The sequence below is a fragment of the Haliotis rubra genome, unplaced genomic scaffold (assembly GCF_003918875.1).
Source record: "Haliotis rubra isolate DU_JTF1 unplaced genomic scaffold, ASM391887v1 Scf67, whole genome shotgun sequence".
Classification (NCBI taxonomy): Eukaryota; Metazoa; Mollusca; class Gastropoda; order Lepetellida; family Haliotidae; genus Haliotis; species Haliotis rubra.
Genome location: NW_025767379.1, coordinates 989365 through 1061453, shown reverse-complemented (window position 1 = coordinate 1061453; position 72089 = coordinate 989365). Strand labels below are relative to the sequence as shown.

Sequence of the window (72089 nt, the reverse complement as noted above, 5' to 3'; positions counted from 1 at the left end):
CTGGTGCATGGTGTTCCTGAACGAAGTGATTCATCGCCTAAAGAAATGATCCCACTGTTACAAAATGTCCCGGTGTTAACGAGCGTTAATATTGTCCCAGGTATATAAGGATTACCAGGCGCACGGTGCCTCTTGACACGAAGGCAATATGTTTTAACTGCCACCTGGGTGACTCGAATAATTCTTAAGTTCTTCAGATTTCAAACTAATAGGGCGTGTGTTAACTAATCCGTCGTAAGTAACTATCACAATAACGTTCACATACTCTATGCATATATGTCACATTACACATACCCGTACATCCCAGTGAGGCACAGCATGAGAAAAATCATGTTGTTTATGCTCGAGTGGGGTCCGTGAGTGACACAGGCGAACCCGTATCGAGAATACATAATGTTGTCCTATTCGCCGTGGTATCAACTCATATATTAGGGCCCGTGTTGGAGACTGTTCGGCCCTAAATGGTAATTACAACATGGCGCTGTGTTCATCCCAGGATCTCGTTACCCAGATTTGATACGGACTATAGCTTGAGTGACGAGACGTGAAGCCAGGCCACACGTACACTTTACCGCTCAGGTGTTAAGGAAAATGTAAACCGGCGTTCTTCATTTACCTGGTCGGAGGAGGCGGAGACGTATAGCTGAATCAGCTAAAGAACTTTGCAAGGCAGCGGTTCTTGGAGTTCTTGGACGAAATAAGAGTTGACTTTAAATTGACAACGATTTCTGTCTGTCATTCGTTTTGGGGATGTACTTGGAGTTAATCATTATTAAAGAAAACGGATGATGACAACATAGGACATTCTTTGTACAATTTACGATCATCAGTTTAAAACAAGTTGCTTTTTGAGAAATTCAAGTAGCAAACCTGAGGACAATCTACTGAGGTCGGGGTGTCACTGTGATACAAGAGAAGAAACCAATAGCAACTGACAAGTTTGTAATTACACAATGCGGAGGGATGATTTATGTCCCCGGCTGTAAGGAGGAACAACGTGCAATAAGACAAGATAATCAATCTTAATATCCTAACACATGGAAGTGCAATTTATAGCGTCAGACAAAGGGTGGATGGCAAGAGTTCATTTTGTTCGTGAGTTCCTCGCCGTTTGACTGCCAACAGTTAAAGAACATTGTGACGGTTCGTAAAATACGTGACATAACCCACAAACAAGATCATGTAAGTGGGGAGTGAATAGAACCCAAGTTACCGCAACATCAAATATTCTTTATGGAGATTCCAGTTTGACAATTTTGTTTAATAACTCTCTGCGGTCACATGTAAGAAGAGACAATTCCCTGAGAAGATTTCACTTCCGCACCACGGGGCTAAAAACAAGTGCGTACGAACTATTATTGTTAGTGAGAAAATACTTCAATATTTCTTTCAGGGACGTTGTGACACTGGTATGGGAAATGACTATTATGTTGGGAATTCATAAAGTTAACCTATATTAAAGATTCGTGAGAGAAACTGAGAAGATGCTCGCCACACAATGTATGGACGTACTTCACATTGTCACAGTCTGTTTTATATTCAGCCAATCTGGAGTAGCGTCACGTGATAGAACAAAGGGTACAGCCCATAAAAAGGTAGGTATTTGATATACCTCATATCGCTGCTGTGTTATAATGTGCTGGAAGATTTGTGCTTATGTATCAAGTGAAACATGAGAACTACCCGGGAATGCTGTAAAACTCTCTTATCTATCTCCTTTTAGGTTTCATGTGTCCGTGCGTGCGCGCGCGTGCGTATTTAATTTGTTCATATGTAGATGTAAATTTTAAACAAATATTTTGCTTAGGACCTTCCAAACAAATAACATGCTTCCTGATAGACGTAAAAGTTATATAGCAAGCTGATGAGCTAAAATTCATGTGTCTTTTTCAATCTAATTACGTAAGAAGTCATCACAATTTAACATGTGCCAGATATAAGCTCTAGTTCATGAGAGATCTGACAGCTGTCCAACAATCGCACACTAGAAAATGTTTTATATGTAAAAGAAGACGAGTCTTCCTCCCATGAGATGACTGTATCAGCCCACTGTATCGAACCATATACATGTGAGGTCCCCCGCTGTGAGGTCCCCCCGCTGTGAGGTCCCCCCGCTGTCCCAGTGACAGTACCGCGTTAATCTTCTCACCATCCTTGTGATATTTCTTCCTCTTAGGTGTTAACGGGCTTGTATACCCCGATAATGTACCACCGCGGATTGTGGTCCAAGACCCGGTTTGTAGTGTCATTTGCGGGACCTCGGAGTTTTAGTTGAAGATACTTAAATTAAAAATATTGTATGAAAAATCTTTTGATGCCGTTTTACAGTTTCAATTCATTATACAGGAAAGGTAAATGAAAGAAGCGCTATTTGTATCTCTGAATATGTACGATGGTGTACATGTATGAGCGAGCGTCTGAGGTTATGTATTTCGACCACTCACTAGATTCTATAGAACTCACAACAGTTACTGTGTTAACATACATAACTGTATGAACATGTCTTTTTGTATGTTCCTTCCTGCTATTGGCCTCCCAGCCTTTATTAGATGCATTCTTTTGGTTACTTCTACACTTAACATAGCACATCTAGAACTGCAGTGCTCAACTCAAACAGAGTTTACCGAAACCGACAGATTGCGGGTATAAATAGAACTAACTTTCGCGATGTGAGGGGACTTCTTACTTGGCGTAAATTTCATAGAACATTCTATTATTTAAAAGAAGTTCGTCCTAAAAGACCCATAACTGACTGACTGACTGAGTTTGGTTTTACGCCGCTTTTAGCAATATTCCAGCAACATCACGGCGGGGACACCAGAAATGGGCTTCACACATTGTGCCCATGTGGGGATTCGAACCCAGGTCTTCGGCGTGACGAGCCAACGCTTTAACCATTAGGCTACCCCACCGCCCCAGACCCATTACTAGCCATTTCGGACACTGTTTACAAGGGCCGAGGTTAAGGACAATGATGACAACGAGCTTGGAGTTGTTATGTCTGAGGTTAATATTGCCGACTGAGACACTGTTACTTCCCTAAACACGAGAGATTGTAACCGGTCAATGGTACGACGGTCAAGAAATCCAATGGAATGACTATCACAAACTGATCTTACTTGATTTGCTCCCTTTGACGAACACCATCTGTGATACAGACCCTGAAGCAAATATAATCTAAGAAAGCCGATGCAGTCTAGAAAATGTGGCAAGTCTAGATTTCCACCGTTTCTGAAAGTGAAGAAAGTCCCAGGGCTCCTTTTCATTATATTATATTTTCTTTATTATGAACTGTTTTTTGTGTGAAATATGTTTATTTCAGAGACTAGATGTTAGTCTAGAACATCAGATACCAACAAGTTTAGCTTTTTATCATTCGGAGACGGTTTGTGTGTAATAAACGTTTAAAATTAGATAATGTACCGAATACTCAATACTGTGGTCGAAAGTAACATCGGCTGAGACATTGCTGTTTAAACATAACAAAACCCCACAACAATCAGAAGAATTAATCAACATCAAATTAACAAATCAGAGGCTAGTGAGTGAGTGAGTGTGGTTTTACGCCACCTTTTAGTAATATTCGAGCAATATCACGGGGGACACCAGAAATGGGCTTCACACTTAGTACACATGTGGGGGTTCTTCTACGTGACGAGTGAACGCTGTAACTACTAGGCTATCATACATGAACGATACTTAAACAATTTATATATGAATTACATACAATCCTGTCTTTAAGTGGGAACAACTTTGGCAAATTTTGACAGCAAATTACATAATCATAGTTACAGGTGATTTGAACTCAATTGAAAAAGTAAATGTCTTCAACCAGTTTCGATCATCGCTTAAAGTTCAGGGCAAAGAGTGAGTGAGTGAGTATGGTTTTACGCCGCTTTTAGCAATATTCCAGCAATATCACGGCGAGGGACACCAGAAAAGGACTTCACACATTGTACCCATGCGGGGAATCGAACCCGGGTTTTCGGTGTGACGAGCCAACGCTTTAACCACTAGGCTACCCCACCGCCCCTCATATTTGACGGTGGCTGAAGATAAAGAAACGGTTAATCGACGGTGAAACTGATGCGGTATCATATTAAGTGTATTGTATACTCATGCCAATAATGGTTGTCACCCCCTTCAATTTTTTTAATTGGAGAGGGGGTGTGGGGTGGGGTTGACAACCATTATTGGCATGAGTATATATTTGAAGTGTGGCGTGTTTGGCTACAATATACTGTCAAGCTACTGGATAGGTGGTCCCGCTCACACAGAGGCTAATATTCCTTACACTTGCTAATACCTTTGATCTTTGGAGCACCTGAATACTCTTTGTTAAAAAGTCTGCTTTTGCTACGGCTGTGATTTATATTATTTAAATGTTCATTATTTTTTTAATCAAAACGTTAAAGGCGGCGCCAAAATGACGCTCTCTCAGAACATAACATTATGGACCAAAACATTATGTCGCTATTACGATTAAACTTAAGTGTTATGATAGTGTTTAACAGCCCCTATATTTTGAACACCCACCTTTAATGTTGCTTAATGCTAGATTACATGGGGTAATAATGCTTTTGAGTCATTCTTATGTTTTCAGATATCTTGTGACTTCCGGTGGAGCGCCTGGAGCGAGTTCTCGCCATGTTCCCGTTCGTGTGGTCTCGGCATGAAGGCTCGCCACCGTACGTGCTATGAATACGGGTGAGTGTTAAGGCCAAGATATTCATGTACACCACAAGACAACGGTGTAACGATGGGGAGAGAGTTTGGTTTTACGCCGCTGGTAGCAATATTCCAGCATTATCACACCAGGAATGGGCTTCACACAATGTACACATAAGGGCAATCGGACCGGGTCTTCAACGAGACGAGCGGACGATTTAACCATTAGGCTACCCCATCGCTCCGTAACGATCCGAATACATCTTTAACTTCTCATAATTCAGAATTCGCATCGGGTTACATATAGGTATATTAAAATGATGCACAAATAAACGAAATAGTGATCTTTCTGTGACAAATGTTCATACAATGAAGTGGGCATTTTGTGTTCAAACATAAAAGTTTAAATAGGTCTGTAAGGCAGAACTTACCAAATGTCTTCAGAACATGACATTGCTACGAACGGCAAACGACCACACTCTGTAACACTTAATCAATGGACTTTCGCCTTGACTTAGACTAACAACTAGTCTCTGAAATGAACATATTTTACTGAAAAAAGTTCATAGTAAAAAAAAAAATATATAATGAAAAGGAGCCCTGAGACTTTCTTCATTTCCTGAAGCTGAGGAAATCTAGACTTGCCACATTTTCTAGACCTGTGTGGGCTTTCTTGGACATATTTGCTTCAGGGTCTGTACGATAGACTAGCGTTGACTCTAAACCCCGACATGTTCAGTCCTCCTTTGTAGTGCACACCAAAGCTACATGTCAATCTCTAAAAAGGGGAACACATTTCAGGCCAAGAGAAATATTGTTAACCATAATACATAATTCTAAAATATGTAAACGTTTGTTTGCGATCCCAAGAACCAAGTACAATTCTGACTTTGTCTATTTGACTTCATCACTCTGTACATCTCTCTCCCAAACGACAAACCTTTGACACATCTTGACCCAAAGCGGCATTGTGATCCATCGTGGTGAACATACTTTATCTTCAAAGGTTGAGGTGGACTATCTCTACCTATACTGCTATCGGTCAGTGGTGGTCAACTGGTCCGTATATTTCCACTGATTACCCTCCTGAACTAGAAATATACAGTAGAGATCAATGAAACCGCCACATGTTTCATGCATATGCAGTGTGACAGAAAACCTTTACACAAGATCTATGACAAAGCGGAAACCTTAACCTCACTAGGCAATGTTACCTCGAACAATATTACAGCATCTACAACCTTTTGCAACATTCACAACGGGCTGTTGTCAAACATGCTCTTTCTATGAAAATGTCAAGGAGAGTTTTACCAATTTTGCTTAAGTTGTTTGACACGGATTACAAAGTTCGATCCAAATTCGGCATTAGTGGCCAAACTGATGTCCGATTCAGTTACAAATTTTCTGTTTTACCATTTGTACCCGTGTTTATTTTGGTCACTTGACTTTCCATTGCATGTGTTCCTGACAGGGCGATCAGCTCACATCACCAGTATTTGATAATGATTCACAAAATAGGCTTATGACTGACGCATGGTAGTGCCATCTCACTCAATATATAGTTAAACAGAAAAATAAAATCAGTAAGATAATACAAGTCCCTTTTTCCATTATTTATTGTCTGACGCCGAGGACCCGGGTTCTATTCCCCACATGGGTACAATGTGTAAAGTCCATTTCTGATGTCCCCCGCCGTGATATTGCTGGAATATTGCTAAAAGTGGGGTAAAACCATACTCACTCGTCACAATTGTTTGACGACCCTAACTTATATAACGCTTCCTTTTTAAACACTAACGAGAGATTAAGCTTGGGGCACCATTGAATAACGTCCTTTATCCAAAGGCAGATTTAGGCGCAACTGACGCAGGGTTACAATGAAAGTCTTTGGAAAGGATGGGGGCATGCGCATCACCCGAACGTCCCCTATAATGGCATGGGGACTAGATTATCCCAAATAGTCGAAGACGTATGTTTACTGTTTCATAACTTTATGTACCAATTTCTCAATTATTTTTAATGTCACGTAGAACGAATTCTGTACTTTTTCAAACAGAAAACTGTTAAACTGTTTAAAGTGTCCCTGGAGTTTCCACGTGATCTGGTCCGAGCACGTCCCCCCCCGGCCATAAGGTGCAGTCAGGCCTATATCTACCCAGCTGGGACAGCCATTATACATATATTCACCGTCACTGATACAGAAGAGGAATTCTGATACTTTAATACAGGGATATGTTCCATCCGAGATGTTATCAGATGAAATGTAGACCAGTCCGACTGTGGCCCTGTCTCTCCTTACGTGGGCCACAGTCTCAAACCTGGGATTTGAAACCTTCCACTCGGAAATCTTCTTGACGCAGCTTTAAATGAAAATTCCTCAGCATAATATTTGATATTGTACAATAGCTATGTTATATCACAACCTGTACATGCGTACATTTTGATTGGTTAACATGCAGGTAATAAGGAAACACACTCGACGAGTGGTGTATATACGATTACTTTATAAACATATTATATATTTCAATAATTAGATCCTGAATCCGAATGAGTTCACATTGAACGCCTATAGAAAGTACAGTTATAGTTACAGCTTTTCAGCTTATAATTGACGGAGGGGGAGCTCAGCAAATTGCGGCGCCTCCAACGACGTATCCACGCGTTCCCGTCAGACAAATGTGAAATGTGATGACTCAGGAAAGCATGAATATAAAGAGGACAATGTGACAACTTTTTAAACATATAACGTGTGTAATCGAGAGGCTAATGCAGACTGCAAAGAGCCCTATTGCTTAACAGACAGACAAATCTATGTGAAAGTGTAAAAACACACAAGGCCCATCTCATCATGATTGATATGGTGAATGTTTTAACGCCTGTTGTGAAATAAATGGAGCCTTTGTCCATCAAGATGAAGTCTTGTCTGCACCCCAAATAGCTCAACCCCAGAGAGACACAAACCGCAGCATCATCACTGTGTTGTTTCCACAGGTCAGTGGGTGCAGACGGGCGTATACCTGTACAGATTTCGGGAGTGTTAAAGCAGGAGACACACCCCCGGGACTCACAGGGTCCCCGGTAGACAGACGCCTTTGAAGGCTCTGGTTTCACCACCCTGGTTTTCCCAAGGCTTAACCACCGTCTGTAATCACAGGCACTAACTCCGATACAACTCAACGCTTGCGTTATCAGTGTAAGTTAACGAACCGCGAAAGTAGCTAGGTGTTTGGTTCGCGTCATAAAAAAGTACGACTGCCTTTGATGTTTGGACAATGGGGTAGGTATTGGGAAGACATCACAGCGAAAATGAGTTGACTGACAAATAACAGGTTGGGGTATTCTGTCTGAACCCCCGGGATCTGCGGTCATGTCTGGGGGACAATAGGCCCTTATGTAAAGTTAGTGAGTGAGAGAGACAATAGTCGTTGAGACAATGGCACGGGTTGCACCCCGGTGGCGCATTGCCACACCTGGTGCGGCACCCACGGATTCAATATGCATTACAGGTGCTCGTCGGGGTCTCAACCGGGGCGGTAAAGATTCAATGTGGTATCGGTTTATCGCTATACCGTGCAGAGGGTTGTGAATTGTGACACATTGGTTAAGACCTACATCACGTCAGGCGTCCCTCCAACATTAGGCTGACACGCCTTGGCATAGGTGAAACACTGTTCAAAGCGACATAGAAACAAACTCAGTCTCGCCGTAATGCTGTGTGTGGCTAGTGTAGGTGAACAGAACATTGTACATGTGTAAGGGAGTGAGTGAGTGAGTATAGTTAGCAATATTCCAGCTATATGACGCAGTCTGTAAATAATCGAGTCTGGACCAGACAATCCAGTGATCATGATCAACAGCATGAACATCAATGTAAGCAACTCTGATCCGATGACATGTGCCAGCCAAGTCAGCGAGCCTGACAACCCGATCCCGTTACTCGCCTCCTACTGAAGATCAATTTTAACCCTGATCTTCACGGGTTATAGTTCAGGGATGAGTGTATGACATTTTGAACAATATTCCTGTATTACCACGGCGTGTCAGCTTAATGTAGGTGAACAGAACATTGTACACGTGTAAGGACGAGTGTATGACATTTTGAACAATATTCCTGTTATACCACGGCATGTCAGCTTAATGTAGGTGAACAGAACACTGTACACGTGTAAGGACGAGTGTATGACATTTTGAACAATATTCCTGTTATACCACGGCGTGTCAGCTTAATGTAGGTGAACAGAACATTGTACACGTGTAAGGACGAGTGTATGACATTTTGAACAATATCCACGTTATACCCTTGCATGCCAGCTTGTTCAAAATGTCATAATTTGTTATAAGGCAAATACAGTTGAAAGCAAATACAGTTGAAAGCAGTGAGCGAAATAGTTTCCAAATTCTTCTAGCCAGTCGGGCTAGCCATGCCTGAAATTAAGTTACTAGCCCACACAATACTTCACCAGCCCGAAATGTGAATGTAGACAAAAGTTTCTTCATTAAGCTGCTAATATGATGAACATTTTATCAGGCCATAATCTTGCATGATTTAAAAGTGTATTATAACTTAACAAGTCGGAGACTGTTTTGCAGTTTGGGATGTAGGCAGTTTGGAACTGTAGGCAGTATGGGACCAAACCGATAATTCACTAACCAGTCGGTCCAGTGACTGTGGAGATTTACTGGCCCGACTGGAATTTTACTAGCCACGGGCTAGCGGGCCAGTGGCTATTTCGCACACTGGTTAAAAGCATCATCTCGGAGATCTCCAACTACCGATATTGTTAGGCTATCACGCAGGGAAGTTCTTCTGTTGCTACACCACCACGCGAACCCGGGTACAACCCACGATGTGACACGCGCATTGGTGCACTGATGTATGTCAGCTGACCGATGCTTCATTGAGTGAGGACAGATGTTCGTCACTTCATCAACACACCCGCTCTGGATACAAGTGAGTGAGTATGGTTTTACGCCGCTTTTAGCAATATTCCAGCAATATCACGGCGGGGGACACCAGGAATGGGCTTAAAACATTGCACCTGTGTGAGGAAACGAACACGGGTCTTCGGTGTGACGAGAGAACGCTTTAACCACTAGGCCACCAGTAATCCATGTAGGGAATCCAACCCAGCACTTCGACATAACGAACTGGCACTGCCATGGTGGGTACCCAGCCATCATATGCAAATTCAAACCAGGGTCACTGCATAATGTTTATATCATACTGATGGTGCTTCTGTTCCAGGCCCGATCCCAGACCTGTTGATGGCAAGAACTGCAAGGGCAAGACGCGGGACCAACAAACATGCAATACTCAGGTAGTTCCTTTTAAATCAGTTTATTGTATGTCTTCAGCTTAATTTGATACATTTTACATGTGTGTGTGCCCATGGCTTGACATTGGTGCTAGTCGGGTTCACTCGGCTTGTCCCGTTGCCGTCATAGTACCTCGGCAACATTAGAAATACGGAGACGGCTCAAGCAGGTATATATTTTGACTAGAGCGATGACGTCATAGCCGCCGAAGTCAACTGAATGGACAGCCAAGATGTAACTTGTGGTAGTCTAGTGGTTAAGGCGTTCTCTCGTCACGCTGAAGACCCGGGTTCGATTCCCCACATGGGCACATCGTGTGAAGCCCATTTACGGTGTCCCCCGCCGTGATATTGCTGGAATATCGCTAAAAGCGGCGTGAAACCCAACTCAATCACTCACTCACTCTAGTTGAAACAGGACTGTAGCTGTAAGATTCTTTAAGGTATGGAAAACAACCCGTTCATAACCATGAATCTTATACCTTACCTTTTCCGTAAGTTTAAATTACCATTGTTGTTTTTCATCTTTTTTATTATTTATTATTATAGGATATTTATATAGCGCACATATCCATGCAACCATTGCTTGCTCAAGGCGCTGGTATATTTTTCCCTCGATCATTGGATGTCAATCTCAACGTCACATCGTATTATCAATCTCAACTCGCTGGGGAGTATACAACTCTTGCAGCCACTAGGCGCACCGAGCTATTGTGGCTTTCTCATCCTAACGAGGTACCCATTCACAGCTGGGTGGACTGGGACACATAGTCACAGTACTTTGTCCAAGTTCACTGCACGTTGCTGTACCCGCAACTTGGTGTTTGCACGTATTCATGTGGCCAACATCTGGTCATATACCAACGGATTCGTGGGTTCTTTTAAGTGCACAGGGTTGTGTACTGTACACTAGGGGTTGTGACAACACTGAAAGAGTCTGCACACAAAGTTGACTCCAAGGTTTTTTACACCCGGTCACAGGTGGGCTCGATCCCGACACTTTCAACCTCGCTGGATCACTTTTTTCAGGGAGCTTTTGTCATTTACAAACAAAATGTGTGTACATACGACCGCTATGCCCTGGACTTAATCTTTCAGCCCTGCTCACCGGGATCACGTGACTTCAGAGAACTCCAGTGTTCTTTCTTCAACGGCCAGAAGTACAGAGGGAGAGTCCACCAATGGAAGGCCTTCACTGCACGTGAGTGAGATCACACTGTATCCCAGACGGGGTGAGTTACTGTACATACACGACAGGCCAGCTGCTGAAAGTCCAGCATGTATGTGGTGAATATAACAGATTCGATGGCGTTATCTCACAGAAACAAGTAGGGAAGTGTTTTAGTTTAGCTGTAAACCAAAAGAAGAATATGAAATCATTTTTCAAGAGTATTGTATCACATACACTTTCCATAAACCTTTTGAAACAGACGTGAAATATCTCTGGCCGGCGTACGTGTACTGAAAAAGGAGTGAGTGAGTGAGTAAGTTGGGTTTTACGCCGCTTTTAGCAATATTTTAGCACTATCACGGCGGGGGACACGAGAAATGGGCTTCACACAATCTGCCAATGTGGGGAATCGAACCCAGGTCTTCAGCGTGACGAGCAAACGCCTTAACCACTAGGCTTACCCCACCACCCCTTCACTGGGTGTAGTGAGTGAGTGAGAAAGCAACGTTCAATGCTGAGTGACGAGCGAACGCTTTAACCACTAGGGTACCCCACCACCCCTTCACTGGATGTAAAAAACGTCAAGAAATCTTCTAAGAAATTAATTCTATTATGACAGTCATATTTACCACTGCCTGTTTATCTATTACCATAGAGGAAAGGTTTATTTCAACAGGTGGTGGAAGAGACCAGGTGAATGATCCTTGCGCATTGATGTGCGAGGCGGAGGGGCACAGCGGTATCGTGGTGAAGTTTTCCCAGCGCGTTGTGGATGGCACTGCGTGTGGAAGAAGCCCCAGGAGGGTCTGTGTGGCCGGGATCTGCGTGGTAAGGAAAATATAGCTTTTGTATCGCTTATGACGTCGTATGTATCATGATTTGATGTATCATGTTCAACTTCATTATAGTTCGTTTGGCTCAAAAGCGGACCGATGAATTGCAATCTAACTCGAAAACTAATAAACATAAAATACTCAATGAAACACTGATCATAATCAAAACCTCAGACCAACTCTGTGAGGTTTTTGCAGAATTTATGTCCTAAAAATAAAAATGTTGTTTAACAAACTATCATTAAAATATCGACACAATTCACTATTTGTTACGAGGGACGAGTGCAGAGAAAGGGACAGCCAGGTGTGCGAGAAAGGATGGAGACGGCACAGCACAGGTTAATGAATCAATAACGTTGTCGGCACTTGTGCACGTGCTTCTCGAACACCTGGCTGTCCCTTTCTCTGCACTCCTCCCTCGTAACAAATGGTGAACTGTGTCAAAATTTTAATGATAGTTTGTTAAACAACTTTTTAATTTTAAAACATAAATTCTGCAAACAAATCACAGAGTTGGTCTGATGTTTTCATTATGATCAGCGTTTCATTGAGTATTATATGTGTATTAGTTTTCGAGTTAGATTGCAATTCATCGGTCCGCTTTTGAGCCAAACGGACTATAGTCAGTGAGTGTTTTTCTCAAATCTTTTAGCAATATCGAAGCAAAATCCGGGGAAGTAGTGGTCACATTGAAAATCGAAAAGGACTTTATTTTTACGCCTCTTTTAGCAATATTCCAGCAATATCACGACGAGAGCCAGTGAAAATGGGCTTCACACATTGTACCCATGTGGGGAATCGAACCCGGGTCTTCGGCGTGACGAGCGAACGCTTTAACCACTGTGCTACCCTACCACCTCCTTCAACCAAAAGGCTAGCCCAACGATACATTTGACGTCGTTATTATCAATAACTGAACACATATCCTTGAGGTATTCACAGCTGAATATTGATGACATAACAACAAATGATCAATTTGAATTCTGTCCTGAAGCCTGTAGGATGTGACAGTCTTCCATACTCTAACAAGACGGAGGATCATTGTGGTGTGTGCGGTGGCCGGAACGACACATGCCACACCGTGACGAAGACGATTTCCTACAGGTTGCCTTCAGGTGAGCGGCATGTGTGATAGTCAGTCACTTTGTGAAGTATTTCTGTGATATCACAGCCTGTCAACTGAGTAGATGAAGGAAGTGAGAAGTATATAACATGACCACAGGTAGTGAGTGAGTGAGTGAGGTTTTACGCCGCTTTTAGCGCTCTCCAGCAAAATCAGTTCGGGGACAATATCACACATTGTACCCATGTGGAGAATCGAACCCGGGTCTTCGGCGTGACGAGTGAACGCTTTAACCAGTTGGCCACCCTATGTGTTGTTAGTCTTCCTGCTGTTGTTGTTGCAGGTACCACTGAGCTACTTACTGGATACTGCTGCTTGTTGTTGCAGGTACCACTGAGCTACTGCGGATAGTCTTACTGCTGCTTGTTGTTGCAGGTACCACTGAGCTACTGCGGATAGTCTTACTGCTGCTTGTTGTTGCAGGTACCACTGAGCTACTGCGGATAGTCTTACTGCTGCAGGTTGAGCTACTGCGGATTGTTGCAGGTACCACTGAGGAGTCTTACTGCTGCTTGTTGTTGCAGGTACCACTGAGCTACTGCGGATAGTCTTACTGCTGCTTGTTGTTGCAGGTACCACTGAGCTACTGCGGAGTCTTACTGCTCTTGTTGTTGCAGGTACCACTGAGCTACTGCGGATCTTACTGCTGCTTGTTGTTGCAGGTACCACTGAGCTACTGCGGATCCCAGTCGGTGCCCGATATGTCAAGGTCACAGAACGCCCCCGGAATGGTGTCATCTTGTGTATGTCACGCACCTACACCACCACCACCCACACCACCACCACCTACACCACCATCACCACAACCACCACCAATAAATATAATAATTTCAAGAGCACATAATCCTTACGATGGAATATGTTCTAAGCTAAATTGTACGGTGTATGGTTCCTCCAAGTATTGTGTCACTATTTAGATCTGCTTTTAAATGTGAAGTTAAACACGCTGTTGTTTTATTGTTATGTGGCGCTGTATGGCGGTGGTCTGGAAATGTTCAAGTTGGAACCTGTCCACGTGGTTGACGTGGTCGCCATGGCCGTGACATTCGAGACGACGTATGAACGGTTGCTGTTACTGGTAGTTTTGATATATGTCATCGTACCCGACCCGTTTCTCGTTGCTCGATATCCACCTCTGGTTTTCCTGGCGAAGATTCGGTTGTTATATCAAGACTTAGTTAACTTAATCCTCCTTACTCCTTGATGAGCATAGGGCCTCAACAGTTGTCCCCACGCTTCATATACATTTCTAAATCTTAACCCGACCAGTCGGGCAGGTGACTTTGACAATCTGGCAGTCCGTGTTGAAAATAACCCGTCCCGGGCGGTCTGGCAGGCAGGTATTTCGAACGCTGGCGTATGTCCAATCTAACACCATATATACTAGTGTTGGGAATTGGTTAAAATCTCATAATTGATGATTGGTTCATTACAACAATCATCGAAAATAATTGGTTAGGGTCATTTATGAAATGTGTTAATGCACAAAAAATAAGGAAAACCATGTAGTTCTTTTGGGGTTTTTGGCAAAATTTCACATCTTTAAAGGATGACTAGTATGGAGGAACATAGATTTCTTAGAGTCTTTAAGATAAATTCAATCATGACTTGGAACGAGCTTGTAGTGCTTTATGAAATGTAACAGACAAAACCAACCTAGTGAAAAATAGTGTTAATGAAAACAAGTGTACTAGAATTATTTGTGTTCGATTATGAGAAAACATACGATCGATTGCTTGGTCGTTTAGTCACTGCGACCAATCTTCGATTATTTCAATTAATCAGACCACCACTAATATATATACATGTTACCGTAATAGAGCTGAAATGGATGCACGTAAACATCTCGCCCCTCTTTCTTTGTACAGCTCTAAAGAACGCACAGGGTACGGTGTCCATCAACGGCCGCAGTGGGCGTGGTCATTCCACAGACACGAAGCTGGTGGCCGGCACTGTGGTGTACTACTACCATCCTACGAGGGGACTGAAGAATATCAGAGCTGAAGGACCTCTGAACGATACTCTTATTGTCATGGTGCGCGTTGTAGACATAGCTCATTGTTATGGTTTGATATAGTCTTTTATACGATCTGAGAAATAGACGTTGAATTACAATAAATTACGGTTATAACGACACCTTTTATCACGATCTAACGGATTCAATGAACTGTTTTGTCGCGGCCACTTGCTTTAGAATTAAGTACAACAAATGGTCACTTTGAGTTCCGTATACATGCAGTTTACTGTACATATAAAATCAACCTTTTCTCAGCATATTACTTATAATTTCAACTGTAAATACTCCAGGGTATATATTCTTTAGCGCTTTGAGGATGCCTTAGGGTGTGGAATAGGCGCATTATAAATATGGATTATTAAAAAAAATTGTTTATATATTAACATGGATTTATTATTATAACATTTGACTTGAGTTTCAGGGTCACACCAGACATCCAAGCAGGGTCATTGATGTGCGAGGCGGAGGGCACAGCGGTATCGTGGTGAAGTTTTCCCAGCGCGTTGTGGATGGCACTGCGTGTGGAAGAAGCCCCAGGAGGGTCTGTGTGGCCGGGATCTGCGTGGTAAGGAAAAATATAGCTTTTGTATCGCTTATGACGTCGTATGTATCATGATTTGATGTATCATGTTCAACTTCATTATAGTTCGTTTGGCTCAAAAGCGGACCGATGAATTGCAATCTAACTCGAAAACTAATAAACATAAAATACTCAATGAAACACTGATCATAATCAAAACCTCAGACCAACTCTGTGAGGTTTTTGCAGAATTTATATCCTAAAAATAAAAATGTTGTTTAACAAACTATCATTAAAATATCGACACAATTCACTATTTGTTACGAGGGACGCGTGCAGAGAAAGGGACAGCCCGGTGTGCGAGAAAGGATGGAGACGGCACAGCACAGGTTAATGAATCAATAACGTTGTCGGCACTTGTGCACGTGCTTCCCGAACACCTGGCTGTCCCTTTCTCTGCACTACTCCCACGTAGGTAAGTAAGTAGTAGTCACATTGAAAGTCGAAAATGGACTTTATATTTACGCCGCTTTTAGCAATATTCCAGCAATATCACGACGAGAGCCAGTGAAAATGGGCTTCACACATTGTACCCATGTGGGGAATCGAACCCGGGTCTTCGGCGTGACGAGCGAACGCTTTAACCACTGTGCTACCCTACCACCTCCTTCAACCAAAAGGCTAGCCCAACGATACATTTGACGTCGTTATTATCAATAACTGAACACATATCCTTGAGGTATTCACAGCTGAATATTGATGACATAACAACAAATGATCAATTTGAATTCTGTCCTGAAGCCTGTAGGATGTGACAGTCTTCCATACTCTAACAAGACGGAGGATCATTGTGGTGTGTGCGGTGGCCGGAACGACACATGCCACACCGTGACGAAGACGATTTCCTACAGGTTGCCTTCAGGTGAGCGGCATGTGTGATAGTCAGTCACTTTGTGAAGTATTTCTGTGATATCACAGCCTGTCAACTGAGTAGATGAAGGAAGTGAGTGAGGTTTTAAGTATATAACATGACCACAGGTAGTGAGTGAGTGAGTGAGGTTTTACGCCGCTTTTAGCGCTCTCCAGCAAAATCAGTTGGAGAATCGAACCCGGGTCTTCGGCATGACGAGGGAACGCTTTAACCAGTTGGCCACCCGCCACCCGATGTGTTGTTAGTCTTACTGTTGCTTGTTGTTGCAGGTACCACTGAGCTACTGCGGATAGTCTTACTGCTGCTTGTTGTTGCAGGTACCACTGAGCTACTTCGGATAGTCTTACTGCTGCTTGTTGTTGCAGGTACCACTGAGCTACTGCGGATATTCTTACTGCTGCTTGTTGTTGCAGGTACCACTGAGCTACTGCGGATCCCAGTCGGTGCCCGATATGTCAAGGTCACAGAACGCCCACGAAATGGTGTCATCTTGTGTACGTCACGCACCTACACCACCATCACCACAACCACCACCAATAAATATAATAATTTCAAGAGCACATAATCCTTACGATGGAATATGTTCTAAGGTTAATTGTACGGTGTATGGTTCCTCCAAGTATTGCGTCACTATTTAGATCTGCTTTTAAATGAGAAGTTAAACACGCTGTTGTTTTATTGTTATGTGACGCTGTATGGCGGTGGTCTGGAAAGGTTTGAACCTGTCCAAGTGGTTGACGTGGTCGCCGTGGTTGACGTGGTCGTCGTGGTTGACGTGGTCGCTGTGGTTGACGTGGTCGCCGTGGTTGCCGTTAGAGACGACGTATGAACGGTTGCTGTTACTCGTAGTTTCGATATATGTCATCGTACCCGACCCGTTGGTCGTTGCTCGATATCCACCTCTGGTTTTCCTGGCGAAGAATCGGTTGTTATATCAAGACTTAGTTAACTGAATCCTCCTTACTCCTTGATGAGCAAAGGGCCTCAACAGTTGTTCTCCACGCTTCATATACATGTCTAAATTTTAACCCGACCAGTCGGGCAGGTGACTTTGACAATCTGGCAGTCCGTGTTGAAAATAACCCGTCCCGGGCGGTCTGGCAGGCAGGTATTTCGAACGCTGGCGTATGTCGAATTCAACACCATATATACTAGTGTTGGGAATTGGTTAAAATCTCATAATTGATGATTGGTTCATTACAACCGATCAATCATCGAAAATAATTGGTTAGGGTCATTTATGAAATGTGTTAATGCACAAAAATAAGGAAAAACCATGTAGTTCTTTGGGGTTTTTTTGGCAAAATTTCACATCTTTAAAGGATGACTAGTATGGAGGAACATAGATTTCTTAGAGTCTTTAAGATAAATTCAATCATGACTTGGAACGAGCTTGTAGTGCTTATGAAATGTAACAGACAAAACCAACCTAGTGAAAAATAGTGTTAATGAAAACAAGTGTACTAGAATTATTTGTGTTCGATTATGAGAAAACATGATCGATTGCTTGGTCGTTTAGTCACTGCGACCAATCTTCGATTATTTCAATTAATCAGACCACCACTAATATATACATGTTACCGTAATAGAGCTGAAATGGATGCACGTAAACATCTCGCTCCCTCTTTTCTGTGTACAGCTCTAAAGAACGCACAGGGTACGGTGTCCATCAACGGCCGCAGTGGGCGTGGTCACTCCACAGACACGAAGCTGGTGGCCGGTACTGTGGTGTACTACTACCATCCTACGAGGGGACTGAAGAATATCAGAGCTGAAGGACCTCTGAACGATACTCTTATTGTCATGGTGCGCGTTGTAGACATAGCTCATTGTTATGGTTTGATATAGTCTTTTATACGATCTGAGAAGTAGACGTTGAATTACAGTAAATTACGGTTATAACGACAGCTTTTATGACGAACTAACGGATACAATTGACTGTTTTTGTCGCGGCCACTTGCTTTAGAATTAAGTACAACAAATGGTCACTTTGAGTTCCGTATACATGCAGTTTACTGTACATATAAAATCCACCTTTTCTCAGCATATTACTTATAATTTAAACTGTAAATACTCCAGTGTATATATTCTTTAGCGCTTTGAGGATGCCTTAGGGTGTGGAATAGGCGCATTATAAATATGGATTATTTAAAAAAAAAATTGTATATATATTAATATGGATTTATTATTATTATATTTGACTTGAGTTTCAGGGTCACACCAGACATCCAAGCCGGGTATCCTTGTGGTATGAATACACCATCCAAAACACAAACACTAAACCCACACAGGGGGTCGGCCAGGGTGGACCTGACAATCCCGACCCCAGTTACCCATGGCAATCTCTCCTGTACAACCACGTGGTATCAGGGAGGGGCGTGGCTGGCCCCAAATCACTCGCCAATTCCATGCCTATTGTTGCTCTGGCCACCTCTACAGTTCAACCGTCTTGCCAAAGGAAACATGCTGTCATTCAAGGCAAGATGGCGCGTGGTGTCCAAGGCAAGGTGGCTCATGGTATCCAAGGCAAGGTGGCTCACGGTGTCCAAGGCAAGATGGCGCATGGTGTCCAAGGCAAGATGGCGCATGGTATCCAAGGCAAGGTGGCTCACGGCAACAGTTATCAGAGAAGACGAGGGGGACAGACATTTGAAACGTTTCATAGACTGAGAGGACGGGGTCCCGCGAAATCTGGTCGACGGAAATCATTTTCAAGATCGTCGCATCGCCGTAGGGTACATAAGCCATCCGGCAGAAGAAAAGTGTCGAGAAAGAAGGAAAGTGTCGAGACTGTGTATTCCAAGGGAAGGATAATTAAAAACGTTTCACGTTCATCAAAAAATGGTGCAAAGAAAACGCGTCCGTTTCCAAAGAAAGGTACCAAAGGTAGGCACCAGGGAGTTATGGTTGTCAAGCAAACTACCACCGAGTCTTCGAATGCTTATAAGACTGAAGAAAGAAGTACGAGGGCGAGTTTGAAGCCGATTACCAGTAGGACAACACAACGTATGGAGCCAATGACATCAACGCCGGTCTCTGCTGGTACCACCGTGAACGGCAGCGTCACAGCAACAGCTACAACTCACGGGTATGACAACGTTACGAAAACAACGATATCAACTCCACCACAACCAACTGAGGTGTCAACTCAATTTGAAAATGCAACTGTTGTGAGTCCCTCAAAACGTTCCCCTGTGGAGGCAGCATTCCCCACTTTCATGCCAGACGTAAACTCAGGGGCGTCCAAAGAGGACCTCAGTATTGCCAGCAGAACACCAGGATCCCATTTAGGAGGTATGCCAGATTATTGATGTCTTGAAATGTATACACCTACTTGATTTTGCATTTAATTTCATTAGAAAAGGCTTAAACGCATGGTCTTAAACTTTGGATAGTATAGGTTGGCAGAGGGAGTACAGCTAAAACTATGAGATATTGCCATAGTTAAGGGATATTCTTTGAACCTGTACAACTGTCGAACATTAGACACTGCTTGGTTTAATGGGACTGTTTTCAGGGGACAGTCCTGAGCTTCAGGTTGGCCTGTCAATTCAAGTCGCAACCAGAAAGCCCGAGAAGGCAGGTAATTGCCACCTATTGAGTAGTATAAGGGGGCATAGACCCGTGAAGGTCCGGGTTAGAATATTGATCTTCAGTAACCAATGTTTGTCGTAAGAGGCGACTAGCGGGATCGGGTGGTCAGCCTCGCTGACTTGGTTGACACTTGTCATCGGTTCCCACTTGCGCAGATCGATGTTCATGCTGTTGATCACTGTATTGTCTGGTCCAGACTCGATTATTTACAGACCGCCGACATATAGCTGGAATATTGCTGAGTGCGGCGTAAAACTGAACTCACTCACTATGAGGGGTCTCAACGAATGTCGCCGAGGTGGAATAGAATCCAACGCTTGTCGTAAGAGTCGACAACGATTGGGCGGTTTCAGTGTATGATGTCGTAGACTGTGCCATCGTGCCACGACAACGTTGATTGGTGCCCATGCCCTAAACCACCGGCCGCGCTATAGCTAGACTATTGCTGAATGTGGCGTTGAAAAACATTATGTTAAAAGGGAATATCTTAGTGTGATTTGTAAATGTTTATATTTGCCTCATCGAATGAAAAATCTTGACCAAATCTTTTGGAATCATAGCCTTTGTCTTGTCAACATGAGTGTGGTAGTCATTGGTTACAATTTGCCAATAAAAACAGTCGTTATCCTAGATACGTAATTTCGACAATACTTATGAACTTATGCCTGCCGAAAACCCTGTCTAGGTATCAGTAACAGTTACAACAGTGGTTAGAGGTTATAATGTCGTATTTCAACTGTTACCAGAAAGAAGACGTCGAGGTCGAGGAAGGAAGAGAAAGAAAGAAGACAGATTTCTCTGGCGAGCCAATGATGTCACGCCCTGCACCTCTACGTGCGAAATAGGTATAGTTTTCATATATATGATAAACCCCATAGAAAGCAGTGAGCAGACTGAAGCTTTCGGTTGTGCAAATGATGAATGTTATAACATTGAGAAAAACCCCGAAGCAGCGTAAATATTAATCCTGTCTACACTTCAAAGGGGCGATATATTCCCATTGACAATAATGATGATTAACGCAGTATCATCGGAAAAATATCTCGTCAAAAGTCTCTTATGGGACCAAATGTAATGCTTATCAAGGCTTATAGCGGTGCCTAGTGTCTGTAACTACCCTTCTATGCATAACATTCAATAATGCAAGTCAGCATTGTAACAATTTCTACAGGAGGCCCCTATGATTAACTGTCCTTGTAGCAAGGCCCACTATGTATAACTATCCATGTAGCAAGGCCCACTATGTATAGTTGTCCTTGTAGCAAGGCCCACTATGTATAACTATCCATGTAGCAAGGCCCACTATGTATAACTATCCATGTAGCAAGGCCCACTATGTATAGTTGTCCTTGTAGCAAGGCCCATTATGTATAACTATCCATGTAGCAAGGCCCACTATGTATAACTATCTATGTAGCAAGGCCCACTATGTATAACTATCTATGTAGCAAGGCCCACTATGTATAACTATCCATGTAGCAAGGCCCACTATGTATAACTATGTCCTATGTAGCAAGGCCCACTATGTATAGTTGTCCTTGTAGCAAGGCCCACTATGTATAACTATCCTGTAGCAAGGCCCACTATGTATAACTATCCATGTAGCAAGGCTCCACTATGTATAACTTGTCCTTGTAGCAAGGCCCACTATGTATAACTATCCTTGTAGCAAGGCCCACTATGTATAACTATCCTTGTAGCAAGGCCCACTCTATCCATGTAGCAAGGCCCACTATGTATAGTTGTCCTTGTAGCAAGGCCCACTATGTATAACTATCTATGTAGCAAGGCCCACTATGTATACTTGTCCTTGTAGCAAGGCCCACTATGTATAACTATCCTTGTAGCAAGGCCCACTATGTATAGTTGTCCTTGTAGCAAGGCCCACTATGTATAACTATCCTTGTAGCAAGGCCCACTATGTATAACTATCCTTGTAGCAAGGCCCACTATGTATACTTGTCCTTGTAGCAAGGCCCACTATGTATAACTATCCATGTAGCAAGGCCCACTATGTATAATTATCTATGTAGCAAGGCCCACTATGTATAACTATCCATGTAGCAAGGCCCACTATGTATAACTATCTATGTAGCAAGGCCCACTATGTATACTTGTCCTTGTAGCAAGGCCCACTATGTATAGTTGTCCTTGTAGCAAGGCCCATTATGTATAGTTGTCCTTGTAGCAAGGCCCACTATGTATAGTTGTCCTTGTAGCAAGACCCATTATGTATAGTTGTCCTTGTAGCAAGGCCCACTATGTATAACTATCCATGTAGCAAGGCCCACTATGTATAACTATCTATGTAGCAAGGCCCACTATGTATAACTATCCATGTAGCAAGGCCCACTATGTATAACTATCTATGTAGCAAGGCCCACTATGTATAACTATCCTTGTAGCAAGGCCCACTATGTATAACTATCCTTGTAGCAAGGCCCACTATGTATAACTATCCTTGTAGCAAGGCCTACTATGTATAGTTGTCCTTGTAGTCCTTGTAGCAAGGCCCACTATGTATAACTATCCTTGTAGCAAGGCCCACTATGTATAACTATCCATGTAGCAAGGCCCACTATGTATAACTATCCATGTAGCAAGGCCCACTATGTATAACTATCCTTGTAGCAAGGCCCACTATGTATAACTATCCTTGTAGCAAGGCCCACTATGTATAACTATCCTTGTAGCAAGGCCCACTATGTATAACTATCCTTGTAGTAAGTAGCAAGGCCCACTATGTATAGTTGTCCTTGTAGCAAGGCCCACTATGTATAACTATCCTTGTAGCAAGGCCCACTATGTATAACTATCCTTGTAGCAAGGCCCATTATGTATAGTTGTCCTTGTAGCAAGGCCCACTATGTATAACTATCCTTGTAGCAAGGCCCACTATGTATAACTATCCTTGTAGCAAGGCCCACTATGTATAACTATCCTTGTAGCAAGGCCCACTATGTATAACTATCCAGGTAACAAGGCCCACTATGTATAACTATCCTTGTAGAAAGACCCACTATGTAAAACTATAAAGGTAGCAAGGCCCACTATGTATAACTATCCTTGTAACAAGGCCCACTTTGTATAACTATCCTTGTAGAAAGGCCCACTATGTATAACTATCCAGGTAGTAAGCCCCACTGTGTATAACTATCCGTGTAGCAAGGCCCACTATGTATAACTATCCTTGTAGGAAGACCCACTATGTATAACTATCCATGTAGCAAGGCCCACTATGTATAACTATCCTTGAAGCAAGACCCACTGTGTATAACTATCCATGTAGCAAGGCCCACTGTGTATAACTATCCTTGTAGCAAGACCCACTGTGTATAACTATCCATGAAGCAAGGCCCACTGTGTGTAACTATATAGGTAGCAAGGCCCACTGTGTATAACTATATATGTAGCAAGGCCCACTATGTATAACTATCCTTGTAGCAAGGCCCACTATGTATAACTATCCTTGTAGCAAGACCCACTATGTATAACTATCCAGGTAGTAAGCCCCATTGTGTATAACTATCCATGTAGCAAGGCCCACTTTGTATAACTATCCTTGTAGCAAGGCCCACTGTGTATAACTACCCTTGTAGCAAGGCCCACTATGTATAACTATATAGGTAGCAAGGCCCACTATGTATAACTATATAGGTAGCAAGGCCCACTATGTATAACTATATAGGTAGCAAGGCCCACTATGTATAACTATATAGGTAGCAAGGCCCACTATGTATAACTATCCTTGTAGCAAGACACACTATGTATAACTATCCAGGTAGTAAGCCCCATTCTGTATAACTATCCATGTAACAAGGCCCACTGTGTATAACTATATAGGCAGCAAGGCCCACTATGTATAACTATATAGGTAGCAAGGCCCACTATGTATAACTACCCTTGTAGCAATCCCCACTATATATAACTATCATTGTAGAAAGGCCCACTATGTATAACTATCCAGGTAGTAAGCCCCACTGTGTATAACTATCCATGTAACAAGGCCCACTGTGTATAGCTATATAGGTAACAATCCCCACTATGTATAACTATCCTTGTAGAAAGGCCCACTATGTATAACTATCCTTGTAGCAAAGCCCACTATGTATAACTATCCAGGTAACAGGCCCACTATGTATAACTATCCAGGTAGTAGGCCCCACTATGTATAACTATCCTTGTAGCAAGGTCCACTATGTATAACTATCCAGGTAGTAAGCCCCACTATGTATAACTATGTATAAATTAACAATGTAGCACGGCCTGATGTATAATTATTTATGTAGGTGGACTCACTAAGTATAACACCTCGTATTGCAGGGACAACGGTGACGTTTTTCAGCTGTTATCAACGCACAGGAGAGAGAGTGGACGACAGGTTCTGTAGCGGTCAAACGAAGCCACCACCGTCACACCACGCATGCTCAGGCAGAACCTGTAAACCCAGGTAAACGGTCGTTCAGGGTTTCACAACAGCAACACCGACTTAAAAGAAGTTCGAGATAATCTTCTGTGAAATGTATCAAATTTTACCTAAACACTAAAAAAATGGAAACGAATGTCACTTCGGCGCCACTTGGTTTCAAGTTCAAGGTCAACGCTTATTCACTTAACCTCACTACTACATGGGCGACCAACTCGGATTATAAGCTCTACATAATCTACGGATACCTGTCAAATATGACGTCCTAATATGTATACTCCGTGGGAGGTCCAGTTACCTGAGTCTCTGAAATGTTCTGTGTAGAGCTGCGTCCCTTCCGTTCGCTGTCTTGTCGCCAGGATAATATTGTTTCGGTATCCTGTTCTGGGTTGTACTGATCGTCCTGCGTAACTTCGGGATTCCATTTTCAGACCAGATGTGTAATAAGTGTAACACTGTTCAAAGCGACATTAAACCCAACCCATGCTGACACTGATTTTAATCTGCTCATATATGTTCTGGCATTCTACACGATTTTCCAGACGTTTCATTGAATACCTTGTCGTGATCGTAACTCCCGTAGGCTTACCATCCAGAACAGCTTCGTCCAACGAGGCTTTGATACAGTTGAAACAACTTACTGAAGCGTCTCTAAAATAGTTCTACCCCTCATCGATTCATCGACGAGGACAGACCCCAGATGGGAACAAAAGATCGTTAAGTAGTTAACAAAACGATCGCTTGTCAAGACCCGCACTGGTATAACATTCAAAACTTCCATTAGTATTACTTCAAGGATCTGCTTGAACTTGGACGACGGGAAGAACATTGTGTTTACAAACTCGAGAAGCTTTAACAATGCAGTAAACGCCGGAAGACTAATTTCCACGTGACCTAAATACGTTCTTAATTGAATTATTGTCCAAAACACCAGTACTGTTACTTCCAATTACATCTTCACACGTAGCCAATCCCAAAATATCCGGCGAAAATAACACAAAAATGTTTGTCACGAAAAGCAGCATCTTGAATGAGCACTCGATGACTATTTTCATAATAACTCCTGGGCATAAGCATGCCACAGTGCATAATACCACAGAGCAAAGAAATCTGCTGATGTTGAGATAACGGTTGACACTGCTGCAATATCTGCTTCAGATGGGTGGCAGGGCTGTGGAGCGAATGCTCGGAGAGTTGTGGAGAGGGTCGCCAGGAGAGGACAGCGCGATGTTGGCAGATGATGGCTCCGGGATTTGATAGTACTGTACGAGACTTCGCCTGTAACCCGGGTGATAAGCCCCAGACAGTTCGTTCCTGTCATAAGCTGAGAAGTTGTGTTCCACAGTGGGAAATATCAGCATGGGAAGAGGTATGCGATAATTATATACGACATGCTTCAAACTGTTCATAAGGTTCACATTAAAATAGTGTTAGTTATACGTAGGTGCTAGTGTCACAAGTATATCACGATGAAACCTCGATTATCGCCCTCTCTGACGATTTCTGTAGAGACAATATACCAAGGAGAAACATAGTAAGGCGTCCCAAAGTATCGATTTACACTCATGTATGCTTATACGATTACTGAAAGGTTAATCTACTACCTAGGCCCGTCCATCGGTATATGGTCTCTGTTTTCTGTGTTATACATATCAATCCGTACAAAAAGGGAATTTCTATAAATAGACATTTGTTGTTACTTAAATTTTCACGACCGACCGAAATAGTCACAAACTATGATATTTATTCTCAATTCGGTTCATGCTTTAAAGTGTTCAACAGAGTGCGGCTATGGTGTTCAGTTACGTCACGTCCGGTGCAGTAATGAAAACGAGGCTACGTGCAGCACACGCCGGAAGCCCCCCGACAGACGACCTTGCAGGAACAAGCCGTGTATAAACCATTGGTTCACACTACCCTGGTCCTCTGTGAGTTACATGAGGGACACGTTATGAGTGTTTTGTTTGCTTCTCGACTGACCCGAGTTCCATAAATAATAATACGGTGATATATTTACCCGTATTCAGTTTGATTAATTCATGTGTAAAGAGTATATATATTCTATATTTGCATCGTCTGTTCTCTCTCGACACGGCTATCCTAATAGGAAAACAGGTATGACCTTGATAAACATGGATACTCTGTTGTGAGAGTGACACTAGTATACCCCCTTCACAGAGGTGGTATTCTCGCTCTACAATTAGGAAAACGTCTATAGGCTCCCCGCCTCTTTCCATAAAAGATCTGCCAGCCCCGTCCTAAAATAAAGGTTGTAGCCTCGAAGGTTCTTAATTTTCTGAGTGAGGGAGGTTTTACGCCGCTTTTAGCAATATCACAGCGGGTGAAACCAGAAATGGGCGTCACACTTTAATTTGTACCCATGTGGGAAATCGAACCCGGGCCTTCTACGCGACGAGCAAACGCTTTAACCACTACGCTACCCCATCGGCCCACGGCAGAGTGAAGCATTCGGACTATCATGTACGATTTCTGTATCTCGAAAACGAAGTGAAGCGGTATGTTCCTTATGTTTTCTGATTGGTTCAAGAACCCACTCATCCTCCCTGTAATTGAGAAAAGTTACCTCATAGTTCACAAGTCGTAACCTTCTATGTGAGATGTAGGCTAGACACATAGAACTTAAAAGTGTCATTTAAAAGACGTTGCTGATGAGCCACGAAGCTGTCAAGTGTGTCCTCGTCCCATGCTTGTAGGATAAGGTGATATGTGTGCTTAGCTATTTGTGATAATATGTCGAAATTGAAATCTGCAGGTGGGGTTGACAATTCCGGAATTTGTTTAACAGTCTTCATTGACCACGGTACTCCAAGACCGGACTATTGGTGTTGATGTACTGATCATCCTTCACTGGTCACTGATGTCCGTGTTTCAGTGTTCGGGCATGTGTGGCGTCCGGAAGCGGAAGGTGTATTGCCGGGACAACCAAGGCCGGGTGGTCGACGACCGGAAGTGTGACTACAACACCAAACCTCTCACTGTCCATGCGTGTGGTCACTGCCAGAACAAGTGGGTGCCCCAGGATTGGGGAGAGGTAGGTTGGCAGTGTTATGTTAATACGGGTTTGGTGAAACAGCTTTATACAGGTTTTCACTTACTATCCTGGTAGGAGGCGTCAAAAGGGGAGGCAACCCAGCGTGATTGGATACTGTACGTTTATCACCTATGTAAACCACACGAAATTAGAGTCCATGCGAACCTGGTGTTCGAACTGATCATCAGGACAAGGGAGGAATGAGTGAATCGGATTTTAGGCCGCATTTAGCAATATTACAGTAACATGTAATAATCACGACAGGGGCAGCAGACAATGGGCCTCCCGCCTTGTACACATGCGGGGAATCGAACCCGGGTCTTCGACGAGACGAGTGAACGCTTTAACCACAAGGCTACCGGACCACACTGTCTGTAAAAGAGGAAATCTACAGTTGCTGTGATTCAGATCACTTTCTGGTGTAGTGTAGTCACCCCTTATTTCTGTCTGCCATAAATCAGGTATATGGACTTCGTGGGTGTGGTCACATAGAATCTTTTGTTTTGTCATAATTTCCGAGGCACATCTGGCCGGGTTTATGCACAAAGAACCAAGTCTTCTCTTAAATGCAGTTCCCTAAGCACTAACAGAAGTATTGTTTGCAGTGTTCTGTGACCTGTGGGGGAGGGGTTACCACGAGACGCGTTGTGTGCGGCGCAACAAGTAGGGGCAGCTTCCACATCCGGCCGGACTCGTACTGTATAGAGGAAGCCAGACCTCCCACTACCACCAGGTGTCGCACCGCGCCATGTGGGGCAGCCTGGTACACCACAGAGTGGTCCGAGGTGAGCTGAGAACTGTAAACGTGTCACAGTAAATGTATATTTAAATGTTTGTATTTTATTTATAACCGTCACACTGGTTAGTATCTCGACTATGTAGTGATCACTATAAGTTTGGAGCATTTGGCCCCTATCCTTAGAGTAGGACTCTATACATGTTGCTTGTGTGGTTGTTTTACGCCGCACTCAGCCATATTCCAGCTATATGACGGCGGTCTGTAAATAATCGAGTCCGGACCAGACAATCCAGTGATTGACATGTGAATACGATGACATACATTAGCCACGTCAGTGTAGCTGACCATCTGATCCCGTTAGTGGCCTCTTTCGACAAGAATTGGTTGCTGAAGACTAAGTCTAACCCGAATTTTCACGTGTTATTAAGGATGTTAATGCTTAAGAAGGGTATTGGAACTTCCATTGATTACGTCTTGTACCCTTTGTTCACATATATTCCCATACTTGATATATAACATGATCAAGTGGTATTAACACTGCATGTGCTTCAAGGAAACCACAACAACCAAACTGCTGTATGCCTGTCTTACAGCTTGTTATAACTGTCAATGTTGGAAGGAAAAAGATTCAAATTCATCATTATGTCTAAATGTTTACATCCCTTCGTAAGGATGTAAACCTAATGGTACAAAACCGGACCTTTTCATAGAACCGACATAACCTACATCTGTATCATGGCGTCTGTAAATATACTGAACCGCAAAAGAAACGTCGCCTTTCAAAACCAAATGCAAAATTTGTTCTTAGGTGGTGTTTTTATTATGATTGTACCGTTTTGTTAACATGTTTTTCAAACTAAATTGCAAAGTATGAACCCAAGTGCCTATGGCCTTCATTAACCGTTTAATTCATTGCATGTACAAAGGATACGCTTTCATCGATGCCAATGGAGGAGGTCACACACGATACTGACGTTGAGGAATGTTTATGGTACCATTTTTAATGATTTTGTTTGTGTGAACTAATGTGATTCCCGAAAATGTGTTAACCATGATAGTTGTCAAGTTTGAACTCAATCCTCCTTCTATTGTTAATTAGAGTGAATTAAAGTGTGTGCTTTAAGAAACCTCTATCGGTGCGACGTTTCTTTTCCGGTTCAGTGGATTAGTGCAAACAACAGTTTTGCAAGAGAACTACCATTCGGATTAGATGACATGCCACCAAACAGAATCATGTTCCAACCCTATCCTTCGTTTTAGTGCAGCAACCACTGGTATTGCAGACCCAATGTCGACGCCGAATCGCCATGGACTGAATTTAACTATTGTCGGATAATATAACGATTGTTTTATATCCTTACTATCCAATCCCTCTCTGTCAGTGCTCTGAATCGTGTGGCACCACTGGTTTCCGGTACCGTGACGTCAGATGCTACGGGGGACCGGAGACGGAAGTGTGCAACGCTAATATACGACCCGAGGAACGGGAACGATGCCAACTCCCGCCATGCAGAAAGGGTAAGTGTGTTTATACATACACTGGTGACGTGTGACGTTTAAACTGATGTGGTCCGCGAAGCCAGGGAAACTCTTACACCATATGGTGAGTGGGTGAGTGAGCTAAATGTTTATATCGTATCCGCAATATTGCAGCCATATAGCGATGAGAACAAGTTAGTTATATAATACAAATGACAGTAAAACAGTAAGTCAAAAAACCGCGTGAATATTAAAACAGATCGTTTTCATCAGATTGTTTAGGGTACATTAAAACTAGGCTATACACAAATAGCAACCACACTGAGACCACCTTATCATAGGGACGGTACCCGTACTGAAGACTGTCACGGTGTTCTCAGCCTCGGTCCAAGTTACTCTGGAGGGGGTAAAGCAGCGCGTCGGAAGCAAAAAAAGAGAAGAAATAGCATTATTGTATTTTAAAATATCACCCTAATACAGCAGGTAAGCAGCGAGAAAACATGAAACGATTCTATCACCACAGAAACGATTTTTCTGCTTGCCAGATCCTCCATGTGATCGTTAACAAGAAGTGAACACAGACTGTATTTCCTGTTTCAGAGATGCGGTGTGAGGATGACGGCGAGACGCAGTGCCACCTCGTGGTGTCTGCCAAACTCTGTTCCCACAAGTACTACAGAAAGGCTTGCTGCGAAACATGTTCCTCCCATCATTAGACTCTAAAGGAGGACCTGTTTCAGATACTGGATAAAATCATTTATACCACCGCGCACCTGCTGGACACACTATCGAAAAGTAACACTTTGAAAGTTGTGGTATTGGTGAAACAAAGAGCTGGTTAGATCATTATTCTTTCAATGCAATGTTTCAGTACAGATATTCACTTCTATTTTAGGTGCATAAACCTGCTTCATAAGGAAAAAGCAAACTGCAAGAGTGCGGAAGTTGAAATCCACACCTTAACTCCATGGTCACTGTTAAACACATTTCAGTTTTTAAAAATGTCCTCTGACAACATCATATAAGGAACTTATTCGAAGTACTTACGTACTCGTATGTACACATGCCCTGTGATGAAGTTATCTTGAGTCCTTAAATGTGCGTCTCTTAACTTACCCTCCACACTACCCACACTACCCTCACTACCCTCCACACTACCCTCAACACTACCCACACTATCCTCAACACTACCCTCCACACTACCCTCAACACTACCCTCCACACTACCAACACTACCCTCAACACTGCCCTCCACACTACCCTCACCACTACCCACACTACCCTCAACACTACCCACACTACCCCCTCAACACTACCCACAACACTACCCTCCACACTACTACCCTCAACACTACCCACACTACCCTCAACACCACCCACAACACTACCCTCAACACTACCCTCCACACTACCCACAATACCTTCAACACTACCCTCCACACACTCCTCATGAAACCCCGACACCACGAGGCTACTGACCACATTAACATTTGACATAGTCTGTATTGTCCCCGTTAACGCTATACTTACGTAAGCTACTGCTATATTACAAGCGGACTATATCTTTTGTATATCGAGTAAGGTGTAGCCATGACGCAAGTAGAAGTGACGACAAGAGGCTGCACTCTGAGTTTTGTAACAAATAGAAATAAAACCATTGAATAATCATTGTGTTTGTGGAAGGTACGTGTGAAACTACGCTCCCATGACCCAGGGCTGGACGCGGGAAGTGGCGAGAGTGTGTGCGTTTGTTTGTGCGTGCGGGTATGTGAGTGTTGAGAGTTTGTCGGTAACCAGTGCTCGTAAGATCGACTGAAAAGGGCCACAGGTTCAGGCTTGATCTACTCAAACTATCAACCACCGATTTGCCTGACCCATACGTTATATTTGCCGGCATGATTAGGTTGGTAAAAGTCTGTCCAGCATGTCTAACCACTCTCTATCTGACCGCCTCCGTGATGTAGTGGTTAGAGCGTCCGCCCGGAGAGCGGAAGGTCGTGGGTTCGATCCCCGACCGCGTCATACCAAAAGACGTTAAAATATGGTACTTGTTGGTCCCTGTCTGGCGCTCGGCATTAATGGGTACAACAAGGACTGGCCGGCTCGGAGTCAGTATAATGTGTCTGACTGGGGTATTCATGCTTCACTGCGGCATGGTATCTCAGTGGGCTAGCACTATAAAACCAGCTTCAGTCTGGGCTAGTACAAGCAGCCGCACATACACATGATCTAAATGAGAGTGTTTGTCATGTGTACTGGGAATGTCAGGAGACACAAACTTTTTGGAAAAACCTGCAAATCTGGCTTAACAATTTATACCCTCATCCACTGCTATTATCAAAACATATGGTTTGGTTTGGTACTCTACATCATAATATATTACTAAATCACATCACCATTGCAGCAAAAAGACACATTTACATATGCAGTATTAAAAATACGCATCCAAACATAGCTCTATTTATAAAAACTTTGAAAGAAATATTCTTTGTGGAAAACCATATATGCAAAAGAATTAATAAAATAGAAGATTTCAATCATAAATGGGGCCTTCTCTTCCCAGTACTTTGATGAATTTAAAATGTACCCAATTTACCTGAGGTCATATTTCTCTTTTATTGACTTATAAATGTGTATTAACATGATATTGATACCTGTACATCATCCATCTGTCTGTACATCACTGTTCTACATATCATGACATTGTAATCCTGGGAACCAATAAAAAAAATAAAATAAAAAAAATAAAAAAGTTTTACACTCACTAGTGTAAATATAGCCACTTACTTTAGGCAACTGTTCTAAACTACATTTTGCAAAATATTCCATACTGTTTAACGGTACTGTTTATACATGAACTGATGAATTGTAAAACAAATTCGTAACGTTGTAAAGATTGTTGCCATGAGTTCAATAAATGATAAAAAACAAAACAAAATTAACGAGTTCTTAAATGGTGTGGCCTTGTTGAAGCAACCTCTGAGCAAGACACGCATACACTTTCTTGGTGACAAGGGGCGGTGGGTAGCCTAGTGGTTAAAGCGTTGGCTCGTCACGCCGAAAACCCGGGTTCGAATCCCCACATGGGTACCAATGTGTGAAGCCCATTTCTGGTGTCCCCCGCCGTGATGTTGCTGGAATATTGCTCAATGCGGCGTAAAACCAAACTCAGTCAGTCAGTCAGTCTTGGTGACAAGAGTATACTCGACCGTGCATCAGTTGTGGTGAAATACGAAGAGCAGGTGAAGGAGCTGAAGGAATATTGCTCAGAAGGAAGGGAACGTATACCACTTATATCAAGATATATTCTATTCTTAACATCGCTTTTATTGTAAATAAAGTTAACCCGTTCGGCGTTTGGAGTCAGCCAGTCGTCGGGGTAAAAGACTGAAAGAAAACAAAAATGTGATAGACAAAACAGTCTAAAACCTGACCCAAATACCGTGATAACAATCCATAGCGCTACAAAGGTATTTTGGCGCGGAGTTACATTCATCATGTCCATCGACTCAAACTAAAACTTGCTTATAAAAACTGTCGAAAACTTTACAACATACAATACCGTCTGATGTCGGTATACTAACACCTCTTAACTTAATTACAAAGTAACTTACTGCATGGTAAGTCTCTTAGTAATAGCATGAAAATGCCGAACCAAATGCGATGACAACCGGTAGCCATGATAATCCATTCCGCCTGCCTCGCCGTATCCAAAGGCAAGGTCATGTAACTCTATTTTTACCATGTTAACCAACCGCTAAAACAATTCTGGTCTTAATGCATTGTAAAGCTGTACAACACATCAGCCTCTTAAAACGACTACATTTTAAAAAATAGAAGTGTTACAGTTTAAGGTACACGTACTAATATTGTCATTGGTAAACCCGTGAAGATCCGGGTTAGAATCTGATTTTCAGTTAGTGAGTGAGTTTGGTTTTACGTTGCTTTTAGCAATATTTCAGCAATATCACGGCGGGGAACACCGGAAATGGGCTTCACAAATTGTACACATGTTGGGAATCGAACTGATCTTCAGTTACCCATGCTTTCGCTCGTAAGATGCGACTAACAGGATCGGGTGGTCAGGCTCCATATAGCTGGATATTGCTGAGTGCGGCGTAAAACACAACTCACTCACTCATTCACGGTGAACGTACAGCCATGACGACAGGTTTTGCGTGGCACAATGTCATAAACTATGAAAACGGTAAGCATACACTCAAGCGAATGTAATAAACTAAATATAATTGAAATGCTATTCATAATTCATGAGACCGCCCTCCGTGGTGTAGTGAAATTAGAGCGTCCCGCCCGGAGAGCGGAAGGTCGCGGGTTCGATCCCCGACCGCGTCACACCAAAGCTCCGGGTTAGATTTCCGTCATTGGTACTATGAGTGAAGTCCATTCCTGATGATCCTTGCCGTGATATTGCTGGAATATTGCTAAAACGGCATAAAGCACTCACTCACCCCTACCAGTATGACCTAGTCACTCCATTCACGATGTTTGATAAGAGTTTGCTGGTTCTGATCTAAGATGATTGTTTTGAGGACAAGTGAGTGAGTGAGTGAGTGAGTGAGTGAGTGAGTGAGTGAGTATTGCTTAACGCTGCATAGCAGTTTTTGAGGACAATGCCTTCTGGTGTACATCCATGGCGTATTAAACCGTTAAAAAGTTGTGATTTATTGATATTTATTCAGAAGTAGATAGACAAAACCTGTTCAAAGGTTTACTGGAATGGACTTATATTTGCTAAGTATATGTTGTAACAATTCGAATATTTGTAAAAAGTATTTATAATTATGTCAGTGACGTGGGAGCATCAATATCAATATCTCAGTTTGAAGACAATCAACACTGATATATGAAAGTGTTTAATCATGGACGCCCCGCCCCACCCGTGTTTCAACCCGTCCCCCGTATATAAAACTAAATTAATAAATGGAGCTAAAATGTTGATTTTAATGAGATCTTTTTAAGCTGTCTTTGTAAAGTAAGTAAATGAGGATCAATACAGGGTATGTCGGAATACACATCTACATGCAAATACATACCTGCAGATACTCAGAGTTTGTCAGGTGAACTACACATGGAAATCGTGAAACTCGTACATCTGGCGCAACTGTTCGTGGTGAATGGTGGTAAATATCAGTCCCCGTGCAGGGGCTGTCATGAGAACGTGAAAGACTATCATTTTATAAAACCTGCGAAAGTATTGATAATTTAGATGTTTATGTCGGTCTGTATGGCAGGTAAAACACTTCTCATTGCTTTGTGTTGAAATCCTAAACCCCGTCACGTCCTGGACCTTCTTTTTGAAACTAAACGTCATCGTGGGATTCGTTAGCCTTAATAACTATTAGTGTTGCTTTAACTGCCCCTATCACTACTCCAGAGGTGAGCGCTCAAGACATCATGAGAACATGCAGAAAGTACTCGTGAGAGCAGCCAGATGTGGCTGGTTTCATTGTTAACCAAACCACAAAATTATAAAATCATAAGTTAGGAGTATATTCCCATGTATATACAATGGTCTTTTGCCTTATACCAACTAAAGGACCAAACAACTATCGATACAAGTGGAAAAATCTCCCGCCCATACAGCCCTGTATTGTCAGATTAGTATTGTGAAACAGAAACATCGACTGGTTACAAAAAGGGTCTCGAAATAAATTTAGTTCTCTCTTTTCGGAAGGGAGAAGCAAACAATAATAAAGTCACGTGAGAGGCCTGTTCAAATTTACATATAGATGAACAGCAGCTTGACGGTGAAAAGGCACAATGTCACACATTTTCGACAATATTTTGACCTATATTTTATATATTGGGGTCATATGCACTCAATGCTTCCAATTGGTGCAATAAAACACCTATTATCCCTAACGACTTGCCTGAAATCAATAATTAAACCTTCGAGGCGAACAGCTTCCAAAATATAACACTTGCCATATATGGAATGTAAACAATTGCTCCGTACATCGTAAACTGTCGCACCCGGTTTTGCGGTCTTTACCGACCTGGTTTCAATCACACGCATTCGTAACTACTCGTCTCTTTCCGTGTAACCTGAAAGTAGACTCGTACCCCTCTCAAAGCCATTTTATTGAACGTGGCTCTGTCTTAGCGCAAAATCGCAGAGAGAAAGAAATAATCTAGTCAACGAACTATTTTCAAGGGCAGGTAAATCTAGTTTACTTGGAAAACACACATGGCATCCCAGCCAAGGAAATTACCTCAAAGGGTATGTTGAACATGCTTAAATACTTTCCTACGCCATAATGTTAAAATATCCTTGTTACAGAAATTCAGGAAATAAAGGAGGACTGTGCAATAATTAGAATATACTTGAAGTGTCTGGGAAAAAATTATGCAAGCCGAAATGAAAAATATTTCAAAGACCTATTTTGACCCAATTTCTTCTCTACATACGCGCATTCCGATTGGCTGGGGGAATATTTCTCCCGGACATGGCTACGAGAGGGGTACAAGTTTTCTTTCAGGTTACGGAAAGCGACGAGTAGTTACGAATGAATCACACGTTGTGCGTAGGATATTCTTAAAGAGCGCTCCAAGGGACATAACTCTATGGGTTCGTTTGAAATAGTATTCGGCTGGTAGAGGGCTCGAGAGTCGATTTAATGCAACGCTGCATTAATTCCTTCGAGCTTTATAATGCAATATTTTAATCTAAATATATAATTTCTGTTTGGAATAAATCATATGGTAACTTCCCTGAGGGCTGATAGTATCATTGAGAGAAATGCATTATGTATTTTAGAGATGTGTTATGACATTGTGCCTTTTAGATTATTCATGTCCAGGTAATTAATTTGCAGTTTCATTAACAGAAAGTTTATGCAATTCAGCATCATCTTCTCTCATGACAATATCTGCTATACATCGTTGTAGTCGTCATCAACGGCGTGGCGCCATTTCTGGTGATGCCTCCCGACAACAGCAAGGGAGATTATTACGAAGTGCAAGCCAAGAATATATTGAAGCGAGTGCCACTTGTGGATGGGTAAGGTGTACTTTTGTCTGTTTTGATGTAATGCCGTACTCACGGTTTCAACGCTACTGTTGATACAGGAATTTTACATCAAGCCCTATCATCACACCCTCGCGCTATAACTTTATTTACCACAAGATCTCCAAATGGACGTATGTGTTGTGCAATGATAGTTGTACAGACCTTACTATCTCGGCTGTGTGATGTGTGATTGGTTTTGTAAAGGTGCCTGACTCTGGGAGTGTGGGTTCGAATCCCAAATGAGAGTCAACCTAATAAAAGTACTAGAATCTGTACTTAACAGGGAAAATGTAATCCACAATGAAACACATGTTACATTTTACCAATTTGAAAATGACATTGTATATTTATATATATTCGGTGCATGTACAGACATAACGATCTCGGCTGGCACATCATAAAGAACTTCAAGGGAGATCTGGAGAAGGTTGATCTGAGGAAGGACACCCGGGCACAGTTTCCTGCGGACCCCGAGTTTCTGGCGCAGACAGACATCCCCCGTATACGACAGGGACAACTCGGAGCTCAGGTAAATCTTCTCAACGCTCCGGTCTCAGTTCCCGCTCGCGTGTCCAATCTTTTGCCTTAACGGACACAGCAAAAAACAGGCTTAACTTCTTGTGTCACAGCGACCTTTAGTTAGGTTTGTGGTACAATGGGGTATTTACCTGTACTTTCTAAGTTTAGCCTCTTTGTCACCATGGAGTATTGTTAAGATATAAACTATTCATGTAAACAAATAGAAATATTAAGGAGACATTCTTCAGTCAAAGTGCTCAATCTGACTTCTTTGTCGGGACCCATGAAGGTCCAGGTTAGAATGAGCCTTCATGCTTGTCGTAAGAGGCGACTAACGGGATCGGGTGGTCAGGCTCGCTGGCTTGGTTGGCACATGTCATCGGTTCCCAACTGCCCAATTGCGCAGATCGATGCCCATGCTGTTGATCACTGGATTGTCTGGTCCAGGCTCGATTATTTACAGACCGCCTCCATATAGCTGGAATATTGCTGAGTGCGGCGTAAAACTAAACTCACTCACTCACTTTGTCGGACCAATGCTGCGAACAGATGCAATGATAAATCGTCATAATTCAGAGCTAAGATATTTATGTTGGTATCTCTACAGCAAGCAAATGAACAAAACAATTGCACGTGAAGAAAGAAATACACGAAACGATGATTTCACTGTGTTCGAGGTGTTCCTTCATGTTTCTACATAGTCCCAGAACACACCGGTGCCTACGTCACTGTGGCAACAATGATCGCCTGTCATATACCTCGAAGGTGATATGTGGGACATGCTAGTGTTAAGGTTATATTGGTACCAGAGGAGATGACTTGTATCCCGGGTTGTTTCGAGGGGATAAATGTGTCTTCAAATACAGAAGTCCATCAGTGGGTCCACAACACTTTATTCTGGATTCAATATGCATACATACATGAAGTTACAACAATGACTAGGCGGCATGTCGGAGGCGATGGTCAGCCAACCTGCCTAGTCGCTGTCTCAGGGTCAAGTCTCGACTAACACAAAGCATTCTCAATTTATCCCTAAGGGTCTGATCACACTGTCACGTGTCGCATTTACGACAGATGTGTGGTCAGCCTGCAGTATCCCGCACCTCATCCACAATGTCATGCTTCAGTGGCCAACCAGCCTTTGTCTAACTTTGATTATAGGCAGCTAATGACTCTATGATGGTGGCCATGATGACAATGGTCAAGCTGTGTTGACTTCATTTTCATTGACAGCATGGTCATTACTTAGAGAGATATTGAATTTGCATTACTCAAGGAATATCATAAATATCCCTGATAAACACTGTTCAAACGTGCCTACGATACTTGTCATGTCCAGTCACTTTCGCTGATACGACTCCCTATAGGCGATTTAAGGTTTATATATCAAAGTGTTCTCGTTAATTCTGAAATGGTATACACAACGAACATCATCCGTGACAACATCCGTGACATCAGAATGTGACAGATTCGTTTCCTTTAGTTCCTAGGAGTTCCATGGTTCTGTAGAATTCCAATGTCAGATTCGCTCAGATACTTATATAATCACGGTGTGGCTGAAATATTGCTTATGTGACAGAGAATTGTAACTCACTCACTCTGATACTTTCAAGATCCATCTGATCGGGTTTTGTTTACCTAAAGGGTAAACGGTTTTGCGGTTTTCACTTATTATGTATTGCTCTTATATACACGACCTTATACCCTTGTTGTTTTACACTCACGCCCTCACTGACCTGGCGTAAACATTTAATTAATGAGAACACCTTGAGGTTCAGTGGATCGTCTGAGGAGGTCGACAGCCTCATACCAAATAAAAAGATGGAACTTGTTGTTTCCCTGCCTTGAGCACGGTATAAATGATAAAACTATGACTTATTTCCTCTGAAGCAGTTCATTATGTCTGAAGGGGTACCACCTGACCTCGATACCTTTATCCTCACTTCCTAGATGTGGTCTGCGTGGACTCCGTGTACGTTCCAGTACAGGGACAGCGTCTCCTGGGCTCTCTCCACCATAGACATCATCAAGCAGTTCGTCCACAAATACTCCGACACCTTCCGTTTTGTCACAGCTGTGGATGGTGAGTCATCCAGTCGTTCCCCGCATACACGATGTCTCGTTTAAAGGAAGTGATGTAAGGCCCGTCGTGATATTGCTGCAATATTGCTAAAAGCGGCGTAGAACCATACTCACTCACTCACTCGAAAACGATACAAGCTTACAATTTCTATTTACAGGCTTTTTACACATGTATGGAAGTTGAGTGTAACCATGAAAAATATTCACCCAGCAATTTATATTTCAATTAAATTAAAACATATTGTCAGTTTGCAACACGGGTAAAATGTGTGTATCCTTTTCTGACGACCCTTTCGTTGTTTTGCTGTGATAGTACTTTAACCTGTGGTAAACGCTGACAGCCACTGGGGAAACAAAGACATTCTGGCAACAGCGTCATCACTTAACGTATTGTATTTGAAAGGGGAACCATGGGAACCTACTGATCAAACCATTCTATAAAATCCCCATCACATTTCAGATATCATGCCCACTTTCCGTGACGGTAAAGTAGCTTCGATGATTGGCTTAGAAGGGGGCGAAATGATCGACAGTAACCTGGCCATACTGCGCATGTACTATGACCTTGGAGTGAGATATTTGACCTTGACCTGGAGCTGTGACACCCCATGGTAAGGTGCAGGTTCTTTTCAGGTTTCAAATATAGAATGTGTCATATGAAAGTGTATGCATGTAGGTTTAACATTTCAGGGCAGATTCCTGTAACGATACACGATACAACGATCCCAACCACCATGGCTTAACAGACTTTGGAAAGGTGAATATCACAGTTTAAGATTGCGATTATCGCTCTGCTTTAAGTATCGAAGATGATCGAACAACTTACTTTATAAACGAGCTGTTTTCCAAAGCATTGATGAGATCCTCCAATAAAACCGTGTGAAATCCTCACTTTTATCTGGAGATGGGAGTAGATGTGGGGCGATGCCCTATTGCTTCGTATCGGACAAATATGGTTTGTTTTCAATCATTTGATTTGTTTAACTGGTGGTGGTTGTAGTGGTGGTCGTAGTAGTAGCTGTAGTGGTGGTAGTGGTAGCTGTAGTAGTGGTAGTGGTAGTGGTAGTGGTATTAACAGTATCAATCTCGATTTCAGAGAGTGGTGCTTGAAATGAATCGGCTAGGTATGATGGTGGACCTCTCTCACACTGCAGTCGACACCATGTACGACGCCCTCAACGTGTCAGTCGCCCCTGTCATCTTCAGCCACTCGTCATCCCATCACGTCTGTCCACATGAGAGGAACGTCCCTGACGATGTCGCTAAACTCCTGGTAGATATTCCCTGTGATTACGATATGCCATAACCATTCCAAGGGCGAAGAAACACTTGCCTTATTGGCTGATCTGTTTTGTTTCATTCACAGTTCCAGATTTTAGGATTTAAAGTTTGAGGTTCACAGTGTTGTATAACCTGAATTCTATAATGTTATTCAGCTTCCTGAAACCCACGTTAGCAAAGAAGACTGTAAAAAAGTAATAAGTACATTTGAAATTGACTGCAGGCAGATATTCAGCTATATATTCACCGTTTATTTTACACTTCATATATGTCATCGTATGGCAGCTTGGGTTGTACACTCCTCGGGGAGAAGAAAATCTGGAGTCTGGAATCTGAACTATGAAAAATTGAAGCAAATATTTATCGGTCCCAATCGACATATTAGCATTTCGCATCAATCTTGAAATGCCAAATTATTCCAAAATAGTTATGCAACAAAGATTAAGAGCTTGGAACCGGGAAATGTTCCCCCGTGTTCATATATTAACATTCTAGTAGGTCTGGACAGTATTGACCCGTTTACAGGACACACATACATAGATTGTCACCACACTGACCAATAAGGGCAAAGGTCTATCTGCTACAATGTCACCGTTATCGCGGGGTCTACAGAAAAAGTAATCATACGAAAGTTCCGTTTCTCGTGTTCCAAGATCACATGATTTCACTACAAGTGACGGGGCTGAGTTGGAGGATTGGTCTATATTACATTCGACCCCAATATTTCGGTAGAGAATGGTGTAAATATATAGAACGTCATACTAGTGCATTTGGATGTTTGTATTGTGCGAGAAGATGTCATGGGAGCAGAGAAACGAGTTCGAAGATGACGTTCTATCTTTAATATATACCCTCTTATCTTGCATTTGTTACTTTTTTTTTCACATTCTTTTTATTCATTTCACTTCAGCAGGTGTAGATACATATACTCTCCCAAAAAAGAAACGCATATTGGAATTTCAAGTGTATTTTTATGTTTATTTTGAAACATCTTGTAGGCTTTATGAGTCAATGAAATATAGCGAAATTGCACACTGGGAATGCAGACTTATCCGTCTTTTGCACCAACACGAGGAAAGTCAGTTTGAGTGTCACATGGAGATGTGTGGTGGCGCTGAAGTCAATACCTCGTGTGACCACCGTGGGCATCCAGAACTGCACGGCATATCGCCTCGGCATCGAACGAATAAGTCTCAGAATCTCATGTTGCCCAATCGCAGCCCACTCTGCCTGTAGAGCCTGTGCGAGTTGCTGAAGTGTCTGGGGCTGAAGGTTACGGCGACGCACCCGTTTGTCCAGGGCAGCCCACAGATGTTCGATCGGGTTAAAGTCCGGTGATCTTGAGGGCCAGGGGAGCACATTGATGTTGTGGTTCTGGAGGAAGTCTCTAGTGTGACGTTCTGTGTGGGGCCTGGCATTGTCCTGTTGAAACAACTCCCTCTGGCGATCAATGATTGGAAGGAGGTGTGGGCGTAGGATTTCGTCACAGTACCGTTGAGCTGTCAGGTTGCCCTGGATCATCACCAAATCACTTCTCCTACGGCAGGTTATCGCTCCCCACATCATAACACTGCCCCGGCCGAATTTGTCCACCTGGGAAACGCAAGTGTCGGCGAAACCTTCACGTCGACGTCTGTACATCCGCATTCTTCCATCGCGTCATTCCAATAGAAATCGTGATTCATCACTGAACCAGATTCTAAGAGAATTCGGTAGGTTCCAGGCCTGAATGTTGGTGCACCATTGAACTCGATGTCCACGATGTTGTTGTCGAAGCACAGGGCCAAAATAAGGTCTTCTGGCACGTAAACCAGCCTCTCTCAACCTGTTCCTGACTGTCTGTGCAGAAAGCCTTCTCAATCCGGGTATTTGTCGAGCGGTACTGGTCGCCGTAGCTGTTCGATGACGCAGGTGATTTACCCGGATGTAGCGATCCTGCGCCGCAGTGGTCGCTCGAGGTCGCCCACTACGAGGGGCATCTGCTACCGAATTCTGCCGGCGATATCTCTCCCAGAGCCGTGAAATGGTGCTTTGGTGAACATTCATGCGTCGGGCAACTGCACGTTGAGACTGGCCAGCTTTTTGGGAGAGTATATATCATATCATTCTTTTTCAAAGCATTTACAGTGAAGCACTCATAAAATTATGGACATGTCAGGTGTATAATTATATCTGAAATACATTGTTCAGAGGTTTCCATTTGGAATTAAATTTAGGCAAAGTATTGTTATTACAAGCAATAATTCTTTTCTACTTTGTACACATCCTTGACGATATTAGCAGGATCTGTTACCTAATAAGATAAGAAAGTAGAACCGGCAGGGGTTCAATACGGAATCTGGGGTGCAGTACGGAATTTGACCACGTCATCCGTATTGATCCCCTGTATTACTATCATAAGTTTACATGGGTATATAATACATAAAGAATAGGGATAATATGACACGCTGTCATCAGGGACAATGGGGCAACGGTTAAAGCGTTCTTTCGTCAAGTTCGAGTCTCCTTGCCGATACAAAGTATGAAGCCCAATTCCTGTACTTATTTCCAAGACATTTATATGAAAAATGACCGTGTGTGTGTGTGTGTGTGTGTGTGTGTGTGTGTGTGTGTGTGTGCGCGCTGTGTGTGCGTGCTGTGTGTGTGTGCGTGTGTGTGTGAGAGAGACAGAAGCAGAGAGAGAGAGGGAGGGAGAGTGGGGCAGAGAGAGAGAGGAGAGAGAGAGGGAGAGGGAGAGAGGGGCAGAGAGAGAGAGAGTGGGAGGGAGAGGAGAGACAGAGGGGCAGAGAGAGCAGAGAGAGAGGCAGAGAGAGAGAAGGAGAGAGAGGGGCAGAGAGAGAGAGAGAGGGAGAGAGAGAGAGAGAGGTGGAGGGAGGGGCAGAGAGAGAGAAGGAGAGAGAGAGGGAGAGAGAGAGAGAATGGCAGAGAGAGATAGAGGGAGAGAGTGAGATAGGGGCAGAGAGAGAGGAAGGAAGGGAGGGAGAGGAGAGTGGGAGAGAGAGAGAAGGAGAGAGAGAGGAGAGAGAGAGAGAGAGAGAGAGAGAGGAGAGGAGAGGGAGAGAGAGAGGGCAGAGAGAGAGAGAGAGGAGGGAGGGAGGGAGGAGAGTGGGGCAGAGAGAGAGAAGGAGAGAGAGAGAGAGAGAGAGGGCAGAGAGAGAGAGAGAGAGGAGAGAGAGGGTCAGAGAGAGAGAGAAGGAGAGAGAGAGGGGCAGAGAGAAGGAGAGAGAGAGAGGGGCAGAGAGAGAGAGGAGGGAGAGAGAGAGAGGCAGAGAGAGAGAAGGAGAGAGAGAGGGAGAGAGAGAGAGAGAGAGAGAGAGAGAGAGAGAGAGAGAGAGAGAGAGAGAGAGAGAGAGAGTGTGTGTGAGTGAGTGAGTGTGTGCAACAAATATATAATAGACTTACATCTTATAGATAGTCTATTCCTGATGTCGATAGTTTATCGCTGTATAGAAACAGTGTACGTCTTATGTGTTTAGTGAAGAGCACCGCACCGGTCAAACACTCGGGAAAGATATGTATATTGCCCCATCATGCACTGATGCTGTCTTTTTGTTTCAGGCTGCCAATAATGGCATTATCATGATTAACGTGTACCCTCGGTTCATCAACTGCACTATGGAGAACAAGCATGGCGATGACAACAGAACCGCATCCGTGGCCCAAGTCGCAGGTACCAGTTGATCGGTTCCTAACTCATCTTACTACAGGACCCGCGTGACATCAGTTTGAAATTCCGTCAATATTGGTACCCATGAAGATCCGGGTTAGAACTGATCTTCAGTAACCCATGCTTGTCGTAAGAGGCGACTAACGGGAGCGGGTGGTCAGGCTCGCTGACTTGGTTGACACATGTCATCGGTTCCCAGTTACGTAGACCCATGCTCGTGCTGTTGATCACTGGATTGTCTGGTCCAGAATCGATTATTTACAGACTGCCGCTGGAATATTTCGAGTGCGGCGTTAAACAACAAACCAACCAACCAATCGTCATTATTGAGGCGTTTTAGCTACTTGGTTTACCCGCCATATAGCTGGAATATTGCTGAGTGCTGCGTAAAACTAAACTCACTAAACTAATGGTTTACGGATACGCCGACGTAGAATGAAAAATATTAATTATTTCACATTTTACTCAAATGCCAAATGAAACAGATGTCTTGTACTACTTTTGTTTATTCATTACAAAACGCATACACAGAATACAACATATAGATTGTTTACAAATACAAACGGGTTTAAGAAACAAATATATAAACCAGCTAATAAGATAAATATGTGTTTCCACTAGTTATTCATTCACGTTCAGCAATGGTTGCAATATTACTGAAGTGACGTAAAATGGTCTCCGCGTCCCCAAATCTCATCCAGTCTGTATTTGGTACCCATCATGGGAACAAGTGAGGATATACTATTTTATTTTAAATTTTATACTTTAAAGGTTTTGCTTCATTAATACAAAATATTTATTTGGAAAACAATTTGCGTTTTGTGCCACAAATGTTTCAGTAATATGTTGTTTCATACTTCGTCATAGTCGGTATTTATCACAGGGGGAGATGGCTTGTGTTGTGAGATGACAATACTGTGTTGTGAGATGACAATACTGTGTTGTGAGATGACAATACTGTGTTGTGAGATGACAATACGGTGTTGTGAGATGACAATACTGTGTTGTGAGATGACAATACTGTGTTGTGAGATGACAATACTCTGTTGTGAGATGACAATACTGTGTTGTGAGATGACAATACGGTGTTGTGAGATGACAATACTGTGTTGTGAGATGACAATACTGTGTTGTGAGATGACAATACGGTGTTGTGAGATGACAATACTGTGTTGTGAGATGACAATACTGTGTTGTGAGATGACAATACTGTGTTGTGGGATGACAATGCTGTGTTGTGAGATGACAATGCTGTGTTGTGAGATGACAATGTTGTGAGATGACAATGCTGTGTTGTGAGATGACAATGCTGTGTTGTGGGATGACAATGCTGTGTTGTGAGATGACAATACTGTGTTGTGAGATGACAATGCTGTGTTGTGAGATGACAATGCTGTGTTGTGAGATGACAATACTGTGTTGTGAAATGACAATACTGTGTTGTGAGATGACAATACTGTGTTGTGGGAAACGTGAGTTTGTTGTTTCACGCTACTCTCAGCGAAATGACGGGTCTGTAAATGATTCAGACAATCCAGTGGCACCAAGATCCAGAAGATCTGGGTCAGAACTGGTCTTGTACAACCCATATGTGTAAGGGGCAAGTAACAGGATCGAGTAGTCAGACTACAACTGCATAGGTCGATGCTCATGCTATCTATCACGAGAATGTGTGGTTCATACACAGCGCCCCCCCAATATACTGGACCATTGATTGTCTGGTTCATACACACACCCACACCCACCCCAATATATTGTTGAGTGAGGCAACAAACATGGTCATGTCTGACAAATCGATTCTCGATAAGATGAGAATATTTCGCCCTTCGGTGGCACTCGTCACAAACACTTGCGTAGGCAAGGCAATTGTTTCCCTGTTAGGGTGATTATTCTCAGCAATATGTCTCATTTTCAGATCATTATGACTATTTCCGCAAGCTGATAGGCTCCCAGTACCTTGGTATTGGCTGTGACTTCGACGGGTCGGGGTAAGTATCGTGTATTCTATATGGATATTATATTTACTATTTGTTTGTTCTTGCAATACTCCAGAACACTATGACATATACCGTGCTGGACATCCGAACTGGAATTCCCACAAGCGTTTTATCTGCACACTTAACCTTGGTACATTGTTCGTATTGAGAATGATGTCGTGTCAGACGTAGATGGAAAACCCCACACGCATGATAACAACATGGCACACCAGTCTAGAGTATGATATCGTGTTACTTATCTCGACCAACTATACATGTATAGTGATGACAATAAGTGTTGATACTTTGACCTTAAGCTAATAGTTGCACTTTTACATGGAACACGATATGCTTTGCATAGCTGCGCTGTCATCTATATGTCACCTACCGTTACCGTAAATCTGAGTAGGACTGACTGACTGACTGAGTTTGGTTTTACGCCGCTTTTAGCAATATTCCAGCAACATCACGGCGGGGGACACCAGAAATGGGCTTCACACATTGTGCCCATGTGGGGATTCGAACCCGGGTCTTCGGCGTGACGAGCCAACGCTTTAACCACTAGGCTACCCCACCACCCATCTCAGTAGGAGAACTTACAACATTTCTTTCACAACCTTTCACGAACATTCGTTGCTAAAATCGAGTCTATGATTCTAGCAATATAATGAGAGAGATGTAAACAAATAGCGATGATGCCAGGTTTTGACGAACAGGCGAGCGTATCCTACCACACCAATGGTACCCGTCACAAACACTTGCGAAGGCAAGTCAATTGGTTACCTGAAAAACGACACGCAACATATGGTATAAGTGAAAACAAACAAAATCTCACCCAGCTCACTGACTGTTTGTATATGTTAGTTGATGTTCATTACTGATCTATAATATGATAATTAATCGTTCTCTTCACGACATGGCTGGAATAATGCCGATGTGACTATATATATTAACTCACTCACTCACTAGTTGATGTTCAACGTGTCTCGTGTAGCACACATCCTCCCACTCGGTGTCAGTATTTCAGCCTACCCATGAAGGTCTGGGTTAGAATGAACCTTCAGTAACCCATGCTTGTCGTAAGAGGCGACTAACGGGATCGGGTGTCAGGCTCGCTGACTTGCTTGACATATGTCATCGGTTCCCAATTGCGAAGATAGATGCTCATGCTGTTAATCACTGGATTGTCTGGTCCAGACTCGTTTATTTACAAACCGCCTTCATATAGCTGGAATATTGCTGAGTGTGGCGTAAAACTCAACTCACTCACTCAGTATTTCAGCCATACTGCAACATGGCGACACCTGAAGGACCAGACACACGTTATGTTCTCGCCGTCGTTTACGGTGATATGTAAGAGATAAGCAAGTTCTGTTTGAACCTTGTATATCCACTGGAAGTACTGTGTGCAGTGGTGTCATCCCACCCATTGATGTGTGTGATCTTCAGGGTGAATGGAGAGATGGCCGACGTGTCGAGCTACCCTCTATTATTCGCTGAGCTGCTCCGGAGGGGCTGGTCAGAGAGAGAGCTGGAGAATGTTGCTTTTAGAAACTTCTACAGAGTGTTTAAACAGGTGGAAACGGTGAGTACGAGGACGCCATCGAGCGTTACCCGACGGCTGGCAGACCATGAGTATCATGTGACCTAATATTGGATTTCAATCTGTTTGACCTACATCCAGCCCATAACATCTGTCGTACACCGGTATTCGTCAGATGTAAAGTCTAGTGACGCAAAAATAGCTCAATGATGTAAGATTCGTTTTGTGGTTGGAATGAACTCTCGATTGCTAGCTTGAGGCGAAGTGCTCAGTTTAAATGTTTGCCAATGCCACAAGTGTTTCGTATGTTTCTTCAAAATGCTAATCGCCCGAGACCTGCATCACATCCAGCTTTCCTCTCTTATTCAGCTAAAACGCCGTTATGGTCTTTTCTGTATTTTTACAACATGCTGTAATATTTTAACTATCAGAGTTAACGTGATATACACACTGAGGTAATGTCATTTAACCACACTTTAACACAGTCGGTGTAAATAATGTTCTCATGGTACCTCAATGACACATGTCATGGTTGAAAGTCAAACACATCATTATTGATTAAGACCGGAACCGCTGTCAAACATAATATAAGTCCTTAATTCGATAGTGAAATACCTTTCCTGAGAACTGATAAATGTTTATCGACGGCACACTTCCATATACCTCCACGTGAATGTAACAGAAGCACTACTTCATCCTCTGTTGTCCCAGGTGCGTGATTCCATGAGATCTGTGGTACCGGACAGCACACTTCTCGACAGGTCGGCGGTTCCAGACCAATCCTGTTTATCCACACTGCCATATTGGCCATAACACGAAGAACTGGTTCATGAATAAAGCAAATACAACAAGCTTGGTGTGTGTTCAATGTTTTATCTGGCTCCATGAAGTTCATTAAGTCAAACTACGCATGAAAAGAAATGTTCAAGGTAATCATTTCTGTAAAACGTTCTTAAACCCATAACAATATATTCAGCATCACATACACACGTGAGCACTTGTATGTGAATATTTATCAAAGTATCGATTGTCTTAATTGTTGACTGTGTAGCGGGATCTAACAATGGTTTGCATATCGGTTTTTAGACTCATGCTTGAATGAGCCCCAAAATAAACAGTCAATCCTTATAATTTAAATGGACAACAAAAATAGTATGATATCTACAGTGGTTTCTTTAAACAGATCAAGAAGAGTATTACTAGGTAAACATAGCGCTTATGGTTCCTGTAAGTGTAACTGGACGTGGTTGAATATGGAACTTAACGATGCTCTGAAGATAATATCATATTTAGCTCTGCAGAACATCACTTTAGGCTCTGCAGAACATCGCCTTTGGCTTTGAAGAATTTAACTTTACGCTCTAGATCACATCACTTTTAGCTCTTAAGAAGATCACTATAGGCTCCGGAGATCTTCACTTGAATCTCTGCCGAACATCACTTTTAGCTCTTAAGAACATCATATTAGGCCGTGACGAATATCAATTTAGCTCTTAAGAAGATCACTATAGGCTCCGGAGATCTTCACTTGAATCTCTGCCGAACATCACTTTTAGCTCTTAAGAACATCATATTAGGCCGTGACGAATATCAATTTAGCTCTTAAGAAGATCACTATAGGCTCCGGAGATCTTCACTTGAATCTCTGCCGAACATCACTTTTAGCTCTTAAGAACATCATATTAGGCCGTGACGAATATCAATTTAGCTCTTAAGAAGATCACTATAGGCTCCTGGAGATCTTCACTTGAATCTCTGCCGAACATCACTTTTAGCTCTTAAGAACATCATATTAGGCCGTGACGAATATCAATTTAGCTCTTAAGAAGATCACTATAGGCTCCGGAGATCTTCACTTAAATCTCTGCCGAACATCACTTTAAGCTCTGAAGAACGTCACTTTAGGCTCCTGAGATCTTCACTTAAATCTCTGCTGAACATCACTTTAAGCTCTGAAGAACATCACTTTATTAGTCTGAAGGTAATGAGATACTCAGGGTAGGCCTGTGTATCATTGAACACAACGAATAAACTCGGTTTCTTAACATCATCAACGGCGGAGTCGTACTTGACCGTTTTCTCTGGGCCCCTGAAGGGCGTGTCCTTCATCCGGGGCCTCCCCAGCGTGAACTTCCCTGTGAGGACGCGACACTGGTACACCCTCTTCCACCCACGCTTGTCTGGGGGAGAGTACAGGGGGTTCACGGAGTAGCTGGACTTGACAGCAAAGTAACAACCTTCCCCGTGTTGGGTAGCTGGAACAGACAAACACAATCCTACTCAGATCCCGAGGGGACTGGAGGGTGAACCACACCTTTCTCAAGCATTCCGTACCTTGATAAAGTTTAATGAAAGATGGCCAGTTATGCTAAACGACATCCTTGTATATAGCACTATCAGAATAGAAGCGACAAAACCCTTTCCACACTCATAAGAAATCGAGAGTCGATTTGTGACTATATCATGAACAGATATTTGTTTCAGCAGTATTACAGCTGTATGAGTGAGTGAGTTTAGTTTTACGCCGCACTGAGCAATATTCAAGTTATATGGTGGCGATCTGTAAATAATCGACCAGACAATCCAGTGATCAACAGCATGAGCATCGATCTGCGCAATTGGGAACCGATGACATGTGTCAACCAAGCCAGAAAGCCTGAGCACCCGATCCCGTTATTCGCCTCTTACGATAAGCATGGGTTACTGAAGATTCATTCTAACCCGGATCTTCACGGGTCACAGATGTATGAGGTTGTAAACAAATCTGGCCTGAACCAGACAATCCAGTGATTGTCACCATGCGGTACGATGACAGAGCGTGTGTTTATAAATCACTATGAATAGTGATAAAGTTTAGCGTATCCTCCCCACCGGTGGCTGCTAAGTCTAGACATATGTTCACCTAAAATCATTCGGGTATTGCATGGGACATCATTTTTGTCACTGATGCATCAAATTTGGATATTTCATTCACATGTTTTCCATAAAACGTCCATTAAGCCAGATATAGGGATGATAATAATAACAGAGTATAACCGCATAAACCACGACATCAGAAACGACGATCCAGGAAACACGCCAAGTACCTGTGTTTCCGCTGGAACTTCTACTGAAGCCGCTAAGGTTGATGCGAGCTGTGTTATGATCACTGGTGCCATGCCACAACATTCTTTCGTTAGTGAAGAGGGCGCCATTTTGTTTTTGAAGCTGCTCTGCCTTGGCGGTGTACTGCATGAACAGTGTTTGGTTCTGGATCCGGTCTATCTGAATACAAGTACAACTTAGGTTTTCTAAAGAGATGTAATCATTTTAAATCGTGACTTCAAAAAAAAACATAACCAAAACTCATCGTATATCTGAGCCTCCCAGTCTTAATATATAAACCTCAGAGAAATACGATAATGCATGATCGTGATATTGTTTATCAACAATAACAATTCAAGCGAATAATTTAACAAGCGAACTTTATTTGAACAACTTTATTTTTTGAAAAAAAAGGAAAATATTTCCCTGATCATATATTCCTGATTGATTCAGGCTTTCATTCCCAACATATATTCAGTGGGATAGAAACGCCATGACAGATGATGAGTGTAGTGTCAATATACAGAAAGATTCAAAGAATATCTATAAAAAAATAAAGATCGCTTGTTATGCAAATGAATAATCATTTATTACATTTTTTAAATATACTGTATTACCTTTTCCACTTTACATTTATGTCCGAGGGTACGCTTAAAGTTGTCCACAACATTGTCATATTCAAATCCTTTCCCAAGCCTCACACAGTACCCCTCTCCATTATGTGGATGGGTCCAAAATGCTGGCAGTGTCTTACCGCCGCTATCTGCCAATAAAATTTCATAGTTTTAAAGTGAGTAAGTGAGTATGGTTTAACGCCGCTTTTTACAATATTCCAGCAACATCACCGCGGGAGACACCTGAATAGGGCTTCACACATTGTACCCTTGTGGGGAATCGAACCCGGGTCTTTGACGTGACGGGCGAATACTTTACTGACAAGGTTACCCCACCGCCCCGTAGTTTTCAAGGCAGTCAAACCAAAGAGGGAATTCCATGTTTACATACTCAGATCACATGTTACTTCAGGTCTTCCGGTTTATGCCCACTACTCGATGACTTTCGTTAGAACAAAGTGTGTTGAGAAGTAAGGTAACTTGGTTACAGCGTCAATATGTTACGGTTATGTTAACACTTGTGATAACTTCAAGTGCCTTCCGGTCGCCTAACTAATAATACTAATTTTATGCTAATTTTTGCGCCTAGAATCCAACACGATGTTGCTCTCAGGCGTTATATTATTACCCTGACGGAATTGTACTTTCAAAGCTGCTACTAAGCGCTAAGCGCGATCGTATAGGTCCGTACATCTGCTTTTCACCACCTTGCTCCACACTAGCTCTGTTCTGGCCGTATGAGAGGTTCCAGTTGAAGAAGCATTAATTTAGTTATGTTCCGGTTGCCATTCGTTAACAACTGAATATCGATTCAGCGTTCTCTCAGCATTAGTAAGGAAAGGACGTATAAGAAGCATTCCTATGAAAATTGAATTAGTTTATGAGACTGTAGATTGACTGACTGATGCTACGTTCAACGCTACATTAAACACTATGCCAATAGTTACGGTATCCTATCCTGACAAGGGGAAACCGTCTACACAGCTATTAGCTCTGTTGTGTTTGTTTGTTTTATGTTGTGTTTGTTTGTTGTTGGAGGCCGTTTTAGCCATGTGATGGTGGTCTGTAAATATTACAGTTTGGACCACACAATCCAGTGATTGGACCACACAATCCAGTGACTGACATCAGAAGCAGCCATTGATTATTACTTAGTTCACAGGTGAGATACTGCCATTCCACATATCACTAGCTTATAAACGGCTCTGGTAAAGGCAAGAACAGGAAGTTGCAGAACCTTTGGAATTAATGGGATTAAGAGAAAATCTTACACATGTGCAGGAAAGCCAGTGTCACCTATTCCCCTGTACCACAAGGTGGCTGTGAGTATTCTGTTTACTTGCCTCTAGAACGGACGAGCTCTGCTTTGCTTTCTGGTCGGCCAAACCGGTAAATAACTGGAGGGACTGCTGCCAGGTTTGCCGTGAAGCACTTGTCCGAATCGTCCTTGACCACGGCTAAAGAGAGTGATGCCCGGGAAGCCGCTTCCAGCATCCTGCTGCAGATCTCGCCACAGGAACCAGCCTGGAGGACTTATGCCAGAACCATGTACAGCCGGTTCTGCCAGACTTGAAGTTGTTCAGTCGGTCGAGTACAGCCGCTTCTGCTTTCAGCATGCAGTTCTCAGTTCCAGTGATGGTCAAGTGTCTTTTGCTGATGCTAAGATACACGTTATGCATGGCCGCCAGTTCTTTGAGATCTTGTTTCTGAAATCACAGGTCGTTTTTCTCATGAACACGTACCTGCTTTTGAAATACACTGTGTCAACGCGTGCAAATAACTAGTCTGGACCATATGCCGACGCCGATTCCATTTGGCAAAAAGGGTGGAATGGTTGTGGAAATTGTTGGAATGTACCGCTGAATATCAATGATGATACTCGGTGTTTGTGAAAAGTCGATTGTGGGCAATGACACTTAGAAGTCGAAGAATGCAACTTTCTGTCAGATCAGAAATGTTTTAAGAGGTATGAATGTTTACATACAGGTCTTACAATGATTATTTAAAGAGTGACTGAGTGAATAGAGTTTTACACGGGGTTAAGCAGTATTAGGACAACTTGGGAATCGAACGCAAACGCTTTTTCGCACTGAAACTAATATACGTTTGCCCCAAAAGACACCACTACATGTATGTTAAACGGTAGACACTTATGACAGAACTTGCATATATTGTATTATAGTGTGTTCATATATTATGGATCTCACCTGATCGTAAGTGATATCACCCGGACATTGCTTGAGCTTTTTCCGTTTGATTAGGAGATCCCATGTGGTCTGTAGATTTTCAATGCATCGATCAATGTTGTCGTGATCAGGTGATGTAACAGACACACTGAACACCTGGGCCTCGTCCTCTGGCGACTGTAGTCGGTTCCTCACTGCAATAATACATAGCAGAGTGAAGTTATAGGATGTGTCTGTTTTTGTAGTTCAGCTAAAACAAACGCCCACAACCAGTGAATGACACGAGGACGATTACATTCCAGTGTACCATGCTTGTCTCCCTGAGAATATTCCACAAAGGTCCCAACCATCCCATGCTTACTTCCATAGGGCTTCCCGAAATATTACGTCCCCACTACCCCATGCTTGTCTCCCTGATGAGTTAAAGGATGTTGTGTCCATCGTGATGTCATCTGAAGCAAACTTCCACCACAGGTGAATGATACGAGGAGGAATATATTCCAGTATCACATGCTTGTCTCCCTGAGAATATTCCACAAAGGTCCCCACTATCCCATGCTTACTTCCCTAGGGGCTTCCCGAAATATTACGTCCCCAGTATCCCATGCTTGTCTCCCCGATGAGATTCAAGAAAGATAAGGTTCCTCAGTATCTCATGCTTGTGTCCATATCGATTCCAGGAAAAGTACATCCCGGCCTGCCATGCTTGTCGATGGCGGGGCCGGTCGACAAGGTCGTTGTCTTGACTGGTTACTTGTCATGGCGAATATAGGTGTACAAATGTATCACTTGATCTCTTACAGAACAATGATCTTTTAATGCCACAGGGAATGACTGTGTGTATGCCCCTTACACGTGAGAGGTTCGTCAGGCATGAAGTTTGTCCATCTAGTGTTCTCTCTGGCGTCAGCATTGTACATGTTCAAGGGCGTGTTGGTTTCTTAGTTCTATATGATACACATGTAACTGGCATATGTTTAACCAAAGCTGCACACTTATCTCTTGGATTATCAAACAACAGAGGGTTATTTATATTCATTTATATACATCGGTCTTGTATTCTGAAATAACTCGTTAGGTAAATGTTTTCAGTTGTTAACTATAGTCTGGCCCAATGTGTGAGGTGAGGTGAGGTGAGGTGAAATTGGGTTTAACGTCGTGCTTGAGAATATTTCGCTCATATGACGACGTGCATGCGTGTGTATGTGTATGTGCGGCTGCTTGTACTAGCCCAGACTTAAGCTGGTTTTATAGTGCTAGCCCACTGAGATACCATGCCCAAGTTAAGCATGAATACACCACTCAGACACATTCTACTGACTCCGAGCCGACCAGTCCTTGTTCTACCCATTACTGCCGAGCGCCAGGCAGGGACCAACAAGTACCATATTTTAACGTGTTTTGGTATGACGCAGCCGGGGATCGAACCACTACACCACGGAGGCGGTCGGTCCAATGTGTAATGGTCTTGATCAAAACTTACAACATACGCTCGAGTTGTCATTTCAGAACGGCATTGGTGTTTGGCACTGTTTGCTTTTGGTAACACTGACAATTTAGTATGGTACATCTGATGTGTTGCTTGTTTAGCGTGATGCTTAACAACATGTTGTGCAGACATGGGTTCTCATTATACCAGCCTTTCAATATGACCCAATGAACCCATGACTGACTGACTGACTGAGTTTGGTTTTACGCCGCTTTTAGCAATATTCCTGCTACATCACGGCGGGGGACACCAGAAATGGGCTTCACACATTTTACCCATGTGGGGATTCGAACCCGGGTCTTCGGCGTGACGAGCCAACGCTTTAACCACTAGGCTACCCCACCGCCCCAATGAACCCATGAAGATCCGGGCTAGAACTGTACTTGTCGTAAGAGGCAACTGAAGTGATGGAGTTCTACGGTTCACTGACTTGGTTGTGATGCATGCCATCATATGTTATTTGCGTAAATCGATCTTCATGCTTGTCTGTCATGATTACATATATAGCTGGAACACTGCTGAGTGCGGGGTTAAACAGGTGCAAAACAATATATACTTCGATGGCTGTCTAGATAGTCTTTGTTCAAATGGAAATTGAACTTTGTTCATACCCCCCCGATACCATTCAATTCTCCAAGTATGTCAAGTATTAACCCACGTTTCCTCTACGTGCGCGAAGATAATACACTTCCCAGCACGTGAATAGCAACATGCCTGCCTAATCTACACTGCATCAATATCTGATTGTCAACTGAGAACAACCCGGATGTACAGGTTGAAGGTACCTGATTGAGGAAGTAAAACACTGTAATGGCGCCAGGCTGTCTATCGTTGTGATTTATCACACTGCAAGTCCTTCAATCGTTCTGCATCACACACAAAATATTTGAAAGTGAGTCAGGTATGTGTTTTTGTCCGCGAGTATCAGCTTGATGTGTGTGTGTGGGGGAGGGAGAAGACGACCCGAAGTAATGCAAGTCTTATTTATTGGGGTAGCCTAGTGGTTAAAGCGGGTTTGATTCCTCACATGGCTACAATGTGTGAAGAACATTTCTGGTATCAAGCGCGGTAATACTGCTGGAATATTGCTAATAGCGGCGTAAAACTAGACTCTCTCACTTATTTATTGAAACCGACGAGTACGGATATGGTGCTGACAAACCAAGAAATGAGTGGAATCTTGGATTCGAACCTATGACCACAGGTTTCTGGCACATCACAGGGATGTATCCCTGGACAGGGATATGAGACGAGTTAGACAATTGACCAAACGGGCGTTCATCACTTTCAGTGATAAGAAATAGTATTCAGGACGACTGAATATATAAAAGGATAACACCGATGATGATGATGATGATGATGATGATGATGATCCCACATTTCAATACTCATATGAAATTAGTTTCCACCTGTCGACTCACATGAGATTAGTTCATCTGTCTCGCCCATCTGCTCCATTGTCTTCAGATGAAGAAGGACCTGGACAAAGTCCTCTGTGTCCTCTACAGCCAGTCTGATGTCATTCAGTGAAGGACCCGTCCTCCCTCTTTCGTCAGAGAACTTAACTATACCGTGATACAGGGACTTGGCCCACGAGCCGACGGCACTTCCGTCAGCTGTAACGGTATAAAGGGGAAATACATCAGGAACTATAAAACAAATTTGAAACACAAGATCATAAAACGTCAATGCCAGAGACTATCCAGTCCCGAAACAGACTCCTGTGGATGGTAAACTAGTTGTGGAACTATGACTGGTCCACTGAAAATCAGTGATGAAACCAGGGGCTCGCGAGACCCCACCACACACATTTAAACAACAACAACAAAATAATAATAAAAATATAAAAGAAAACTGTTTTATATTTATTTGAAGTCTCTGCTTCGATTTGTGTGCTTCAGGTTATATTACGAGCTTGTGTTTATGAATAACTAGCAAGTGATGATTACCCCCTGGTGTGTAGGAAAAGGTGAGCGTACCCTGACCCACCGGTGGTAACAATCACGATGCGATACCAAGCCATGACAATGTTTCAACCGAACACGAGTTTCATAAACAGGTAATGATGTCACAGATACATCAAGGCCACATGTCAGCTCTGACCTACCTGGTCTGGTAAATGATATCACTACTGACTGTGCCTTCCTTTTCTTTGCCTCCATAAGACAGGACCAGATACTCTCAGGTTCATCAAGACAAATCTGTGTAGACTTCCCTCCAGGGGGTCCGCTCAAACTGGTTCTTTTTATCAATACCTTTAACAAATGTAACAAAAGCCTGTCAGTATTCACGTTTAATCATGGCGTGTCTGGTTGTTGGGGGAGAAAATCCCGAAGTAATGCAGGTCTTAGGCATTTACCGTTTTTGAACCCACAAACAAGTGCATGGTGCAGACAAACCCAGAAACACAATTAGGGAAGAAGGGATTCGAACTCAGGATATTTATTTATTGGCATGCTTGAGAAATGAAATTCAAATGAGATGAAATTCTCTACAGCCAACTGTGGCGGTTTAGACTACTGGACAAGCATTTCCCCCCAGAAATATTTACAATATGATTAACGCATTGTTTTCAAAACGTCAATGCAGGAAACATTACAATGCAATGTGAAACTGAACAGGGGCAGGTTGATACAGTGTGGCTGACATCCGGCCATTCATCACTCATGAGGGAACTCATAGAGGAACCAGCAATCATCTGCCGTGAAAGGACAGAGAGACTTAAACACGTTTTTCTTCTAATCAATATTTGATAGCAATCCGTGTACCGGTGCACATGATGTAGTCGGGATCGCGCAATTGACGCCGCAGAAAGTTGAGACATGGTAAATTTAATTTTGGTTCTATTTCTTGAATGAAAACAATCATATCACCACCTCTTACATCCCTTCCAAAGGCCACTATAAATGTGAAGACAAAATTAGTGGAAAATGGGTAATGACACGAGGCATTCGCCAGGAAGGTAAACATTCCCTGCAATTCACAACTGCAATTGCACAAAAGTAAGTGATTATTGCCTGACGTCTCACAGCAGTGATACAGTCGTGAGACTGGCGGCCTGTAAAAACCCCGAACAAGTGATCGAGGGTTTTTACATTGTTCCAACTTGGTCTTGGATATGCATGGGTCGGACAGGGAGTTGGGGATGCTACAGCTTTTTTATCCATTGTTCAACAACGATGTAAGGATTGCTTCCAGCAAGAGTGGACCAAAAATATTCAAACTGGAAAATGTTCTTATTCGTATTCATTGTTTAAACAACATTTTATGTGTGAAAAGTATTTAACAGACGTAAGTATAAGGAAATTAAGAGTATCGTTATCGCAGCTTCGATGTGGCTACTATGATTTAATGTATTTTAAAAGAATATGTCATGTTACTGAGAGCCAATCCTGCAAAATGTATGACAGGGATATTATTGAAGAATCGATTAGATGAATACCATGTCCTTCTCATCTGTCCACAGTATGAAGACCAAAGAAAGTATTATATACCATCTAAGTACACGTCCTGTCCAACATTTTACAAATTCAGCATACTAATGTCAACAGAAAATGTACAGCTACTTCAGAATATTCCTACGTTTATACACCATGCACTGTTAAAACGCAAACGCGCTTGTACCACACACCCATTGTAACTGTTTTTTACTTGTACTATGGGCCTCTGGCCTACAGTTCAGAAATAAAGAACTCTCTCAAAAAGTGATCGAGGGACCAAACCACTACAGTACATTTACTGATTTTGTAGACACTAAGTAATAAGCAGGCAGCAATCGTCATCACGCTACACGTGTTACGATTGACACGCACGTGCAGCAGACTATACAGAGCAGGAAGTAGGTCAGAAAGTGTGTTATCAGCATGTCAGTTGGATGCTGTGATGACCGGGCAGAAACTGATAGCAGAATGGTCTAGTTATTACGAAGGACGTCCTGATGATACCCATACTTTATGGCCTCTGATACAGGAGGAAGTACAGCAAGGTTCCAGGTTGGAAACTGGAGACTCAAATGTTTCCTGAAAATCTCTAGCCAGCCTTTTGTTACTATATAACCTCACGAATACAGTTTGCGTTTCTATCCAAAGTAAATAAAGAAATATCTAGTTTTCATTAAAAACATTTTGTACAATGTCTCAGTGTTCTGTGTATGTACGGATTATGTGTGAAGCCCATTTTTGGTGTCCCCCGCTGTCATATTACTGGAATATTGATTAAAGTGGCTTAAAACTAAAATCACTCACTCACATTAACTCAGTAACATACCAAGTTTGGACTTTGTTATACAAACACCGAAACAACCAAACCAGCCATTAACATACAATGGTCTATCTGCTGTTCAAATAGAGGAGATCGCCTCCGTGGTGTAGTGGTTAGAGCGTCCGCCCGGAGAGCGGAAGGTCGCAGGTTCGATCCCCGACCGCGTCATACCAAAAGACGTTAAAATATGGTACTTGTTGGTCCCTGCCTGGCGCTCGGTATTAATGGGTACAACAAGGACTGGTCGGCTCGGAGTCAGTATAATGTGTCTGAGTGGGGTATTCATACTTCACTGCGGCATGGTATCTCAGTGGGCTAGCACTATAAAACTAGCTTCAGTCTGGGCTAGTACAGGCAGCCGCACATACACATACACACGCATGCACGTCGTCATATGAGCGAAATATTCTCAAGCACGACGTTAAACCCAATTCCTCCACCACCGTCAAATAGAGGAATGTCAATATAAAACGAATGGCTGAAGTGAGTCTGACAAGACCCTGCTATAACAACGGTTTAGATACAACTTCGGCGTCTGGCTGTTGCTTCGACTGTAGCTTATCAGTTAGAAAGTGACAGTGTTTAGGGCCTACTGTTTCTGCAACGTCAATGTATGCTCTTGCGATCAGTTAAAGCTCGGTCCTTGCGAACGATGAAACTGCACAAACAGCGAGCAGTATGAATGTGCGGGCTTGTTTAAATACAGGATGAGTATCGAAACACGAAGTTAGATAATCCCATGTATTTTGAATGTGCTGTTTGACAGTCCCGCGTTGCATATTTGTGCTGCATTTTTGTATTTTCCGTTCATATACTTTACCTTCGCTAGCTCCTACGTTACTCGTAACGAGTGTGCAGTAACATGTGCGAACACGACTGGATGACTGACTGACTGAGTTTGGTTTTACGCCGCTTTTAGCAATATTCCAGCAACATCACGGCGGGGGACTCCAGAAATGGGCTTCACACATTGTACCCATGTGGGGATTCGAACCCGGGTCTTCGGCGTGACGAGCCAACGCTTTAACCATTAGGCTACCCCACCGCCCCACGACCGGATGCGGTTGCAGCTCCACCTGAAATTATTTTACACTGACTATTTAATTGACTTAACAAGGGTTCACACCATCGACATAACCTTTTCTTTGTGTTATGAACTGTATCCAAATCATAAAATCAAGATGATTACCTCCATTACGAGGTACCTTGAGACAAATGTTAGAATGATAATGGAAGACGTCACGTGACATGATGCCTGGCAACGGACATGCGTGGCAACCCGTGCAACACGTGCTGCAGGTTTTAAGGTACTAATTGTATCATCACTATCTTCTCTATCTTACCTGAGACAACTTTGTTCAGACTGATGATAATTGGTATCATTAGTGAAACTGCATATGCACTAGTTTTCCTTTGTGAAATGTTGGTTTGATGTGTTCAGCCAATGGCTAGTGTTCAGCTGTGAAAGAGATATGTGTCAGTGTGATGTGTTCAGCTGTGCAAAAGATATGTGTCAGTGTGATGTGTTCAGCTGTGGAAGAGATAGGTGTTAGTGTGGTGTGTTCAGCTGTGGAAGAGATAGGTGTTAGTGTGATGTGTTCAGCTGTGCGTGTGTGTTTCTATATATGGGTTCGTTAAGACAGTAATGTGTCTGTGCACAAGTTGGGAAGATTAGGGTACAGTGATATATTAGAGCTATGTTTTTAAATACCATATGAAATCACACTCACCTGCTCCAGGCTGGGTGATGTAGACAATCAAGTCAGCATCTTCCAGCTTCGCCTCACCAAGAACAACCTGCAGCTGAACAGTTCCTATCATGACAGCTGTGAACAAAATGAGATGTTCACTTCATGGTGCGTTGGTTTGATAGTTGTTTAACGCTACACTTAACAATATTCCAGGAATATGGCGACAACTTCTTAGAAATCGCCGCAGTCAAACCAGGGATTGATAATCTGAGGAGTGTCCTTCAGAGGACAATGGTCGGCCATGAACCAAGACTCAGCGCCTGACAAGCATAATCGCCTCCTAAATTTATATTAACGGGGCGATGGGATAGCCTAATGGTTAAAACGTTCGCTCGTCACGGCAAAGGCCCGGGTTCGATTCACCAGATAGGTACAATGTGTTAGGCCCATTTTTGGTGTCCCCCGCCGTGATATTGCTAAAAGCCATACTCACACATTTATTCCCATGGTTGGTTGTTCTTTAACGCCACACCCAATAATATTCCAACTATATGACAGTCTGTAAATAATCGAATCTGGACCAGACAACCCAGTGACTGACACCATGAGCATCGATCTACACAACTGGGATGCGACTACACGCACCAACCACGTCAGTAAACCTGTCAGTCCGATTCGCCTTTTACGACAAGCATGGGTTGCCATAAAGACAAGTTCTAACCCGGATGTTCACGGGTCCCAACATGAAGCGGTTGCTCGGGACTACTTATACTCCGTGCAAAAACATTATCATAGGAAGGAACTGCTTTAAACGCTTATTCAGACGATCAAATTGTCAGTCACGTGACACAACAAAATACATGAAAACATCCTAAGTTTAAGAATCCGCTAGCTATGAAGTCCATCCTATTTGAGGGTTGCTGCCGGGAAGGAAAGGATGCTACATAAGAACAATACTTCGTTTAATCCAAACTTTTGTTAACCGAGATAATCTGATTTGATGGTTTGACTGGATTAATATTTACATATTCACAGTTTAATGTGTTAAAACCATCTGTTTTCATCAGTATATGTGAAGTATGTCAGAGAATCCACCATACGTGGTGGGGGCGTGTCTCAAAGACGTTGATGTGCAGGCTATCCGCTATCATTTTAAAACTTGCCAATCCTTAGTCATGGATTTGACACAAACGTGCAAGCACTACGATATTCTACGTCTTCCTACTTTAAGTAGACATCCAGATATATCGACCCAGAAGTGAACGTTCCAGAGTCTTGCAACACCCTGCAAGAAAGAGGATCGCTATCTGCGGGTTATTCACCTACGCAACTGGATGTTGACGGCGACGTCATCAGCAGCCGAATTAATTGGGTCATCGCGTAAAGCCGATTCACAGTGACAAGACGACTTCGTCCTGCTTGCATGTATGGGCCTACCGACCGCTGCGTGGAATGGCCTTGAACTTCCAGCATCATAGGAACCGTCTGCAGTGGTCATCACTACATCGCTGTTTATTGTTACAATGTCATTTTGCTGATAAAACACGTGTATTGTAGTGTGCTTCAATATACATTTTCCATTTCATCAAAAGGTTTTGTTATTTTTTATCTTATTGGAAGAAACACAACCTGTGTACTTTCTTTTGCACATCAGTTTATATTAACGGGGCGATGGGATAGCCTAATGGTTAAAACGTTCGCTCGTCACGGCAAAGGCCCGGTTCGATTCACCAGATAGGTACAATGTGTTAAGCCCATTTTTGGTGTCCCCGCCGTGATATTGCTAAAAGGCATACTCACACCTTCATTCACATGGTTGGTTGTTCTTTAACGCCACACGCAATAATATTCCAACTACATGACAGTCTGTAAATAATCGAATCTGGACCAGACAATCCAGTGACTGACACATGCGCATCAATCTACACAACTGGGATGCGACTACATGCACCAACCACGTCAGTAAACCTGTCAGTCCGATTCGCCTTTTACGACAAGCATGGGTTGCCATAAAGACAAGTTCTAACCCGGATGTTCACGGGTCCCAACATGTAGTGGTTGCTCGGGACTACTTATAGTCCGTGCAAAACATTATCATAGGGAGGAACTGGACTTGACTGGATTAATATTTACATATTCACAGTTTAATGTGTTAAAACCATCTGTTTTCATCAGTATAAGTGAAGTAAGTCAGAGAATCCACCATACGTGGTGGGGGCGTGTCTCAAAGACGTTGATGTGCAGGCTATCCGCTATCATTCTAAAGCTTGCCAATCCTTAGTTATGGATTTGAACAAACGTGCATGCACTACGATATGTCTACGTCTTCCTACTTTAAGTAGAGAATCCAGATATACATTCTGAGACTTGTGAGAAAAAATGCATTTACCTTCACGTCCGATGAATATGCGGTCCATGTCTTGCAACCTTTCTTTAATTGCCTGCAAGTAAAGAGCGTAATCTGCAATAAGGATATTGATCCTTATCAATAACTGCAAGTACCTACCTTCACGTATCAGCCACGGAACTTTGAGTAATGTGTGCAACGTACTGTGGGACACCTATCTATAACTGTAACTACATGCCTTCAGGTTAAGTTTGCAATTTTGACCTTTCGGGAATTTTGTATCTCTAGCAAACATTTCCTTATTTGAATCTGACTGTCAGAGGATCACTTCAATACTGTTGACTTGGTTACCTGGAAGTGGCGGTGTTTGGGCGGCTCAACAAAGACAAACACCTGAAGATCTGAGCCTGTGTCAGAGGCAATCTCCCTGTACACCCCCATCAGTATCTTCGCCAGCGTGGAAGGTGGGTAACCCAGCTGACCGATACCTACGGCTGGAAGGGCTATAGACTTGAAGCCGCGCTGTAATGTCATCTGAAGACCCTTCAGGAGAACTGTTCTTAGTGTCTGTTAAAGGCAACAATGATTTTCATTTACCTGTTCTTCTGTGATATATATACACATGGAACATGTATCGCAACACCCGTATTTCTCATCAATTTATCAATGTGTTACCATTTACCACAGCAAGGAACCTGTCCAAACCTCAGTTGAACTTACTGTCTGGATAAGTTGACCCTCAAGGAGTAATTAGATGGCAGATCGGCTAAACGCAAAGAGAACGAAAACGTGTAGTTTATTCAAAGAAGCAAACATGGCAAAGAATTGATTCACTTTGTAGTGCTGGTCGTATGGCGTTAACAAGTAAAGCCATTTTCAGGATTTGGGCACACGATCCTCTTGCTCTATACAACGGGGAGTTTAGACGATTTCGGGCCGTTCTCTTGGACAAACACGCCACTGGAACGGATGACTTTTTGTGATTCTATATACTCTCCAGGGGCTCTTACTCTTAACCAACAACTCTTGCAAAAGCCCTCGATGACATGCCAGCATTCCTCATACCAATATCGTGCTATCTTTGAGCAGTTGACAGTTGAGGACCATACATATATACAAATGTGAATACATTTCATCAATATAAATCAGACCTCCAGATAAGATTTAGCTCATGTGGTTACTGTACCCACTGTATTTTTTTGGAGTGGGTATTATGAATGTTGAGTGGGTATTTCATTTTCCGTTACCCACTGCTTTCAAATATGTGCGTATTTCAGTCATTTTACTCACCTAAGTATTATGTCATTGAGTAAGTTTACTAAGCAGGTATGTTCTGCCTTATGTCATACCTAATCAAAACCAACTTAAATATGATGGAAATGATTTCATAAAAAAACACTCATCCTATACTGACAATACAACACTTGTCCTATACTAACAGTACAACTTGATAGCAATCGATGTCTTTTTCATTACGCAAGCGATTTTTATAAATATATTCCGTACGCATTTGTTTTAACCCTTTTGCGTATATAACATTTTAAATGCGTAATTGGTACGCAACAATTATTTTTTCACTGCGTAATTTCTATGCGTATTTTACCCGGATACGCAGCTTATCTGGGCCTCTGTAAATTATGCTATTCATCCAGTCTTCGACATTTTGAATCTGTTTTTATCTGATCAAATTCATCCACAAACAAACACACGCACGTATACGTCGCTCCATACCTATGGCTGTCCTAATGGACTGGAAATGGACACCACAGACAGGTTGCAATCATTATTTCAACAGTAACTGAGAAGCTCATGCCAATAAATGAAAAATGAAAACTGTGCAAAATATAATGATAAAACACGTTCTCACAGATATACAGTCTGCGTCATAATCTCCGTCAAAGCGAGACAGACAGGCATGCAGGAGCAGAGAACAATGTAGACGTCCCGGAACCCCCCTCTACAACATCGCCGACTCGAGCCCCGCGCGGGTACCGCCTATCTAGACTTGTTTGTAGGTCAGGCCCCGCCATCGCTGAGACGACACGGGTGATAGGGTCTTTGTTGAGGTCAAGATCGGGAGACACCGATGTGAACAGGACATCCGCCTTTAAATGATAGTTGACGAGGTGGGTATGCAGTGAGATAGGAACACATCTTAATAGATATATGATATCTGATATTTCCCTAGTTCTTCATTGCATGAAGTTAACTTTTCTAGTTGTTTGAAAACAGGTTTCTGCACAATTGGCTGCAATTGAAGTGTTTGACATTTATATTCTTAATATTTCACATTCGCATTACGGTAATCAACTAATGAAGGTAATAAACTAAGGAACGTATTCTTTTGTGGTAGAAATATCTAAGGATGAATGATGAGTAATTAGAAACGCATTCAAGAAAATAATGCTCAATGATACCTCTGTCGTTACAATATGGACAATTCGCTGGATCATGAGTATTCATTATTTACTACTATGAATATGTGGGAATTTTAGTATTCTCAGTATTCTTTAGGTGGAGTTCTTTACCTTTATTGTCTAGTGGTAATTCATGGCATTATGACATATACTGTTCAAGGTTGCTGCAATGGGAACTTGTGTAATGTGCTTCAATTAACAATGACTAAATTCAGGTGCATTTACGTGAGTTTGAACTTTAGAAGTTGGTATATAAGAAAGTAAGATTGTTCATGGATAACCATATATGATGCGACGTTTCGGTATGGATTCAAGCTATAAGACTAATGTTGTTATCCATAAATTCAAGTGAATTACAATTTACATGGTTTTAATATCATTGCACACAGACAATCGAAAAGCCCAGAATTAGAAATAATACCTTTTAATTAGTGTACTGATTCTGTTGAGGATGAATACCATGTGTTATGGATCAGTTCACGCTATGTGGTCTAGGATATAAATATGTACCAGATAATCAAGTGATGGACCAGAACATCCTGGCACAGGAACGCGCATTTACTGATGTTGTTGAAACTAAAACATATGTTAACTGAACGACTATGCCAGTACTGTCACTTTGTAAAAGGAAATATATGTATCTTGTCATGAAACCAAATTAAAACCAAAGGGATGCACTTTGAGAAGAATATGGCTTAGCTTTTATCCACATCTGTATGTATATCCACCTCCTCCCATCGTTGAATCAATACCTTTGTGTGGATGATGTTCCCGCTCAACAAATACACCTTGAATTTGTGTTTACCTGCGAAAACAAATAGCTTCAAATAAAATGTCTACACATTGTGCTATCTTTCAATTAATGATTCACGTTATATTGTAAAGCGGTCTTTTAGAAGATCCAATGTTACCAATCAGGGGCTCCTTTCACGAAGATACCTTTACTAAGGTTAACCTTAACTCCCATTCTTTAACATTGCACTAAGGTTACCTTAGTGACTTACGATCACCATAGTGATTTGTGACAGGAGGCCCTGATCATGGATACTGACATGCCTTGTTATTGCTTTTACATGCACACGTTGATCACGAGGAAGTGTTTTACTCTGCAGTATTCAACATTGTCACTTCGGATGCATGTCATTCTGACAAGCTGAATATTCCACGGGAGACAGGCATTCAACACTGACGACATGAATACCCCAAGCATGGCGTGCTTACAACTAACAAAACAGCCTGGAATACTGCAAACCTGAATACCCTAGGAAACACAGACATGGAGACACATGGAGTACTGTGAGTATTGAAACCGTAATTGGATACAAGCATTCATAAATGGACAATTAGACAACTCTATCGTCCGGATTAATGGTGTTCAATATTCACAAAATACCCCCAGTGAACCGACACACACCTCTCACAACCTCCTCGTCATAAGATACCCCAAGTGAACCGACACACACCTCTCACAACCTCCTCGTCGTATAAGATACCCCATTTCTGTGAACCGACACACACCTCTCTAACAACCTCCTCGTCATAAGATACCCCAAGTGAACCGACACACACCTCTCACAACCTCCTCGTCATAAGATACCCCAAGTGAACTGACACACACCTCTCACAACCTCCTCGTCATAAGATACCCCCTGTGAACTGACACACACCTCTCACAACCTCCTCGTCATAAGATACCCCAAGTGAACTGACACACACCTCTCACAACCTCCTCCGTCATAAGATACCACCTGTGAACCGACACACACCTCTCACAACCTCCTGTGAACGTCATAAGATACCCCAAGTGAACTGACACACACCTCTCACAACCTCCTCGTCATAAGATACCCCAAGTGAACTGACACACACCTCTCACAACCTCCTCGTCATAAGATACCCCCAGTGAACCGACACAAACCTCTCACAACCTCCTCGTCGTAAGATACCCCCAGTGAACCGACGACACAAACCTCTCACAACCTCCTCCATACTGACGTGACATTGGTGCTCCAGCTGGACCTTCTGAAGAAACTGTTGAACCTCTGGCGACTTCAGTATGTCCCTGAGACCAGGCCCTGTGAGTGGGTAGGTTCCCAGATGGGTCTCTGGCTTCATCCTGTCATCAAGCACTGGCATCGGCAGACGCGGCGGTAGCTGATGGCCGCATAACAGTGAAGATGTTTCCGTAGAATGATAAGGGGAGCCGTTGGCACCTGTCGTGGTTCAACTGGTATATTTCCTGATGGGGAAAGTTTTGTTAAAACACTTGATATTGCCATACGGTGGATATTTGTCTACTCCGTCAAATCGAACTTAATTCAAGATGATAGAACAAGATGGTCAAGAGAAAACCTTTATATGTACTTGAGTCTAACAAAGTTTATCTGGAATGCTGGTAATATGCCAGAATTCACACACGCGGAAAAACATTTTGTATCCACTTCATACTATATTGGCTATTATACTCCATTTCGTCACACTCTTCCCGTAATATATATATATATCAACATATCACCATTATATACTGAAATACCGTTCATACAAGGCATCACATTATTCATAATATACTAGGCACAAAAAATAAGGGAACCCCAAGTGGAATTTATAGTTGAAACAATGCTACATAAAAGTTGCAAGCTGATTGCATTCGAACCCAGATCGGAAATCAATAACGGCTGACAGGACAGTCAGCACCATGTTACCTTTACATGATACATGTGCATCATGCACCACACGTGCATTCTAGCCTATAAAACTGACAGAAAGCGTGTCCCACTATCTCTTGTGAAAATGCCACCTCGACAGTACCTGACAAACGCACAGAAATGGCAGGCCATTGGCATGATAGAGGGTGGGCAATCTCAGAGTAGTGTTGCCCGGTTCTTCAGGAAGTCCAAAAGCGTTATTGCCCGTCTCACCAACCTTTACCGTCGAGCAGGGGGCGTTAAAATGAGGACTGGTCGAGGAAGACGCCCTAAAACCACCCCCAGACAAGGCAACATCCTGAGAGCTATAGCTCTGAGGAATCGATTTGTCACAGCCCCGGATTTGAAGATGGAATTCTTCAGAGCCACAGGAACACGGATTTCGAACTACTGTACGAAACAGGCTCCGTAGCAGAGGTCTTATGTTAAGACGTCCATTCAAAGGCGTGACGAGGACAGCTAACCACAGACGTCTTTGTTATCGGTGGGCTCAGTAACGTCAGAGGTGGGGGAACCGGCAATGGCGACATGTGATGTTAAGTGATGAATCCCGCTTTTGTTTGCGATTCAGGGATTGACGATTGCGTGTGTGGAGACGCCGAGGAGAGCGTTATGGGAGACCCACGGTACAGGAACACGAATCTTATGGAGGCGGCTCTATCATGGTCTGAGGAGGAATTTCTTTCAATAGGAGGACTGATTTGATTCTTGTACGGGGTAATTTGACAGGCCAGCGGTATATGGACGAGATCTTACGGCCACACGTGGTTCCAATGGCTCACAAGGCAGGTCGAAGTTTTGTGTTTCAGGACGATAATGCACGTCTTCACAGAGCTCGTGTTGCCGTGAACTTCTTGCAACAACAAGGTGTTACAACTTTACCCTGGCCGGCTAAAACACCAGATCTATCCCCTATCAAACATCTGTGGGATGTGTTAGTGCGTCGAGTGCGTCTCAGTGAGCCTACACCAGCATATCTTGATGTGTTAGGTAGAGCACTGCACCAAGAGTGGCACGTGTTTCCAAGGACGACAATTCAGCGGTTGGTGTCCAGCATGCCTGCAAGGTGTCGTGCATGTATTGCTGCTCATGGTGGACACGCTCGTTATTAAGTATATCTGACATACTTACCGTACGGTTGTGCTGATTAAATTATACATGCTTCACAAAGTCAAGGGGTTCCTTTATTTTTTGTGCCTAGTATATGTACACGAACCGTTTCTGCTCAACAGCTGTAAGTCTGGATACAGCCTTGCTGTTACTACAGTGTTGGTTTGAGCAGCCTGAAGTCTGCCATTTCGGTTGTGCCACTTGTGACAACCATTGTGACAATCAGCACGGCAGGTTGCACAGCCAGAGGAGGACTCGTGGTCTTCGGATGAGATCAGTCGAGACAGAAGAAAGGACTCAATTTCATCTGTCGTCTCCTTCACGTGGATGGTTCTACTTCCGGTTGCCATCAGCTTGGAATGAACTGGTTGTTGTATCATGAGTTTACATTCAGGGGAAACGTGGTCTGAAATAGAACACATGTATATGTCGGTAAGAATGGACCCTTTTATTTGATATTTCTTAATACGGGGTGAGTGAGTTAATAATTTATATCGCAGCAGCATTTCCTCAGCCAACTAGACCAAGTCTACTCATACACAAAAACCCATTAAGTACAAAGTTGAAAGGAATTTTTCGATAAACACATTTCATCATTAAAATATTTTTCAAATTTACAAAAGCATCATATCACCAAATTTAAAACAGGCAATTTGTCACATACATACATTGATACAATTTTTGATATAGACCAATTGCTCTAAATTAGTAATGAGATGCACATTCACGTAAAGAGATCGGATTTACTGAGCGACAAGTCAACCCAGTCAAGCAGAATATATTTTTCTTAATATCATATGTTCTAAATGATTACAGGAATCTGGTGGTCGGTGACTTGTGTGTCATCATTCTCGGATGGTGGCGATTGCTTCTAATGTCTGCCGTCACCTCTGTTGTGTCAGATTCTCCATTTTGAGTCTGACACATATTTTAGAAGAAAGCAATGGCATTTTGGATGAAATTGTCAAGTTGAATCTCATGTCATTATCAACGGCGTTAGATTCAGACACGGATATTTCTTGACCAGGCAGTCTTGTTTCTTGATACTGATATATCCGAGATTTACTCACTAACTCAATGTCCTGTCCACAACGCCGCGTTTAGCAATATTCCAGCAATATCACAGCGGGGGACACTGGGAACGCGCTTCACACATTGTATACATGTGGGGAATCGAACCCGGGTCTTCGACGTGAGGAGCGAACGATTTAACCAGTAGGCTAACCCACCGCCCCGTATGGATTTAGTGGCGCGCACACACACACACGCACGCACGCACGCACACACGCACGCACACACGTGGGATGAATCTATTCACCAGTATTGTTGAGTCAGATCAATGTACTACGTCGTGCTCCACCATGAATGTGAAGACATTCCGAAACTGGTTTGTTAATCGGAAAGCTTAAATCATAGTTAACCACCTCTGATCGAGAAAAAAAACCCAGAACTGATTCTCATTTTCATCTCATGATTTCTCAATCATACTCGATAGGTATTTTAAAATACTAATAGGATTATCGGTTACAAAATAATGAGTTGCTGTTTCTACAGTATTTAAATCATGGTTGAATACAATATATTTCCCAACGCATCGTTCATCCAGTTTTATCTAGTGTCATCTGATGGTGTTATCTCATGGTGTTATCGCATGAATTCCCAACAACGATGACGTGTGACAGCAAATAGCATCCACGGTATGAAACTAATTTATGCTTAAGTAATCAATGACGTCGATTTGAGATAGAGATACCTGCACTAGTCAATATGTAGGACAGGTACATACAGTGGTATCTCCAGGTCATTATTCCCAGGGCAAAGGCCCCAAACACTATATTTCGCTGTTTCGAATTCTATGATCATACATTTGTATCTCTGACGTGTCTTAAGCATTAACCCCCCCCCCCACACACACACACACCTTAAACCCCCACACACATAAAACCGTGTATCAGAATCTTTGCACGCGTATGTAGCAGAACATGTTAATAAAATAAAATAAATGGTTTTTAGCTTCAACAAAATCAGTATACGTGCTAGCCAATCGTTAAATTGTCTCGTCAAGAATCGATTGTTCACAGGCTTTTGTCGTATAGCAAGAGAACTGGTGTGCAGCATTAGGCTACAGCCGTTTAGTACTTTAAAGCAACTCGGGCTCTCAGTAAAATGAGACATGAGTACACTTTTCGCGGAGTGAGTTACGTTTTACGCCGCTTTTAG

The 72089-nt window shown here is 42.7% G+C and overlaps 3 protein-coding genes and 1 long non-coding RNA gene across 6 annotated transcripts; 1 reads left to right on the top strand and 3 right to left on the bottom strand.

Moving 5' to 3' along the window:
• Nucleotides 1–36809: 36809 nt before the first annotated feature.
• LOC124257634 (dipeptidase 1-like) lies at nt 36810–48819 on the top strand. Its single transcript, XM_046691741.1, has 10 exons — nt 36810–36889; nt 37271–37427; nt 39401–39500; nt 39960–40110; nt 40190–40256; nt 40596–40772; nt 44339–44450; nt 46363–46435; nt 47873–48008; nt 48678–48819. Exons 1-10 carry the CDS (start codon nt 36810–36812, stop codon nt 48777–48779), a joined length of 1155 nt encoding a protein of 384 aa, XP_046547697.1. The 3' UTR covers nt 48780–48819.
• Nucleotides 48820–48823: 4 nt separating this feature from the next.
• LOC124257725 lies at nt 48824–49417 on the bottom strand. Its single transcript, XR_006893344.1, has 2 exons — nt 49342–49417; nt 48824–49274 (listed from the first exon to the last, which is right to left on the bottom strand). It is a non-coding gene; the product is annotated as an uncharacterized LOC124257725 (long non-coding RNA).
• Nucleotides 49418–49430: 13 nt separating this feature from the next.
• LOC124257723 (protein mono-ADP-ribosyltransferase PARP15-like) lies at nt 49431–53270 on the bottom strand. 2 transcript variants are annotated; one of them, XM_046691856.1, is made up of 5 exons: nt 53008–53270; nt 51668–51813; nt 51053–51230; nt 49889–50221; nt 49431–49844 (listed from the first exon to the last, which is right to left on the bottom strand). In XM_046691856.1, exons 1-4 carry the CDS (start codon nt 53156–53158, stop codon nt 49929–49931), a joined length of 768 nt encoding a protein of 255 aa, XP_046547812.1. In that variant the 5' UTR covers nt 53159–53270; the 3' UTR covers nt 49431–49844; nt 49889–49928. The 2 variants fall into 2 exon arrangements, with proteins under 2 accessions (XP_046547812.1, XP_046547810.1); XM_046691854.1 differs by having other exon boundaries at nt 49431–50221.
• A 4232-nt stretch (nt 53271–57502) lies between these two features.
• Nucleotides 57503–70247, bottom strand: LOC124257724. Of its 2 annotated transcripts, XM_046691857.1 has the most exons (8): nt 69976–70247; nt 68025–68293; nt 66807–66859; nt 65505–65742; nt 63989–64204; nt 63680–63731; nt 61330–61425; nt 57503–57594 (listed from the first exon to the last, which is right to left on the bottom strand). In XM_046691857.1, the coding sequence occupies exons 5-8, from the start codon at nt 64169–64171 to the stop codon at nt 57530–57532; spliced, it is 396 nt and encodes a 131-aa protein (XP_046547813.1). In that variant the 5' UTR covers nt 64172–64204; nt 65505–65742; nt 66807–66859; nt 68025–68293; nt 69976–70247; the 3' UTR covers nt 57503–57529. The 2 variants fall into 2 exon arrangements, with proteins under 2 accessions (XP_046547813.1, XP_046547814.1); XM_046691858.1 differs by lacking the exons at nt 65505–65742; nt 66807–66859; nt 68025–68293; nt 69976–70247 and having other exon boundaries at nt 63989–64306.
• Nucleotides 70248–72089: the final 1842 nt, after the last annotated feature.

Excerpts from the sequence above, each read along its gene's own strand:
- LOC124257634 (XM_046691741.1), top strand. The coding sequence starts at position 36,810 with ATGCCTCCCGACAACAGCAAGGGAGATTATTACGAAGTGCAAGCCAAG. Across the intron at positions 44,451-46,362 it reads ATCCGTGGCCCAAGTCGCAG|ATCATTATGACTATTTCCGC; the intron begins GTACCAGTTGAT and ends TCTCATTTTCAG. Across the intron at positions 46,436-47,872 it reads TGTGACTTCGACGGGTCGGG|GGTGAATGGAGAGATGGCCG; the intron begins GTAAGTATCGTG and ends TGTGATCTTCAG.
- LOC124257723 (XM_046691854.1), bottom strand. The coding sequence starts at position 53,158 with ATGCTGGAAGCGGCTTCCCGGGCATCACTCTCTTTAGCCGTGGTCAAG. Across the intron at positions 51,231-51,667 it reads ATAAATGTAAAGTGGAAAAG|ATAGACCGGATCCAGAACCA; the intron begins GTAATACAGTAT and ends ACTTGTATTCAG. Across the intron at positions 50,222-51,052 it reads AAGTTCCAGCGGAAACACAG|CTACCCAACACGGGGAAGGT; the intron begins GTACTTGGCGTG and ends TGTCTGTTCCAG.
- LOC124257724 (XM_046691857.1), bottom strand. The coding sequence starts at position 64,171 with ATGACATTACAGCGCGGCTTCAAGTCTATAGCCCTTCCAGCCGTAGGT. Across the intron at positions 63,732-63,988 it reads CCAAACACCGCCACTTCCAG|GCAATTAAAGAAAGGTTGCA; the intron begins GTAACCAAGTCA and ends CTTTACTTGCAG. Across the intron at positions 57,595-61,329 it reads CATCACCCAGCCTGGAGCAG|GTATTGATAAAAAGAACCAG; the intron begins GTGAGTGTGATT and ends CATTTGTTAAAG.